The 72,089-nt window shown below is 28.3% G+C and overlaps 2 protein-coding genes and 1 long non-coding RNA gene across 5 annotated transcripts in view; all 3 read left to right on the forward strand.

The window, feature by feature from the left end:
* The first annotated feature begins 232 nt into the window (after positions 1–232).
* LOC122711802 lies at positions 233–1,976 on the forward strand. The gene is made up of 3 exons (XR_006346192.1): positions 233–344; positions 1,548–1,724; positions 1,824–1,976. It is a non-coding gene; the product is annotated as an uncharacterized LOC122711802 (long non-coding RNA).
* Positions 1,977–3,062: 1,086 nt separating this feature from the next.
* LOC122711734 lies at positions 3,063–51,898 on the forward strand. 3 transcript variants are annotated; one of them, XM_043930749.1, is made up of 14 exons: positions 3,063–3,121; positions 3,225–4,798; positions 5,706–5,931; positions 13,392–13,507; positions 17,484–17,720; positions 19,786–19,937; positions 33,832–34,048; positions 37,454–37,615; positions 38,090–38,287; positions 39,231–39,340; positions 41,865–42,205; positions 46,774–47,022; positions 47,542–47,845; positions 51,483–51,898. In XM_043930749.1, the coding sequence occupies exons 2-14, from the start codon at positions 3,977–3,979 to the stop codon at positions 51,658–51,660; spliced, it is 3,312 nt and encodes a 1,103-aa protein (XP_043786684.1). In that variant the 5' UTR covers positions 3,063–3,121; positions 3,225–3,976; the 3' UTR covers positions 51,661–51,898. The 3 variants fall into 3 exon arrangements, with proteins under 3 accessions (XP_043786684.1, XP_043786693.1, XP_043786701.1); XM_043930758.1 differs by having other exon boundaries at positions 17,490–17,720; XM_043930766.1 differs by lacking the exon at positions 37,454–37,615.
* Positions 51,899–57,334: 5,436 nt separating this feature from the next.
* LOC122714269 (venom allergen 3-like) overlaps positions 57,335–72,089 on the forward strand; it is a 15,330-nt gene continuing 575 nt past the window's right edge. The window contains exons 1-5 of the mRNA XM_043935469.1: positions 57,335–57,484; positions 62,531–62,701; positions 63,177–63,264; positions 65,394–65,526; positions 68,653–68,954. Of these exons, the coding sequence (XP_043791404.1) occupies positions 57,335–57,484; positions 62,531–62,701; positions 63,177–63,264; positions 65,394–65,526; positions 68,653–68,954 (844 nt within the window). The remainder of the gene's footprint in view (positions 57,485–62,530; positions 62,702–63,176; positions 63,265–65,393; positions 65,527–68,652; positions 68,955–72,089) is intronic.

Below are 72,089 nucleotides of genomic sequence, written 5' to 3' on the forward strand. Positions count from 1 at the left end.
TGTATATACTTCTCATTTATGTTAAGAGTCATTAATTCGGAAAACATCTGTACATGTATCTGTAGCCAAGTTGTATTTCTCTATCATTCAAATAATTGCGAATGAAAATGTATGCACGTACAAATAAGAGATAAATGTCTAATGCTCTTATCATGGTGCTTGATGGAATGAGTTTCTTTACTCAATGTACATTTTCACAGGATTAGTTTCGTTCCAACGTTGAATTTACTCGTTTGACTCTCTTTCCAGTTGTGCATACATATATACACACAATGTTTTGCAATATAAAATTTATATAATTCTAATCATCATATTATGCATGAGAATAAAGATAATGAATAAAGGTAATACATATAAATTTTTTTTTATTTAAAATATTTAATATTGAAAATAAAGCAATTCTTATTTGAATTACTTTTAAATTACATAGTTATTATATTTTTATTATATTATAACTAAAATATTTTTAAATTATTAAAAAAGAAATAAGTCATGTTTCTATAATTAAATAATTATATATTTCAAAAAAATTAGAATTATTTCTGAAATGAAATTATTATAATTATAATAAATATATTTCTTATAATTATTATTATTATTTTATTATTATAAGAAATTAACTTAATTATAATTTATATAAATCTATGATTTATCATAAATTTCAGAATATTAACTAAAAAAAATTCCAAATAGTTTTTTAGTTAATTTTTTTAGTTAATTTAATTGATTAATTCGATCTGCATTAAATTTTAATACATAATCATAGAATTATCATGAATGAATAACATAGATAATTGATAGAAATTGTAATTAAACATAAAGGAATTTTTATTGAAATAATTGTTCGATTATTTCTAATAAATGATATTGATTTAAATTATAATTTAATATGAATCAAATTCAATATTATAAAATTTGGGATAATCATATGATCAATCATTGTTGACTTGATAAAAAAGAAAAAAAAGAATTAATAAACTATTAATTTGAAACTCAATTAAATATAAAATTTTTAATGAAGAAAAACAAATAATTAAAATAATATTTAAATGATTTCAATATTATGATTTTTTAATAAAAATAAATTAGAAAATTTATTTAAAGAATAAATAAAAAATAATATAAATAGTTAATGTTGAAATTCTAATAATAATTATGAATTACTATTAATATTAATTATAAATCTGTATTATCAAATTAACATATCAATAGTTAAATTAAAGGCGATAACACATTTATTCAATTAAAAATGTATTTTGCAGCTTTATTCTTTTTTTGTACATAATAAATCGGTAATGTATAAATATAAATAATATGTCAAATTATTTTCAGATTATAAGTCAGCTATTTTAAATGATAATGCTGTTTTAATTTTTTGCAAATTTTATACAAAATATATAATATCATGACACATTCAAAGAATTGTTACATATTTCTATTTACATCGTAATCTTAAAGTAACATTTATTTTCTTAATGAAAATCAGAACGTTGATAGTATCTATATACAAGATAAAGAACGAGAATGTTAAATAAAATATTTTTTAGATAATGTGTCGTCCTTTTCATTATCGGTTAATGGTGCAATGATAGTAAGTACTTCTCTGAGACTGGTACCACATCGTTGTGCGACGCAAATGTTGAGTCATCACGTCTGGAAATATCATAATTACATCGTTCAAGTATATACATATATTTTCTTCTTGAATGTATATGGTCTACCAGGTAAATGGTGACGTGTCTAGAATATTCGAGCTTAAACTACAAGATTTCCTAGTAGAAAAAAAATAAAATAATGCACCGAAGATTTTATGTTTCTTTCAGAATTGCATCCGAAGATTGTGACTCGAAATTTTAATTAAGCTATTAAATTATCCTGACTCAACGGAGTGAATATTTTATTAATGATTAATTAGAATTATATCATACAAGATTAATATATTCTTTTTAAAATTTTATTATAAAAATAAATTATTATATAGAACATATACAGGTGAGTCGAAAAGAACTATTTTATAAAAATTATCTTAGGAAACTTATTAAATAAATTCACTTTAATATTTTTATTTTTTTCAGAAATATCAAGATAATTACATGTCGCATTATTTTTTTAAATATCTATAATAATGTGAATATTCTAATTTATTCAAATATATATTCCAACGCAATTTCCGTCTTTATTTCTAAAAAATGTGATATCATCAAGGAAAATCAATGAAAATATGATATCATAAATAATTCATCTTTTATCACTACCATTATAAATACCTATATATATATATATGCAAATATGGAAAGCAAAAACTGCAGTTAAACGTCAAATCCCGCTTAATCCATCCAACGCATCAGAAGCTTGCGTAAGCTTTATTTTACATAAACAATATATGGTAAGCATTGAAACGCGTCTGCGTGGCGAAAAATCGTTCCACAACGTACGATTGATTTTCCGTGTTCACAATATAAACCCCGTAACATTATATATTTCTGTAAAGGATGAATTATTTGCCTTATAAAAATAATTTTAAACACTCAATGCTATTCCAACGCGTTTATTATTTCGCATTCGTATGACTAGTGCGTGATTTATCCTTACTCATTTCATAACTGATTTGGAAAGGCATTTTTCAAGATCCATTTATCGAATCGAATGACAACATATCGTGACATATTGTCAAGGTTAGCAAGGTTCTTATTCATGTATTTCCGCGAAAAATTTGTCGTTAAATTCTTATCTTCAAGTTTGTTAAAATAGTTTATATTGCGGTTTTATTTATCTATTTTTTTTTTTTTTTTTAGAACTGGTGATCCATTCAAGAGACCAAATATGGAAAAGAATTATTCTTTCAAGAAGGAACATGATATTTTTACTCATTTTTGACGCAGATCATTTTTACAACTGCTGTAGAATTTTTACAATTTTTATTGTGACGAATACAAGAAAAAGAAATAAAATTATTTTTAAATAGATTATTATTTAAAAATAGAATTCTATCTAAAATATTGTTAATTATATATTGAATTCAATATATATAATATTCAATATTGACAGATTGATACATATTTTTAAAGTTAAACAAATTTTGAATTTAACATAAAATTGTTATATTAATTAAATGCAAAAAGTAAGTATTTCTCTTGAGTTCCACGTATCTAATATTCCATAAGTTTTATTCACCATCTTTTATGCTTTGCGGACTCCTAATCGAGCTCTAAAATTATCTGCAGGAACATATTCAGACGTCACTATCTGTGTTAAGGTCGAGCGAAGGAAAAGTGGAGCAAATATTCGTTCATCATTCTTGAATAGACATACACGCGAAAGCTTCATTGACGGAATAATGCAACAAAAAAAAAAAAAAGAGAGAGAGAGAGAAAGAAAAAAGAAAGAAAGACGAAATCAATTAAAAAATAGATTAAAAATAAAAGATACTCGATAAAAAAAATTTTGTAAGAATATACCAACGTAAAAAATTAATCTCGACATAGAATAATCGAAAGGTATCACCCCAGTAACCCTCTGGTATCAAGCGGAGCCAGGCACTGTTTATGGATTATTCGAAGCACGGTGGTTTAGCTTGGTTGCTATAGCTTAAACACCGTTTTCCACCTGTGTGCCACCTTTCGTCAGCCTGGAGGAATCTCTCAAGGGTTATACTCAACGTGAGTCGAGTCGATCACGGTTAGTCACACAGCGAAGTGCCCTTCGTCCACTCGGTTAGAACTGTCGAAAAATGGGAGAACACTCGTCCTGGAGGATATCTGAGAACACTCGAGAAAGATCTTACTCGGGTGGCGGTTGATAAGCCGTCGGTCGTCGAGCGAAATCGATCTTGTGAGTAGACCTATTGAGAAGCATCAAGATAAATAAAGAAAAAAAAGAAAAAAAGAAAAGGAAGAAAAAGAGTGATACAGAGTGGACAAATGTCGTGAAAAAGACGGTTCGAGGACGTGGAAGAGGTTTAAAGAGGGATGTCTGAATGGGTGGTGTCTGCTCGTTTCGAGATCGCGGTAGCCAGGTGAACGCTGGCTCGATCCTTGATCGTGTGATCAGTCAAGCGAGCGACGAGGATCAATGTCTGTTGTATCGTCTGGCCAATTACAAAAAGGGTGGCGAGCTGATCGAGTCGTACAATCAAGGTGGCCAGTTCGAGGTAGAAAAATTGATCAGGGAACAGTTCGGTGTATTGATGTATGCGGACGGTAAGGGGCAGGTGATCAATCGTGCCGAGTATCTACGTTGGAAATTCCGAGACCTCGAGCAAGTTGTGCTTCCTATCGAGGCTTCTTTGTCACAGTTCGATCCTTTGGCTCAATGGAACGATCACGAAGCGTGCTGGCAAATGCAGTACAGAGGTTCGCTAGGAGAGACCCTCCTGCATGTTCTGATTATATGCGATACCAGGATACACACACGAGTGGCGCGTATTCTGCTCAAGTGCTTTCCACGATTGGCCATTGACGTAGTCGAGGGTGAGGAGTATCTTGGCGCTAGCGCGCTCCATCTAGCGATCGCGTACAACAATAATGAACTGGTGCAAGACCTCGTTGAGGCGGGAGCGATCATTTCTCAGCGGGCGATAGGCAGCTTTTTCCTACCCAGGGACCAACAACGAATGAATCCGGCTAAGAATTCGGATTACGAGGGATTAGCTTATCTGGGGGAATATCCCCTCGCCTGGGCCGCTTGTTGTGCAAATGAGAGCGTTTACAACTTATTACTCGACTCTGGCGCTGATCCCGACGAGCAAGACTCTTTTGGAAACATGATACTGCATATGGTCGTGGTTTGTGATAAATTGGTACGTATTTCGTGTGAAATTTTGCATTTTTAATTTTGAAAAATATTCTTCCGCGTCATATGTAATTCTATGTATATTATTATTCATACTGAATGACTTTGATTTTTGACAAGATTTAATATTCGTTGATATAATATTTAAAATTAGTTTAAAAAATTTTAAGTATTTTTAAATATAATCTAAAAAATTGATAAAATTTAAATTTGACAAAGTTCGCAAATACATACAGTTAAGTTTAACACCTGTGATCGTAAAAATGTTATATAAGATAAGGGGTTAATCATCCTTATATGGGTTTAAGCGAGATAATCGAGTTAGCATCCGCGACATCAGACAGAGTCCATCGAACGAGCAGGCGAATTAATCGACTCACCATAAATTTCATTTCGCGTACCCTACATCAAGTAAACAGTTTATTCGGTTATCCGATATAACGTTACTCTAACAAGAGGGTATTCGTCCGGAAACGGGCCGGAAAAATTGATCAGCTATTTTAGTCTCCTTTTAAAGAAACTATAAAGATTTTTAAGTGAAATTTTATTGATTTTTCACAATTCTATGTCAAATTTTACATAAAATTTATATGAATTCTATTTCAAATTCAAATTCTGATTTCAAAAATCAAGTATATAAATAAACTCAAAGCACGAAAAATTACAATAAAAGAATTATATTTCAAGAATAATTACATAAAAATAATTTTATTCCAAAAATAAATAAACAAAGATATGAAATAATAACAAAATTTGTAAAGAAAAAAAAAAAAGGAAAAGAAAAAATCGTAACCTAACCTAATTTCACACGAATTATCTTGTTTTTAAACAAGAGACCGCTCTGCGTGTTCTATTTTTCCCATCCAGAAAGATTTCCGCTAAATCGAGTACAATAGCACGGTTGTATAATGCAGGACATGTTCGGATATGCTCTCCGTCATCCGAAGCTTCCTGCTCGCAATGGGATTGTGAATGCCGCCGGACTGACCCCATTGACTCTCGCCTGCCAGTTGGGCCGTGCTGAAGTCTTTCGGGAGATGTTGGAACTGTCCGCACGAGAATTCTGGCGCTACAGTAACATCACCTGCTCGGCGTATCCCCTGAATGCGCTCGACACGCTGTTGCCTGATGGCAGAACAAGTACGTCGTAATGCTAATCGAATTACACGCTTTCGAGAATCATCGTCCTGACGTTCGTCGTATACGAGTTCAAGTATGCCACTTACTTTGTGTCGTGCCTTCGTGTAATTGTCAAGATTCAAGGCCGAATCATCTTTATATAGCTTCGCCGTTTTCGGTACAGGTTAGATTCAAAAATACAGTAAACGTTGGATAACGGCCAATAATCGAGATTTAGACTACTAGCACTTGTGGAATAGTGAAATCGAAATTTAATCCGATATTTCAATCAAATTTTATCGAATAGAAAATGAGTAAGAGAAAAAGGATTAAAATTTAATATATAAACGTATCGAATGAATTTCGTAGTGTGTAGAGGGAGTCTAAGTCTTTCTAAATCAATGGTGGGAATAAATATATCGAACATATATATCGTTTTGGGAACTTATCCAATGTTCATTGTATCATGTATGTATAATTTATAAAGAAAATTAACGACTTTAAATATGCATCTCTATTTTTATGAATTAATTAAGTCTATCAAATATGCATTCTTCTCACTAATATTTTTCTCAATTTTGCAATTATTTCATCTCTTTAAGATGATTTTGTAATGATATTTCGAAATTTCTGTTTTCAAATCAACCAAGCAATCACATTTCTTATACGTTATTCAACATAAATTCAATATCGTTTAATTTCCATAAAATTCGTCTTTTATAAAGAGATGCATCGATGGAGCCAGATTTCAACCTTGCCACGATCTGCATTTAAAGAGGTTGGCAATCGGACTTTGCGCCAAATTGTATCGAAGTTTCCTCCAGTCTCTCTCTCTCTCTCTCTCTCTCTCTCTCTCTCTCTCTCTCTCTCTCTCTCTCTTTCTCTCACTTTCATACTTGATTCATCTTCGAACTCGTGCAACGGGAATGTATCTCACGATAGGGTGCGAGTTTTCCAGACGTTTGGGTGATTCATGGATAACGTTTGGGATGGGTGAAAGAAACATACATAGATAAGACGGAGTGAAGAAAGAGAGGGTGTTGGGCGGAAGATTGTGCAATGTTGGGGAGAGATCACCCTTGAAGAAGGGTGTATAAGAAGGAAGACAAGAGAAAGCGGGTCGTTGCAGGATGCAATTACGGCCATTTAACGAAGTTTCGAGATTAGCCGCGGACGCGGAGTTGGGTGCTCGCGTTTCATTTAGTTTCGGAATCCATTATCCTTTCACCCACTCCTCCTGCCTTAACCTCACCTCCTCCACGTCCCTTTACGTTCCTTCGTTTCCTAGCCGTGCCCGTCTTTGTCACCGCGGCTTGAATGTCATCCGATAGATTCCTCGATAACTGAGTCTAGAGGTGGGAGGTGATGTTGGATGTACCAGAAGGGAGATAGATGAACTTTGACTCTATCTTCTTCCTTACAGGTATGCTTAATTATTGTGGAACTAAGGGGCAAAGGTTTGTTGGTTAAACTAGTCAAGTTCAAACTTTTTTTTTTCATACATTTTTTTCTTTCTTTCGTTTCTTTCTCGATTTTTCCGTAATTTTTTGGTTGCTTAGAGCGATATAATGCGTTTCTCTATATTTTCATTACATAACCGTTTTACAAAAATTATTATTAATAATAATTAAGCTGTAATTTAAACTTGTAAACTCATATTACAATATATATAGTATTTATTTTAGTTTATCCTAGCTTTATTAGTTAACATTCAAGATTGATGATTTGTGCAATGTGTATATTATGTCATTTCCTATTCCATGTACAGTCGCGTCATAAAGTTTCCTAAGAAATATAAAATATGAAGAAGAGTTTTTTTTCTACGTATCAGATTTTTTTTTGCATACGCGTTCAGTGCAAGTGTTGTCGTTGATATGCACACCCATTTTGAATTTCGTTGCATTTTTCGTTGTTTCACAATTGTTTTTTTGTATTCATCGAAAATCAATATTCGCTATCGAAAATCCTTTTCGATTCGATGGTCGACAAACAATGTCGATTTTATTGTATAAAAAAAAAAAAAAATCAATCACTTTACTTCTCTTTACCTCCATTTCATTTACTCTTAGCTTATTCCTTAAATAATTAATATATTTTATTTATCCGTCCACGTCACAATATTTCAACTTTTAACCTTCTACCATCCAATTCATAACCGTCAATGTTTATACCTCGGTCTATCCCAATATAACCCATCGCTGCCAATATTCCAATCCACGGCAGGAATCGAGAGGGAAAACAAAGAAAGTACACTACGCTTTCGCACACGTGTTGTCATTATCGATCACGCGGGAGAAAGGGGAGGGAGAGAGAGATAGTAAACGAAATACCGGGAACGAACTAAAAGCGATAAAGTTGATCGATGAAATTCCTAACGCCTCTTTGTCTCCATCAACCGGGACCTGACACGAAAATCCATCGGCCGTGCGCGTTCACAGGGACAGAGGTTTCCTGATATAATCTGTCGCGCTATTACATCACCAACGATCGACTTTTGATGTCCCCCTCGATGAAATTAACCTCGGAAAGATAGCTTAAATCGATTACCAAAGGGATGGCCGCCTCCGTTGAAACGTTAATAATTATCCGGACGCAGCACTTAAGGATGATTATCTCACCGATAGCGAAGGTTGAAATCGTTATTCAACTTCGGTTCAAACGTCCGTTTTTGCGGGACTCCACGTCCAATCGTTGATCTCCTCTCCTCGTGGGCGAGAGAGAGGGGGGGAGGACGGAGTGTGCGAGAATCGTCGGGCAAAACTTTCGCGAGTTTCGTGCTCGAGTTGGATATAATTACGAGTTGCGGTGACGAATCGGCGTACCACTGGTAAGTTCCTCGTGTATGCGAACTTCTGTTCGACAGAGCGGAGACGCGCTGTGGAAAGATCGAACGATGGAAACTGCCTTGTGTCCTTTTAGGTTATGTTGTACAGAGTATGTATATAGTAGAAAGATCGAACGATGAAAACTGTTTTGTGTCCTTTTAGGTTATGTTGTACAGAGTATGTGTATAGTAGAAAGATCGAACGATGAAAACTATTTTGTATTCTTTTAGGTTATGTTGTGCAGAGATTCAGAGAAAAGGGAATTATTTATTATAACAAAATGAGAATATATATTGTGGAAAATAAATCGTAACTGTCTTATATCCTCTTAAGTTATGTCGTTATAGGGCGTTTAAGAGATAATGTATATAGTAGAAAGATCGAACGACGAAAATTATTTTTTATTCATTTAGATTAGATTAGATTGTACAAAACGCTTCAGAGTTAGTATGTATATAGTAGAAAGATCGAACGATGAAAACTGTTTTGTGTCCTTTTAGGTTATGTTGTACAGAGTATGTGTATAGTAGAAAGATCGAACGATAAAAACTGTTTTGTATTCTTTTAGGTTATGTTGTGCAGAGATTCAGAGAAGAGAGAATTATTTATTATAATAAAATGAGAATATATATTGTGGAAAATAAATCGTAACTGTCTTATATCCTCTTAAGTTATGTCGTATAGGGCGTTTAAGAGATAATGTATATATAGTAGAAAAATCAAAAATTATTTTGTATTCATTTAGATTAGCTTAGATTGTGCAGAACGTTTCAGAGATAAGTAAAAGGGGATTGTTTGATAGAATAGAGATGTATCGTTGAAAAATTGAAGGATGAAAACTGTTTTGTGTTCTTTTAGGTTATGTTGTACAGAGATTCAGAGATAAAAGAAAATTGATTGATAGAATAAATATGTATTGTGGTAAAATCAAATAATACTGACTTGTGTTCTCTTAGATTAGATTAGGTTAGATTATACAGAGTGTTTCAGAGATATAATAAAGAATTTATTGATAGAAAGGATTGTTTGATAGAATTGAGATGGAAATATCTGATATAGAGTTATTTTGTATTCTTTTAGATTTTGTCAGGTTGTATACAATGTTTCAGAAATAATAGAGGATTGTTTGATAAAATAAAGATATATCTTGGAAATTTTGTTCTTTTATGTTTCAGAGGGGAAGTAACAGGTGATTATTCAATAAAAGATTATCTTGAAAGCTATTTTATGTTGACGCTTGTACAAAGCGTTTCAAAAATGGATAATTAAACTTATAATAAGTAATAAGAAATTAATCCTTTTCTTTCTTCTATATGATTCTTATCAGATATAATTATAATTCTAATCAATATTAATCGTGTATTAAAACTCACAAAAAAATTTCTTTTTTTCCAAAGATGTGCATTAAAATAATATCAGACCCGAGCCATCTCCGCACTCACAAAATTCACATCCAAATTCGCATCATTATTCTCGAACAAGTAGTGCCCTCCCCCATGGACATTCACTCGCGGATCCAATCGATCGTTGGTCATTCTCATAATAGCATCGAGGCATCAGGCCGAGACATCAAAGTGGTCAGTGGAATTAATATTCCCCTGTACTACCATCGCTAAATCGAATCTCACAATGGATGTGCCTCGATATAATTCGGCAAACGATCGAGCGATGTTCCCTCGTTTCAAAAGCTACGGTCACCGATTCGATCGAAAGGACAGAATCGAATGGAAAGTTTTTGGACGGGGGGTGAGGTTATTCGTAGCAATTTTGCTTCCATATCTGAAATTCAATTTCCTCGGGCCAAAAGCTGTCGCGGGGGAAGTCTGTCATCAATGGCGGCGCGCCATTGCACGCGAAAGAATGGAGGATGGAACCGTGGAAAAGGCGTGTCCTCGCCGATTTCACTTGACCTTGAAATGCACTGTTAACTCTTCAATCCTCGAATAATTATAATCGATTAACGACATTTCTCTTGCACTTGAATTTTATTATTTGCTTCAACGTATCATATAATTTTGAAAAATATTTAATTCGACTATATTTTGAACAAAATTTTGATATCGAATTTAATTTTCACTTATATACACAAAAACCAAGATTTTAGAAGAAACAAATATAAATATCCTTCGTTATAATCGAAAATATCGGTTAAATCGAAAATATATTATAATTAACTAAAAATCGGATAACGTAAATTCGTCACGACAAAAAGATTAAAAACGATTCCAAACTTCCGATATCTGTACAGGAAAAACTTTTTTTTACTGAAAAAAAAAAAAAAAAAAACTTCATCGAAATCACCGACGACACAACGACCCCTCCCCCTCCCCTCCAACATCGACCCTCGATCGAGTCGAGACCTCGGCTCTCGAAGTGGCGGCGTTCAAACGTTAAAACGTCAAACCCCACCCTCCCCCCCCCCCTTAAAAAAATATATCGAAACGTGAAACTCGGTACTTCGGTGACGCTTCAAGCCACCGTGAAAGCCGCTTTGCCCGGCTCAAAGACTGATTAAAGAGTCTGAGGAGGACGATCGAGGAGGCGTCGCGACTCGTTGTACACCGTTGTCTCCCTTCCAACAATTTGATGGAAAGTTTCGAGGGGGGAGAAGGGGGCAGGTTCCGAAAACGAATCCGCTCGATGGAGGGGAGGGAGGAGGGGACGGAGATGGGGCAAAGTTTTGGGAAACTTAGGCAACGATGAACGCTTAATATTTCACGGTGAAGTCAGGTGAACAAAATTCGATAATCGATACGGATGACACGGTTAAGGGTTCATTGGCCGTTGTGTTCCATGCTCGTCGCTCTCTCTCTTTCTCTCTCTCTCTCTCTCTCTCTCTCTCTCTTTCTCTCTCTCTCTCTCTCTCTCTCGTTGAATCTTTCAGAGGATTGGGTGCTTTTGTTTCGTGATCAATGAAATTGCTGTAACGGTGTTGGATCGTAAGGGGGCGAGTTTGTAATTTAAACAGGGGAGATGTGATTTGAGTTTATTTGGACGGGAAGTTTGAGTTGGATGAAATGTGCGATGGGGATTTGTAAGGAATGATATGTTCTTTGCTCGATGGAAAAGAGGTATTTCGTTGAAAGATTCGTTCGTGGTAAATTGACTTTGACAAAAGTTTCTCGTCGTTGAATCTTAGGATGGAGCGTACATTGTGTTAGGATGTGTTGCGAATGAAAAGTCTGTAAAAATCGGGTCGAAGATAAGCGATTAAATGTGTCGTTGAATAATATTCTTTTATGTATCCAAAGAATATGAAAAAAGGTTAGTCGAAATTTGTTATTGAAGAATTGGTATAATTTCGATCTCGATAATAAATAAACGTAATACAATTTTCCATAGAAAATATTTCTTCTGAAATTTGGCGAGTTTTTATAAATTAAATACGAAACGAAATTGGGATGAAATTTGGTAATTTCAACAAGTGCAAGAAATCATTATTTTGTTTAAATTATATTTCGATGTAGATGTTATTCATTTTATATTAGGAAGGGGAAATTAAAACGCTATAAAAGAGTAATTTCTTAAAAGAATTCTCGTCTGTGGAACTCGGTGGATAGTCAGGAATAGATGGTCAGTGAATGTATATCATAGTGCGATCCATTTACTGGTGAAAGTATACTTGTAATTGATGAACGTTTTGAAACTTTGAAATATGATCTAAGATTTCTTCATCATCTTGTACTAAACTTACTTTTCTCTATCTAGGAAAAAAAGTTATCTTATATATGTTTAGACAGCTAGCATTTGTAATTTGTGATTGACCAAATTTCACTAATAATATCAATTGTTGTTAACAAAAGGATCAACAATACTTTCACACAAATTCATTAAATATTCTTCATACAAATAATTTTCAATAATTAACATAAATATTACTATTACTCTACATCTAGAGATACTAGGGATCCCCAGGATTGTCACTAATCTCATTCCACAACGAAACGCGATCAATTTTGTAAAATTTTCCTCTTTCTTTAAATGCAAGGGACGATAATTCTTCGAATAGAATTATATAAAAGGAGAATTTGTTAAAATACACCACCTCAAGAATGTCGTTTACACGAGTTCGGGTCGAAAATCGAACCGACATTAGCTAGCTAACGTAAATATTACCATTACTATATATCTAGAGATACTAGGGATCCCCAGGATTGTCACTAATCTCATTCCACAACGAAACGCGATCAATTTTGTAAAATTTTCCTCTTTCTTTAAATGCAAGGGGCGATAATTCTTCGAATAGAATTATATAAAAGGAGAATTTGTTAAAATACACCACCTCAAGAATGTCGTTTACACGAGTTCGGGTCGAAAATCCGACCGGGAGTATCGAACCGACATTAGCTAGCTGACTTTTGCCAAGTTCGGTGGGCAGATTAACGATTCCAGTGGAATTCTTCTGCAAAGCCGCGGAGGTGGCGGTAAACTTTTATCTTTGCATGCAAGAAAGTTTGGGGGACGCACGTGGCGTGGTTACGGAAAAAGCCGCCATCACTGTCCCAGTATCGCCCCCTGTCGTCGTCCGTGGGAAGCTCGCGCATCTAATATATATAGCCGCTAATGCAAAACCCATAATTATCACAGGCGTAGAGAGAGAACCCTAAAGTGATGTTCCATTAACCGCAAATGGTCCAACCCGAATTTCTATTTCAGACTGGAACTCGGCGCTATTTATCATTCTGAACGGTACGAAGGAGGAGCACTTGAACATGCTGGACGGTGGTATTATTCAGCGATTACTCGAGGAAAAATGGAAGACCTTTGCGCGGGTAAGTGCGTCCACGTGACAATATTCTCGTCTATCTATCCTTCCTTTTACCACCCATTTTTCACGAATTCTTCCTTGCCTGGAACCACCATCTTCGCTCGAGGAAAACAATGGTGTCCATTAGACCGTTCTAGGAATTCCCCACGCTTAAAGAATTTAATTGATATTTTCTCATTGGAGAACAACGGGTCAACTTAATAGGCGTATAAAATTGAGGGGAAAAAATGTATTTTGTACGGTGGCTGAGTGAAGAAAGGGTTTTTTTTTTTTTGAGGTATATGTACTTGCTTTTCAATGAAGCGTTTTTTTTTTTTTTTTATTCCATATTTATGAAAGTACCAGTAACGAATGATAAAAAATTTAATCGATATGTATGCACGCTAAATACAACGATGTGCAAGTATTTTTTGTAGAAATTTGAGCGGTTTATAAAGGTTTCATGTGACCTTGTTTTTGATATAGGGGAAACTAGAATTCAGGTAACTAGGATCTATATATATATCCTTTTTTTTCCTGCGCTCATAGTTGTATTATTTATCAGCATGGTTAATTTACTACTACCTATCATTCTGGCTCGATATCGACATAAAGTATCGGTATCTATCGGTTTATCGAAAATGAAGTTATACACAGTTGACTTCAAAATCCATTTTCTAGAAAATGAAGTCTTATTTTAAGAAATTTTACACTTCGTTTTTTTTCTTATTTTATATATATTAAAATCTAAGTGATCTTTAGGAAACATCTTAAGGAATTGTTACAACAAAGAACTTGAATTAACGATCCTTAAATGTACTTAAATTTAATTATACGAAAAGGAATGGAACAGAGAACATTACTTATATTAAATTTATCAGAATAATAAAATGCATTACATTACGCAACACACCTTACTATATCCCATAAACTGTTTAATTAATTTATTCTCGTTACATTAAAACAGAATAATTTAAGAGGAAATATAAATTTTGCAAAAAAGAAAAAAAGAAATTATTAATTTATTCGAATCGAGTCTTATTACATTTAACCAACTTACTTTTATCTTTTTTCTAACATCCTTCCCTTTCATTTCGTAATTTATTAATTTCTAATTAAATCTAATTAATCAAATTCAAATCAACCCAATTTACGTTAACCACATTTATCTTCCCGTATTCGTTCAATTAAATCCTTCAACAATGCGAAAACTCGTCAAACGCCGAATCGTTAACGCCCTCCTTCATCATCGAAAATATTCACAACCAAGTACCCAGAGCAGACGCTAAAATCGTCCATCCCCTTGGAAATTTTCCCCGCCATCCCACATATGTCGACCCCCCTCCCTCCTTCCTCCCCCCTCCCCTAATAATCGCGCAATTATAATTGGACATTGGCACGCGTCAAAATTGTCCTAATTGCTCGTATAAGAGCGCGTATGTGAAGAAATGTGTTGAACGGAAATTTTCGCCGCGCGAACACACGCCGCTCGATTTCAAAATCGTCCCGTTTCGGTGATTATCGAGTGACGTCGAGTAGACGTTGGAGTGACTCGGTGAAAACGATTGTCACTCGCGTGCTCGACAGCGGATCGAGTGGCATCGACAGGGTTATCCACGGTTTTGGACATTGAACGTAGGCGTGCGCGATATTTATTTCGATCGACCACAGCGCCACCATCCGGCGACGAGATCGGCCAATGAACGATCTCGGTGGAACGACGATGGTCGTCCATGTTTGATTGATTCGTGATCACCACGGAGAGCCCGATAGCCTTTCGAAAAGAGCTTAATGAGCGGTTAATTTTTAATTCGGTGGATTTATCTCGATACGATGATTTTTGAAGATTCATCTTGTTAATGGAATAATACGTATATATATGTTGTATTACAGATTTAAATTATATCTTTAAACAAACATGTAATGAAGAAACGTATCGATATAATTTGACGTATTGTTTTTAATTTTGAGAAATTTTAATTTTATATATCCATTAGCATAATAACATTTTATACGCGTTTATTTTGTGTAATTTATAAACTGGTTGATGTAAATTGATTTTATAAATTATCATAAAATTTATATCGTCCATGTTGTATCAATAATATCGTCATATGAATAATATATTATATGTTAATTCGAAAAAGAAATAATACAATGGATTTTTTTATTAACTTTATTAATTTACGATTTAACGTCATGTTTTTATTCTTCAAGAAAGAAAAAGAAAAAAAAAGGTATTGGTAAAATAAAAAGGGGTTGATTGAAAACAATTTTTACAAAATTAATAGCGCGGAACAAACTTATTTCTTTTTAAATTTATTTCACTTGAAATTTTATAAATTGCGTATCATAGCTGCACACGTATATATTTTCGAAGCTTTTATTAATTACTTTAACTAATTTCTGTTCAACTGTTATTTAAAGCAGCTTTCAAAACGTGTGCACGGAACGTTAAAAGACCGTGGATACGTAGAATTTATTAAAAATTTCATATTTAAATATCACCGACTCTATTTTCCATATCGAAAATGAAAAAAGTTATATCGTAACCACCGATGCGAGCATTATTTTGAAAATTGTTTTCAATAAAAATGTAAAAGACTCGGTCGAGATAACAGGAAATTAAAAAAAAAAAAAAAAAAAAATGTACATGAATTTTCCGAGAATTTCGCTTTCAATTTTTCCATCGTTCAAGTTTTTTTAAGACCAGCTAAAATTGTATTCTTTGTATCTATATGCCTTTAAAAATACTTTTAATTTTTATTTATTACTAAAAAATTATTAAAAAGTCTATAGTAACATTAGTAATATAGATTATATTAGTTCTGTTTAAAATTCTAAACGAGATGATAAATACTCTAGATTTGCTTCACTTTACTCTATAATTATACTAATGAACAACTACTACTATATACACATACACACATTGTATATTGTCTGTATATGCTATATCTATATATATATATATATATATACAAAGTATAGAAAATAAATTGATTCATTGTTGCGAACATCCGTGTAACTTGTAATGGAGTTAATGGAACATCCTGTACGAGTATGGAGAAACATTATAATGGTATAGCCATCCATGACATATCCCACTTATAGTACTAATCACGACCACGTTTAAACCACATACAAGCGTCAAATGACCAATTATATCATGATACTGTACACAGAGATTAGCATGGTGTAATGTAATTAATCACGAAGCATATTTGATGGTAACACGTCATTAGACCAACTTCACGGACGGTCGAGAATATGTGATACTTGAACATTTGCAAATATCCCGTATAATACGTTAATTGAAATAACGCAATAATTTAACCTAATTGACAGTTTCGTTCTTGCAAATTTTGGAATTGTTGTTTCCACGATTCATAGCGTAGATATATTAGACAAATTATAGGTTATGTTATGAATAAAGCGATAACTTCTTATATTCAATAAAATGACAACCAAAAAAATATTTAAATCTTTTAAGATTTTTAAGTCTTTAAGTCTTTTTAAAATTTTATAAGTTAGATTTATTAGATTCATTTTTTTTTTTATTTTAATCTTTATATTTCAGGAATTAAATTTTATAGAAATTTATAGAAACAATAACAATAAATTTATAGAAAAAAAATATTTATATTTTTATAGAAACACGAATACTTATAGGAATATTTGATTGCAGATAGACAATATCGAAGAAAACAAAAAAATAACGTAAAAATTAATCGACATATCAATTTTTGATTAATTTTTTAACAACTTAACCTCTATTTTTTCTCAACTTATTCTAACTTTAACTCGGTCAACGTATATATTTCTTATCTTCGTCCAATCATGCACATTCTTTTTTTTTTACTTCTAGTACAACTATTTATGAGATACATTTTCTTTTCTTCATACTTTTAAAAAAATAAAAAATTCGATATTTATCAAATCTACCTCTAATCTGATTATCCAATTAAAAAGTATAGATTCTATAAATATCACTTATATGAAAGTTACAGTTCTTAAAACGACTGATCATCTTGGTGTTCCATTTGACGTCCTTGTCGCTGGCAGTGTATCTGAGACCTTCCAACACAGATGCTCAACTCTTGAAATGGCCGGAAGAAATCACGGAAGTCGCACGCACGATCGCCGAGTGCATCACGGTGCTGGGCGTGCTTAGTTACATTCTGGTCCAACTAGGTGGCGAGATCATCAACATTGGTCTCTTGTCCTTCATGAAACAGTTGGTACGTGAGGATTTTGTTTCCTGGTTCCCTCCATCATACCAGTTGTGAAAGTAAAGTTGCGTTCTCATCGAAGTAACAAAGAGAAACTGTTTGCCTATTGTTGTATCACGTTCCAATAGCAAATCGCAGAAATATCGATATCCAAGAAATATAACAGAGAGAAATATTTGAGTTTTGTTTGAGATTTTTTGTTACAAGGAATCTATAAACATTTCACGTATAATGGTTTTTAACCTAAATTGATTGTTTTAACTATAAATTTGACAATTCATAATTTCAGATTTTTATTTTTTTATGCACTTTAAAATTCCATTATAAAATAAATTGACTTTTACAGATTTTGACTTTTACTCATTTCAATAAAATGATATAAAGATTGAAACGTGTAACGGATAACAATTTGTATAAATTGAAGAAATATTTGTTCTTATTTTCGTGTGTTTAAATGAATATTCATAATTTAAAATAGAAAGAGAACAAAATAAGCAACAACTTTCGACAACTTTCGATTGGCAACAGAAATGTGATGAAGAAACTTTCGAGAAACGTTAATAAAAAATTCCTCCTTGTTACTTCAGTGAGAAAGGGGCTTTACACTCTAGCAGAATGCTTTCATGACCTGCTATTTCGTGGCCTGATATCTCGCATGGATCGACGAAGGCAATTTCGAATCTTCGAATCGCGCCACGACTATTGGAGGTTAAGCAAACCGAACTATAACGGGCTACAAGTATAGTAGAGAAATAGAAGTATTTTGTTGTGAATGTACACTTCCATGTATGAACGATTTTTTTTTTTTTTTTTACTAGTTTGGTTGGCTAGAGCGTGTGCGGGATTTTAATCGTAGTTTGATGGTACGTTTTATTTTTTGTTGAAAAAAATTTAATTTTATTGCAGAATAAATTGATTGAATTCGAATATATTTTAAATATAATAAAAAAAAAGTAAAATAATTTATAAAAAAAAAATAGAGATATAAAACTTCATTTTGAGATATTATTTTCGATGAATAAAAAGAAGGTGTAATTTCAAGTTTAGAAATATATTGATTCAAAAGTTTAATCTAACAACTTAACCTAATTTTAACTTGATCAACACATTTCGTAAGATCAGAGCAAAATGGAAATAGATTCGTCGTTCATGCCAACTCGAAGAAAAAATTCGCATCGTTTATACGGGAAGGTATTGTTCACGAATTAATTTCTCACTAACGGCTAAATTACTCGTAAATCGCACCACTCATTTAGCATTCTCGTACAGACGAATACGTAATTCGTAATTAGCCTGACTCGCTCGATAACGTAGACATTGAGTGTACGATATAATTAGAACGACGTGATATGCGATTGTATCGCGAGTTATTAATCGCGATCGCGTATCAACCATTCATGGAGTCCTCGTAGAATCATCGAGAATTACTTCCTAAGGAATTTCAAACTTTAGAACCATAAAGTTACTATAATAATTAATATCTAGTAACATCAGCGTTGACAAGAACCTTATATAATAATAATAATAATAATTTCATTTATACATATATATATATATATATTTTTTTATTTTTTCCAAATGTTTTTTAGAAAATTCTGTTATCGTTCAATTCGATAAAATCTTTTGTACGTTGTTTCAAAAAATAAAACAAAAAAATTGAATTTCGATTCACCACAAAGCTTGAATTTGAAAAATTGTTAGGAATTAAAATTTTTGTAAATTTCAAAAAATTCCTCGAGATGAAATTTTCTTAGAGAAACGAAAGAAACGATATAGAGAAAAGATATTTCGAGAATTTCAAGAGTTTCGAGTTTCAAAACCTCGTAAAATTTTATTTCGGATTCAAGTTTTATAGAGGTGAAAATCAGATTTCGATCTAATTTTACTCATGATGCTCGATATGTCGTGAAGGTTAAGACGGAATTATATATATATATGTAGATCGTTTGGTTGGCGACGTAACGCGTTGCCACGTACCGAAATTCCATGGCGTAATATCGATTCCTCTGCGGGGAAGCCGTGAACCGTGCAAGAATACGCCTTTGACAGTTTCGTCTGCACATTTACCTTACAGAGTCACGAGCCTGCCAAGCTCATATTCTTGATCAGCAACCTGCTCATACTCGCGTGCATTCCATGTCGTCTTGCCGGTAATAGGCATGCGGAAGACGCGATTCTCATAGTCGCTGTGCCCGGCTCTTGGTTCCTTCTCATGTTCTTCGCTGGGTGAGTGACGCACTGTATTCTTAATTGCTAGGGAATTTCTAATTTCTGCCTAGGGTAATTCTAGGAGAAATGGATGGTAGAAATGATTTTCTTTTGTTTTAAATATTATTATTATAATATATATCTTTTTTTAAATATTCTTGAATACAAGCATCGTGTATGAGCAATTATTTTTTATTTTTTTTTTAAATGTTAATTTATAATAAATGTAAATTTATTTCTAAAAATTTTAGAAAAATTGTTAGATAAAGTATAGAAACAATATATCTTTCTCTTAGATTTACCCTATGTTTTAATCTTTAGAGAAAGTCAATGTAATGTAATTTTCTTTGTAATGTTTATTTAATTATTTTTATAATATTTAATATTATATACATACGTTTACGTATTTCTTTAGAGATACGTATATGTGATATTTTCGTGGAAAGTAGAAAATACGTTAGGAAATTATATAAGCTTCTTTGCTTAACTGATAAGTTGGTTGATGTATTACTGATGGATCACTTGTACACCAAAACATGTTGTCCACACGTAAATACTAATTGCATTAACGACAAGCAATAGAACGATTGCAACACGTTTCAAATTCGTGAACTAATCTTTTATAACAGAAACAGAATTATTATATAAATTCTCATGGTTGAAAAGAAAAGGTCCTTTTCAAAGGAAGTTCTCAGATTAATTTACTTTAATATGTATTTCACGCTTATTTTACCTTCTGTATCTCTTTTGCGAGACTCTATGATTAAATTGAAATTAATAAAAGAATTAAAATGAAAGGATAAAGAAATTATAATTTTTAAAATTATATTACAATTTAATTGAATTCTTTAAATATTTTAATTTTGCTTAAAAATATATGAAAAGTAGTAAATATATATTTTTTGTTAAATAAATGTTAAAATTATTGGAAAATGATAATTTCAAATAGATTCATGATATTTTATTTGCATATTGCTCAAAATTGATTATATCGTAACGAATAAATGTATAAATTGCCGATTGGTGAATAATTGCATTGAAAAAAAATTGACGTGAGTCATAGTCAACCTTCAACATTTATCGGAAAATGAAACATTGTACCAAGGAGAAAAGATAAGAATTCATCGTTTGACGTTAAAATTAAATTTAAAAAAGAAAAAAAAATTCCATAAAGTTTTGACATCAATTTAACTTTTATATTTTATCAATAATTAAATTTTAATTTAATTAGTTTTTTTTTTAAATTTAATCTTAAATTTTTAAATTTCTCTTATATTCATAAAATAAAATAAAGCAATTTTATACATTAATTTGATTCTATCGATTAATTTTATAAATTTTCATTTCTCATTTTTTTTTTTTTTTTTTTTTTTTGTATTCGTATATACGTTTAAATTGCACATCTTGTCTTCTATGGACATATTATCACGCATTCATCCATAGAAGATATCCATTACAACAATTAGCCGCTTTTCGCGTGTGACTGTTGCATTAATCGCGAAGGATTTACAAACGGAACATTTATCTAACAAGACTTAACTCTCTATGTGCTTCGTTAATAGAATGTGAATTATTAACGTTATTACTTTTTGCTAATAACACAAGGGTTAACCACATTGTCCAATGAACGCCATTGAAATTCTCTTGGTGGTTTATTAACTTGGGGGAGAAAATATTCACGAGAAAAATGATAAAAGAATGGCCGATAAGTGTTATAGCGCTTGGTCATGCAATATCGGTTACATTTATTACCAAGGAGAAATTTACCAAAGTAAGAAAATGTGGTTGTAAAAGACTTTAAATTATTCTAGAAAAATTGATGAAAGTGATTAAATATTAAAATATATTTTAATGATAAATTATTAACAAATTATATATTAAAAATTTTGAATAACAAATTGTGACAAATATTGATTTTCATTTTTAACAGGATAAAACGATTAATTTTCATTTTGGAAATGGGAAATGATTTAATTTATATAATTCGAATAATTAACGATATAATTAAAATAGTTGGTAGTTTCTATGCGAAATAATTATGAATTATGTTATGGATTTCTCGAGTTATATGTAACGAGTATGTCATAGATTTAATCGATGAACTCAAAATTAATAATTTCATTGATAATAATATAAATGCATACATTTTGAATCGATACATAATATATATATATATATATTTATTACATTTATATTACAAGTCAAATATTTTGTTAATAATTAAAGGTTTGATTAGCAGATAATTCTAATATTATATTATAATTATATTATAATTCTATTAAATTATCCGATATAATTTTTGAAAAATAATGGGAAAAATTGGTCAAAGATTATTTTAATATAATTCACAATATTAGATTAAATAAGACAATGAAAAGATAAAATAAAAAATTAAATATTCATTATTGGATAAGTTATTACGTAAATTAGTCCACGTAACTAAGGAAATGATTATTCAAAAAATTTATTATGTAGTTTTTCATATTTTTTTTTAACATTTTAGATTTTTAAAAACTTTATGAATAATTTAAGATAATAATTTATAAATATTTCTCCTTCATTATTCAAGATTATTACAATTTTCAATATTGTTCAATATTCAAAGAAATTTCAAAAATATTTTTACAAAAATTGTTTAATATCGAAAAAGAAATTATATAATATATATATATATATTTATTTATTATAATTAGAACAATGAAAAAAAGTATTCAAAAGTTAATTTTTTCAAATAGAACAACACTATATCTTTTTCATTTATAATTGAAATTCAAACAAATTCAACGATTTACATAACTTCAATCAACGCAACAAAAAATCATAAAAAACGAAATCGATATCCAAACAAAAAATGGCCACTGACGATCTTCTTTCCTATAATCATCCTAAATAAAATCCTTGCACTAGCCTATACACACACACACACACATACACATATATACACATATACATACGCACACACATATACAAATTTTTCTTCACGAGGAAGCGCGAACAGAGGAACCAGAAGAAAGGCATTTATAATCGGTTGGATGATAGCGCCTCCAGATTTCAAACCTCTTTTCACGTGATTTACGACGAGATAATGCCGGCTATTTCGCATTACCATACACACGCCTCTCTTGGCAAACGTTTTTCTCCATCTCCGCGTCCTTTTCGCGGCCACTTTTCTGCAGATATTACTGCAGAACTTTTCTCCTTCCCTCCTTTTCTTTAGGCAGAGCCCAACCACGCGGACGACGACTTTTTTTCTATTTTTCCACGACTCTAAGATTTTCGAGCCGAAAAAGACTCCTCTTTGAGCCGAAAGGCCTCGCTAGAGTCGCTTTGAGGAACGTTGATGATGGTTTGCTGCCATCTATCGAAACTATTTTGTCGAAAAGGAATAGTAGATGGTAGTGCATCTCATTTTTGGATTAGGTTCGTATTAGGTTAGGTTAAGCTTTAATTGTAAATAAATGATTAATACAAATAAGTGTTGTGTGGATAGTGCGAGGTATGTTCCATTTTATTAATTTTTTTATTCATTACGTATTGTATAAATATTAATTTTTGTAAAAAGTACGATTAAATAATTGAATGTAAAAATTAAGAGATATTATAAAATATTGAATTTACAAAGGAAGAAGTAGTTTCCAAGTGTTATTTATGCTTAACGACTAACTAATTATGAGAACATGTAAACAATTTAAAATTTACATTTATATAAAAGATAATAAGAAGTTTCATATTTTAAATATGAAATAATAATATATTCATGATGTATTTTATCTCTGACGAGGAATTGAGTTATATGGAAATTATTTTGAAAAGTTCATATTTAAAAATTAAATATTTAAAGAAAAAATAAAGAAAAAATAATTTTCTATATTTTTATATTCCCCGGTATCAATATTGATTTCAATTTTAATTTATAATTAATATATCAAATTAACCTATATAATAAAATCTTATTTAAACTTTCATTTTCTTTAGATCTATATCACTTCAATTCTTAACCCTTTATATAACGAAATGAAATAATTTCTTATACTAAATAATTAACAAAAGTGAGAAATTGGGAAAAAAAATTTTCCTATTCATGGATAAAAAGAATCTTAATCGGATTCAAAATTTTGCTATTTATTACACATTTAAAAAAAAAAAAAAAAAAGAGAAAGAGAGAAAACGAAAAGCTTTAATTGCAATTGACAGTAATGAAAGATAAAACGAGGATGATAGAATTAACGACACGGTGTGTCGCGCGTCGAAAACGTATTTTCTTTATTGGAGCAATATTACGTAAAAGCGTTTCTGCATTCTACCATGTAATTACTGTCCATCAGGACACCCTTTTGTCTTCTGCCTTCCGTTTAAGTACACGTATAGGGGGCGTAATTCCTCAAAGGCTTTCGAACGCCAGATTTCTTGTCTTCCATAACTGCTGCCGTTGACTTGGCAATAAGCCATCGTTGCGCCTGAGATTAATTTCGCACAAAATTTAACTGCAGATCGATGCAGTCTCTCTCTCTCTCTCTCTCTCTCTCTCTCTCTCTCTCTCTCTCTCTCTCTCTCTCTTCTATCTTTAAACGCTTTATACGCCATTTCCCACTGTTCTTTCAATTTTTTAGATAGTTGTCAACATTTTCTTTCGCTTCTCTTTTTTTTTTAAATTAATTTAACGAATATATTTTCCCCCCCCCCTTTTTTCTCAATTAACGTTGAACTCATTTTAACGATATTGTATTATTCATTTATTATATTATCTTCTAATTGACGCAATTGAATATTTCATTTGTCAAAAAATCCTTAATATTCAAAATCTCTCTTTCAATTAAATCGTGAAATTGTAATCGGATTTTTTAGGATTGAAAATTTTTCTCGAATTCAAAAAGGACGAAGGGGGGGGCCGGGGAATTTCGAATAATTTCGTTTCAACTTTTCTAAATATTTATTGAAACGTTCAAAGAAAATGGAGGCGATGATAATTCCCATTTTCCTTTACGCTTTATCTTTTTTACGCTTTAGGAACAAGATGTTAAGCAGATGTGTGTATGCATTGTTATTCGCGAGTGTGTTTTCTTTCCGAGGCGTGTACATGATATTTCAATCATGGTTAATGCTGTAACACCGGGAGGATAGAGGGCAAAAACCTAATAATAGTTTTTCAAAGAATGAAAAGCCGTGTAGATCGTTCAGGCAAAAAAGTATGGAGTTCCACTTGGGGGAAAAAAGGGCGTAATTGCACTTTGCAACTGCACAATTGCACATCCGCCACCGACAAAAAGTTTGGAACCACTATCTTTTCCATCCATGGTGGATACGCCCTTTTTGGTGAAATGTCGAGTCTTCTCGCAATTTGTTTCCCTCAAATATCTCGCTACATCTTTCCGTATACAAATCTGTATCCACTGCTTAACACTTGGCTTACTCTTTCGTCCATTATTCACCGCAGCCATCGCTTTCTTTTTCGATATAACGTGGCCAAAAAACTCGAGATACTCTTCCTTTTCTTTTTTTTTTTTTTTTTCTTAAAAATTAATCTCAAAATTCTATTTCATATATAATTCAATTACAACAGTTCATCATAATTCATCGTAATTCATCACGATGATAATATAGATAAAATAAAAATATTTAATATCACTTAACTTCGTTTAATATCTATATAGAAATAAAACAAAATATCAAAACTACTTGTTTAATCTCTTCAGGGATATGTAATTATTTAATTTTTCTTTTTGAATAGAAAATCTATTTTTATTTAATAAAAAATCCACAAGATCACTGTCGATTAAGAAACTCAAATCCAGTTCAAATGGCTACGATCCGCACAAGTTGAGAAACACTGCTGGAGACCATAGAGCCAACTCCACACGGAATATTCAAAATCAATCGACCCTACTCCACGATATTTTTACGAAAACTTTAACCATTTCCCAGGATTCTAGTTCCACGTGAGTACCCCGCGCAAACATTAGTATTCAAGCGAAATTTCCACGCTTTCCGAATTCTCGCCCCCCCCCCCCCGCCACACCGTCGATGCTTCGCAGAGGGCGCTGCTTGCTCGCGTACGTACGACGTGTGACCACGTGCGTGCCATCTTAGCTGCTATTACGACGATACACGGAGTTTTATATTGGAATTAACCAATGATTTCATTCGTCGAATGTCGAATATTTCACGAACGATCGGTATGGAAGCGCGGAGTAGAGTTTCTCCAGATTTCTAATTATTGAATTAGACGAAGCGAACGTAATTGTGGCTCATCCACCATCGAGATGCTAACCCGCATAGTTTAGATTCACAAGCCTAACGAGGTATAATCCTTGGAACGAGGGGAAGGGAGAGGAGCCTCGAACCAAGTATGAATCGAATGTCTGCCATCCAAGAACCTAATTCAGATTTGTAGGCTATAGTTAACTTGGCATAAGCTCTGTCCAGCTATTGACAGGGCTAAACCGATTCCACCGTCTCTCTGACCAGAATTTCTCTTCGTTTTGGTCCTCCCTTGCGGGAAGAAATGGATAATCGAAATTAAATTATTGGAGATTGAAAGAAATCGTGGGTAATTTTGGATCATTGGATTATTAACCTTTCTGAATTCTTTTTTTTTTTCTTTCTTCTTTGGAAAGAATTCTCTAGGAATATCTGCAAAGAATTTTTGCAAATCTACGCGAGCTCGCTATTTTCTTGAATTTTTGTAGAAAATTTAATATTATATAATGTATAATTTGATATTAAATATTTATGTTAAAACAATTTGAAGAATAATTATTGGGAAACATTTAAATTGTGGGGAATCTTAAAATTATTTTTCTTAGACTCTCGTTAATAAGATTATTGGTGGAAATTTCGTCTATTAATTAAGAAATCGTTAAGAATTATATCGCAATACAATACAGTTTTCAATATTTTTGAAATAACTTGCAATTTCAGAAGAGAACGATTCCATCGGAATTTGCGTCACGTTCTGAGAGCGCTAAGCGTATCAAACGCTTAGAAAGCCTTAGGAATTATCTGACAATGCCAGATACAGAGACGAGAGAGGGAAAGAGAGAAAGGGGGAATAAAAAGAAAGGAGAGAAACCTCGGAAATCTCGTTCTCTTTGGTCCATATGTTGTACATGAGTATCAGTTTTGTTAAAAAACCAGTATAAAGAAGAAACCTTTAAATGGTTTCATCCAAAATTCGACTCAAGATTAAAAACCAATCAAATTCCTCTTAACTTAAAATACACAATTTTTCGATTTTTCAAAATTTTCGAATCGAATTTCACATATAATATGCATATCCTTGCTACTTTATTTTCGATTCTAAAATTTAAAAAGTTTTCAAAAATGTTAAATTTTCACGATTCGAATTCCCGTTAAATTAAATATATCATTTATAAATCTTCCATACCTACGATCGATAATTTACGATCGATGCAACGTAATTATTCATCGTACTCTGCATCACAAAGCGACGACGTTTCATTTTCACGAATTTTCGCCACGATAGATTAAATAAATGATTAAAAACAATGCGCGACCGAATCGAATCGAAAGAGCGGACGTAGCAGTAAATCCTTACGCGTGGAATAACTTTCTAAATAATACAAATGACGCGTGCAATAACGAGACAGTGGCGCTGCGAATAAATCGTGCGGTGGGATATAGAAGCGTAAAAACGTGAGTGAGGACGAGTAGTCAGCCGGTCGATGTAAATTTTCGTGAAACATTGGGGCCCGCGAAATGTCGCGGTTAAACCGGCGAATAATCGTCATCCTCCTCCGTGTACACTCGAATTTCACGAAATCATTCTCCGTTTTGTCGAGGCTCGATTATCCTCCGCTGTGAAGAGAGGAAGAGAGCGAGAGGTGGATGCTCGCGATTCGAGTTATATACAGTCTGGAAAAGAGAAGAGGGATCATAAAAAAAAAAAAGAAAGAAAAGAAAAGAAAAAAAAAATGGAAGAAAATGGAGAAAAAGTAGGAAATACGATGAAACAAAACCTATTTTGCGTCGAGTCATGCAGCAAGGTTTGCGAGTCGAGCTTTCTCGTTTCCCTTCAGAAACGAATTCGACGGTTTCTTTTTCTCTTCTTCTTTTTTTTTTTTTTTTTTCCTTTCTTCCTTTTTGCAACTAATCTCCTTCTTTGTTCTACTATATTGTTTATATTATTATATTAGAAAAATTAAGATATGCACGTTAATTTAAGAAATTTCTTTCGGATTAAAATTAATAAATTAATAAATTGATTTTGATAAGTTGAGTTTAAATTGTTTTCAAGTTTCAATCTTTGCACGCAAGACTTGGATTTTTTTAATTAAAAAGATATCTCTCCACTAATTAGAACTTCCTTAATTATTCCAAATAAATCCACACAAATTTAAAAGGCAGGAATAACTCTCTTCCGTCGAAGAAACGACTATATCACATAATAATCTTAACCTTGGCTTAATTAACGAAAGATCTAACTTAAGACAACAAATATCCGAACCGGATATTCAAGGAAAGAGAAAGATGACAAAAATTGGACGAATTATTGTGCGCGCGAGTTGTTCGATCATTCGTCAAACACCTCCTCCTCCCCCTCCCTCTTCCCATAACTCTCCCCCTCGCGCATCTCTATTTTCCATCGCGACTGTACCTTCCCTTGAACTTACTCCACTCGAGGAAAAGGCGAAGAAGATTTATGGGCACCGGTAACCCTTGACAAGATAAGGTCACCGATCGATTAACGGGGGAGGGGGGAGAGCTGTCGTTTCCGCCTAATGGTACCTCGATCGATGTACCTCCCTCCCTCCCTCCTCTCTCTCTCTCTCTCTGCATTCTGTCATTTCTCTATCGATTTCACGCGATTTCCCCGTGTAATCCAATCCCATCAATTAATGCATCGAGCAACTTCGAGGCGAGATGTTACGAGGAATTACTCATAATTCTTTGGAATTCATTCAGACGAAAGGACGATCTTCGAGGTTCGAGGTTTTTTTTCTACATTTTACAAAAATTTCTCAATTATGATTTTAATTCTCAATTATGATGCTTTTCAATTTTTTTCCCCGTAATTTCTTCCCCCCCCCCCTTCTCAATCTCTTCTTAATTAGATTAATTTAATTCGCAAACGTATTCGAAAAATAGATGCGAGAAAAATGATAGCATGGATTCGATAAAAGGTGGAGGTATTGTTCTTTGACAATGGAAAGATTTCTTGCGTATTTCCCTCGCGTGCTGAATCGGAATCTGGTTATAAAAATTGTCTATCTTGTCTAAGTTTTGGGTGAGAAACGAAATGAAAAATATCTGTTTTTTTTTTTTTTTTTTCAACANTTTTTTTTTGCAACATCGAACGTTTGTTCTTCAACAAACGTGATAACATTTCTTTCTAATATAATCTTTTCGATCTTTTTATCGAGATATATATTATATTAAGTTTTATCACTTTCAATTTAAAAATTGAAATTTTCATACACCAAACTTATCGCTTATTCTATAAAATCTTGTCATTTTTAGGATTATATTTTCAATTAAATGAAGAAGAAAAATGGAAGGAAAAAAGGGAGGGGGAGGAAGGAGAAGAACGTAAAAATAAACAAAAAAAAAAAAAAGACGATGAAAGAGAGAGCACGTAGGAAGGAGGAGCGGACGGAAGGTTGTGTCGAACGATTAAAAATGTTCCATTCCATTGTTGGGGGCCTGTCGATGGCGCGAAAATCGATTTCGGTTGCCGCTCGATTCAGGAAACGACCATTGTTCTGCCCGATCCGCGATTTCGGCTTGAATTACGCGCCGTTTCAATTTCATTGAAGCGCCGATCGCGTTGGTAAATCGGATAATCAACGGGCGGGGCAGAAGGCGGGTAAACGAGCGATTGACAACGCGATATCGCTGGTAATAGGAGTAACTTTATCTCTCTTCGCGGTGTTTTGTTTCATCCTTGCCGACCCCCCCGATGACCTGTAAACCGATAACCGAGATGCGATGGGCCTTATGCGCGATATGATTCGAAAACTCATTTGGAATTACGTCATCGTCTGACCGATGTTATACTTGTGGAGAAAATTGAGAATGTCGTGTAATGGATCGATGGGAAGAATTTCGAAGGATGTGAGATGAAGGTTAGTAAGTAATATATTTTATAATTTTCGTGTATTTTTGGATAGTTAGAAAAATATTTGAAAATACTTAGCATTAATATTGTTGTGAACGAAAGTAAATTAGAAAATACGTAGTGAGTATCCTAGTAAAAGTATGTGAGTAGTATCCTTAGGAATTTAGAATTTAAATATTGAGACAAAAGGTGCAATTTTAAGGAAGTCTAGGAAATATTAGTATTGTTTTGTTTAAAGGAACACGGTGATAGAAATATCTTAATGAAAATATAGCAAAAGATTTCTAGGTATCCCTAGGATCTAGAATTTAAATATTGAGACAAAAAATGCATTTCTTAAGGAAATCTAGAAAATATTAGGATAGTTTGTTTAAAGTAACACAAGGAAATATCTTAATAAAAGTATATAACAAAAGATGAAGATTCCTAGGTATCCCTAGGAATATCTAGAATTTAAGCATTCAGACAAAAGGTGCATCTTAAAGAAGTCTAGAAAATATTAGGATGGTTTGTTTAAAGGAACACGGTGATAGAAATATCTTAATGAAAGTATAACAAAAGATTTCTAGGTATCCCTAGGAATATCTAGAATTTAAATATTCAGACAAAAAATGCATTTCTTAAGGAAATCTAGAAAATATTAAGATGGTTTGTTTAAAGTAACACAATAAAATATCTTAATAAAAATATATAGTAAAAGATGAAGATTTCTAGGTATCCCTAGAAATATCTAAAATTTAAGTACTGCGATTATCTTAGACTAGTCTAGAAACAATATTAATACATTTACTGATACTTTAAGGATATTTAAAAAGTACCTAAATATAGAAGATACTTATCGTTAGTATGTACCTCTAGGGATACCTAGAAAAATAGATAAATAAGAAATACCTAGCGATACTTTACTCTAGTAAAAATCATCTGAAAAATATCATGCAGATGATTCTCTTGGAGATATTTAAGTAGATATTTAAGTCTGCTTCGAATCACTTCAAAAATTTTAAACAAGAATATTATTAATGAAAATTCGATGAACAAAAGTGGAGCAATTTTTTTCTAAAAAGAAATAAATCTAGGAGAGATTTGAAAGAATCTCATCGACGTTCTTCGAATTGAAAAATTATATATTTTCTCTCTATTTTTTTCTCCCCCTTATTATCTTCGACGAGGGTTGAACAACAATGACGTAGCATCACTGTCATTGCGATATCGATGAAGTTTCTCGCGTTCCATTCAAAGGTATCCGTGCATCGTGCAACAGATATCGATCCTCGTCTATTTACTGTCAACGATAAACTGCATTTACCGCGATCATATACATATGTACCACGTGTACCGTGAACGCGTTTAACGTCAATCTGTAAGCAGGAAAGCAATGACTGGCGTTCGATTTCTGTGAAGGTGTAACACGATTATCAAGACATCGATCCTCCACTAACCTATTGTTAACTTGGATAATAAAGGAGGAAGAATTTCCACACTTTTATTCCCGCTAATTATTTTTTCATTCGTTATTTTAGCAGCAAACTGGGAAGGGAAATTACCTGTTGCGAAAGTCCTAATTTCCAGTCTCTCGTGCAAGAAGTTAATTCACAAAGAAGTTAATTCCTCTGTGCGCTTAATTTAATACCATTTAAATATTGTTGCTCCGTGTGAACAATATAATCGTGGATAAAAAAATAAAAAGGAATAAATATGATACAATTTTTAAGAAAATAGAAAGAATAATTACAGCGAAGAGAATATTACTTTTAATTCTCTTCTCTCTCTTTTTCTTTCTCTCTCTCTCTCTCTTTCTCTGTCTATGTGATATTTCGTTGGTGATAGATAATCAAAGAGGAATATCTTTTCCCTTGACTCTAATACTAACAAAGTAGCTTCTTTTTAAAGTCAATTTTATCAAGATGAAATTTTTCTATCAATTTTAAATTTTCACCACCAAGACAAGACAAAGATGCACGCGACCAATTCGGTTTATCCAGAATCGATAAGTCGCAAAACCATGGAGATAAGCTTAACAAAAGAACGTGTTTACAGTTAGAAAGTTTACGTGTACTACCTTAGCAGGGAGCAAACTACGCCGACTGAGCCAAAGCTCTCTTCATGGTTAGAGCCCTTTGTTCCACCATTACTGAAAACAGGAAGCTTAGCGCAGCCTAACTAGAAACAATCCTCAAATATTCACTAGTATTCATTGTTCATAGACAACGCGATGCGCGTTCTTGTTCTCATATTTCAAAGACAAAGCGAAAGGAAAGCTTCAAAGCTACTGCGCTAATAAGTTAACTTTGGACAGCATTATACTCGTTACGTAGTTATGTTTATTATCGTGTGATCTTGGAGGAGGAATAATTTCCGAACAAACCAATTATCCATCGTCTTATATAACTTTTCGTCGAATTTAAAATTTTTCATTTTCTTTAAATTCTATATATAATACATTCTACCTTAGATCAGAAAATAATACGAATTTAAATTTTCTGAAAAAAATTATCGTATTATATTTGATTAGTGGTAATCTAATCAAATGAATCCAAAAATCTTAAGGAAATTTTATTTCCTTATTTTATATTATTAAAATTGCGAAATGCCAACGCGAAACAGTAAGGCAATAAACTAATTCAGTGCTATCAACGTGCAGCTTAGTTGTAAAAAAAAACTAGTGGAACACAGATTGAACTTCGTGTCAATCGGTATCTGTAATCTGGATGCTTCGATTCAAGCTGAAAGCTACTATATCAAACTTAACCCTTTGATTGCAAGCCGCTTGAGATCAAGGAGCTTGTTGTGTATAGCCAGAAACTTTGGTTATCGTGTATACAAATTAGGGTATCATAGATTTTCCACGTGTTTCAGTAAACATATACCATCACATCTATAAAATATTGTTAAGAGTCTATGTAATGCTAAAAGATACATTTACAATAATTTTAATTTTGTGATATGAAAAAAGATATGATCAAAAAAGAGAGATATTAAAAGAAAAAATGAATATTTTGTAGGACAAGTTTAAATCATTTAAATCCAGACATATGATGATTTGGATCTTGCAAATTTTGTTAGAACAGAAGTAATAGAAACAAGTAAGAGATATCTGATAACAATTATTAGAATCAAATTGTATAAAACTTAGAATTAGAAAGATTTATATCATAATAAATCCAAAGTATAGATATGATCTAATATCTAATAATTTTGTACAATTATTATTAAGCATCTATCAATAATTGCAATTTGATATTACTCAAAACTATTCAAATTATAAGTGAATAGTCTACTGAACCTAGGAAAAAGAATTGTCACCATCTAATAAATATTCTTATCAACACTACTACTAATACTAATGCAACAATAAAACTCATCACTCAATTCATTCTCTTCACAGCACCATCCTAAATCATCTTCCATATAAAAATCCACATGAAATCTTAAAACATCCAATAAGTACCCAACAAGTGTGATGAAAGATCCACAAAATGTAACGATCCACCATGAAGGACACAAAAATTTTCTTGAAACGAATATTAAACCTGGATATCCGTGACATTCGACCGGTGGCTTTCCACGAAGACATCGATCGTCGAGGCCATTATCTTTCCCTGTACGAAACAACTACATCACCTCTCTCTCTCTCTCTCTCTCTTCCCCCCTCTCCTGCCCTCCCCCCTTCTTGACGTCCCGCTCCGTTCACAAAGCACGCGATGAAATCCATGTGCGCACGAACGAACGCCTACTATCTGATCGTTTGGATGCGTTTTAACGCTTCATTATCGGCAACAAACCATTTTATCATTATATCTCGTCTCTCGTATATATCCTGATTATTGTTTTTTACAGAGCTATCCGGTTGACCGGTCCATTCGTCACCATGGTGTACAGCATGATAACGGGAGACATGTTGACCTTCGGTATAATATACATGGTGGTGCTGTTTGGCTTCTGCCAGTCGTTCTACTTTTTGTACAAAGGATTCCCGGGAGTGAAATCATCTCTCTACAGTTCCTATCACTCGACCTGGATGGCACTGTTTCAGATAACCCTCGGCGATTACAACGTAAGCCACCATCGTCCCCTATAAATCACCGTTTTATTGTCGCGATTTTCTCTTTTTTTTTGCACGCGTGTTTTTCTTTTTTCTTTTTTTTTTCTGCTTTCAGATGCATGCTGTTTGCACAATTGGAAGGTACAAATTATCGTGAACGCGATTATAGACATGAAGATTTGGCTATGTACAGGGTGTCTATTAAATATGCAACGAATAAGGAAAATTAATAGTCTTGTTGAGAGATAAAAAATTATTTATGACATACCAAAGTGTTATTCTGTTAATAAGCTTAAGCTTTGTTTTGAATAGAACATTGGAATTTGTTATATGGATGAATATTACATGTACAAAAACTGAATTCTTCTTTTCATCAAATTGCTATTCCATAATTTATATTTTATCCGATTCATTTTCATTATTCTATATTTAAGAAAGAAAAAAGTATTAAAAGTATTAAAAGTATTAAAAGTATTAAAAGTATTAAAAGTATTAAAAGTAAGAAAACTTAATCGAATCTCACGTATCTTGAAAGAAATATACGTTTTAAAGAAAAAGAATTTTTCAAAACATTTCACAAACCTTTTCTAAATCGTTCCTCTGTAGATAGATAGATAAAGACTCGTTTCCAATTTTTCTTTGAAAAAGTTGCACAGATTGTTACCAGTTCTACGTATGTGCATACATTACAGTGGTTGGTTACTGAATAGCGAGAAAAAAGTTGAAAGTTGAGAAGGATCGGGGCAATTTCGTAAATCGTGCCAGCATGTCAATGGAGAACGGTGTTGCTAGCACGGTTTTTATCCTCTTTGTCTAGAAGGGTTAAGAATTTAAACACACGCTCGTAAATCAATTTCAATCAGGGGTACTTGCCATTCGCGTTTTTCTGATTATATGCGGCACGTTGCACATTTTCGTTGCAAGAAACCGCTATATTGTTAACGTGACAAAAAACTTTTTTCTCTTTTTTCCTTTCGAATAAATAATATAATAATGCGTGTGATTTCGCTTCGTTCTTGATTTAAGTTTAATGGAATCTCACAATAATTTGTGAAAATAATAGGTAATTAAAGTTTTTAGTTTTCTTTTTTGTAACGGAGGAAAAAATGTAGAAAAAAATATTTAAATTTATTTTATGATCTTTCATTGAAGAAAATTTCATCAATATCATATATTCTTCTTGTATCAAAATATCATGATGAGTATCAATATTTTGATAAGTATCAAAATATTTGAGGTTAGATTAATGTTTGCAAGAAAATGTTTTTTAATATAAATTCTTAACAAGCCATACTTGTGATTTAATAAACAACAGAAATCAAAAAGAACTGAGTAATTAAACAATAAAATAAAAGATTCAGTGATTAAAGAATATTATTAACAATCATGTACCTTTCATAACCAAGACAAGTCTATAAGAACGCCACTTAGAACTGATCAAAAAGTTATAGTTAATAGAGAGAATCAAGTGAAATTGTATTACACTATTTATTTGTCCTTCTGACCAGTTGATATAAATAAACTTTTATCGTAATTCACAATCGTTTCCCAATTTTCCAAATATCTGTAAAAAAAAAAAAAAAATGAATAATATCTGTTCCCTCGTGATTCATCGAAAATAAAAAGCATAAACGCATAGAATAGAAAGATAAAGTAAAATATGAGAGTAATTCTTTATACGAAATCGACAAGTAAAACATTTACTATATATAACGAAACAGAGTTATTATTAAACAATTCCGATTTGCTTTTTAATTTTCAAAACTCGAAAAAGAAAACTCACGCGTGTACAAAGTAAAAGAAAAATGATAGATGAAATGACAAAATAATTCACATTCATCCATTGATATAATAATGAAAAGTATCTCTCAACGAGAATTCAATCTCCAAGTGTCAGTGGTTCTCATTCAACTCCTGGCGCCATCTATTACCAATAACACGACACATCACTAACAACTCGAGGTGGTGAAAAAAAAAAATCGCATGCATCTCACCAGTAGTTGAGAGCATTGGACGTGAAAATTCATTTTTAATGTAACATCCGCGCGCAATTCCTGCTCTCGTGTAAATTCAATCCGGAATGAAGAACCGATCTCCAATCGATAGATCGCGAGCACGGCACGCGCATTTGAAAAAAAGAAAAAAAAAAATTGGCACTCGTGGCTTGGTTTCGTGCATTTCAATTAATCGAATTTCACCGATGAAATATCAAGACAATTCGCACGCTGTATCCGTGGCTAATTGAATTACATTTACAACGATTCTCCTCTCTCCCTTGGTATCTCGCAGAAAATAACGCGAGTGAACAGTTTCCAGATTTCTCGTATATCTTTCGTGTAATTAACGAATCGATTATGCTGTCGAGAAGAAAAGAGATTTATTGTACGCGAAACGTTTGCTTAGGATTCCTATCGTATCGTATTCCTATGGTATAGATTTTCGAATCTGAAATTGACGAATATATAAAAATTGATAAAGTTTGTGTAAAGATAAAATTAAAGTGGAATAAAAATGTTTGTGTTTTAATTAGTTTTAATGTTGTATTAATAAGACAATAAAATAAGAATGATTTTAAAGATTGGTTTATATTATTTGTTTGAAATTTCGAAAAGATTTTATTAATTAATATTTAATTAATGAGAAAATTTTTATAGATTCTGTGCTTATAAGATGATATAAGATAGAACAGTAAAAACTCTTAGTTAGGTTAGGTTAGATTAAATAATTAAAATTTAGTAATTTATGGTTTATAGTTTTACATTTATTGGTATGAAATTTCAATATTAGGATTATAATATTAAAATTAAAATTAAATAACTAAAATTTAGTAATTTATGGGCTTATATATTTAATTATATTTAACACTTATTGATATGAAATTTCAATATTAAAGAAGAACCAAATGAAATTAGTTAATTTCAATATTTTTGTCTTTATTTTTATAATTACTGAAAAATAATATATATAAAATATACATTTTAATTTTCATAATATTCTAATTTTAATTCTTTATATATATTATATTTAAATATAATTCTAATGTCAAATAAATATTAAGGCTTATCCACACTGTAATTTTAATTATTCTTATATATTACATTTATTTAAATATTGTAAGGCGATAATTCTAACGTTAAATGGATATTGAAACTCGTTTAAAAAAATATAATCCTCATTTAAAAACTCGCGTTTAAAATCGTTATTTGGATTTCACAGATCGTGTAACAATAATTAAACACGCGAGATGGCAGAGTAATCTCGAACGGATTTGCCATGAAAAATCGATAACAACGCACTTTTGTCGGTAATACGATTATTTTCGTCGATCAGATACATCTCGACTTCCTTGTTTTCAACTCGTTCGATCGTACGAGAATAATATCGATAACAATTATGGCGAACGATTGTTCGTTTCAGTACACGGATCTCAGCTACACGACCTATCCTAATTTATCGAAGATGGTGTTCGCCATATTTATGGTACTGGTGCCTATACTATTGTTGAACATGCTAATCGCCATGATGGGCAACACATACGCTCATGTGATCGAGCAAAGTGAAAAGGAATGGGTGAAACAAGTAAATATTTTGCATGCAATTATTATATATTGTAATTAATTAGTGATTTTATAAAAATTTTCTTAGTTTTATATCATAGGATTATATAAATTTATAATTTTATTAATAGAACTAATTATTTCAGGATTTTTGTTTTTGAAAGTTAATATTATAACATTAATATATATTGAAAGATGGAACTATATATATTTTTAGAAATTGACTCTTTATTGGGAATTAAAAATTTCAATGAAATGAAATCTATTTAAATTTAATTAATTAAAATTTAAAATTTTAAATTTATTTAACGAGATTACAAAATGAATTAATAACGAAGTCTATTCATATAATATTTTAAATTAAAATATAACATTTACAAATATGTCAACCATATTTGATAAAGAATTTAATAAAAATTTCCTATTTAATTTACGAGTTAAATTAAAATAAAATATCGTAGAATTTCATAAGAATCCCATGTTTGAATGGTTATAGTGGGCGAAAATCGTAGTTTCTCTGGAACGTGCAGTCTCACAGAAGGATGCACAGAATTATTTGCAAGAATATAGCATTAAACTGGGACCTGGAGATGACCCAAACAATCCTGCCTCAGAGCAGCGAGGAGTTCTGATTATTAAAAGTAAATCGAAAACCAAGGCGAAGCAACGCAAAGGCGCGGTGGCTAATTGGAAGGTGATGTATTTCCATCTTTTTGCTATGAATTACTTGCTATGAATATCTATAAATTTGTGTTTTTACTTGACTATTTTAATAAATTTTTTTCTTTTCATTATATGCATAATTCAATTATTTTTTTGGAAAAATTTCTTTTTGATTCATAAAAATAATTTTTGCTATGAAAATAATTATTATAAATTAATATAATGAAATTATGTAATTAATTTTCAAATAGAATGATATATATATTTTATTTTTTTCAAATAGAATAATATTGATATTTAATTTTCTTATCTTTATTGATATTCAATTCTACTATTTGAGATATATAAAAATTAGGATATTAAATATTTATAAAATATTTTTAAACTTTAATATTAAAAGTTAAAAAAGTTGTTTAAAGGTTATGTCGATTATAATAAAAAATTAATATAAAATTAAAAACATGTTTGATAATGAACTAAAAATGATGAAAAAATAACGTGAATACAAATAATTGAAGTAAATAAAAAAAATATGTAAAACTATTTGAAATTAAGTTCATTGTTTGTCAAGAGATTTGCCTAACAGCGATTTGTAAACTGTTCTGATTGGAGTGGTAATAAATCGAGAGATAGCAGAGGATGAAAATGGAAATGGATTGGGTTGATTGAGGAATAGTTGGTTGTCGATTTTTCTCAGTTTGGAGAAGGTTAAAATTTCTGCTACACTGCTGTTACTGGACAATCGTTCGCATGTTTGAATTATTTTTATAACTATAGAATTTACTAAAATTTAATAATCATTTTTAATGGATTCTAATGGGATAATTTATCGAATTTATTCAATTTATTTTTAATATATCGATTTCAATTATCAACTATACAATGCACAATTCAATTTTTTTATTTTCTAATTTTTAAAAAAATTGTTTATCATTTAATCCTTTATTTTCAATTTTTGTGTTTTCTGATTACAGCGTGTGGGCAAAGTGACGATAAACGAATTAAAGAAACGTGGTTTAACAGGAGAGGAATTGCGACGAATTATGTGGGGACGAGCTTCTTTTTCTACACCTGTCAGAGTAAGGTAATATTCACTCTTATATATTGTTTAGAAAGTTTTTTCATAAAGTATCAATTTACAAAATTTCACTTTTTTTGAAATTATTATAATTAATATGTATATAATGATTAATATTTATTATAATTAAAATTAATTATGCAAAAATTGATCTTTCTATTTTTGAACTCAAAATAAACAATTAGAACTTATTAAATATTGTCTCAAAAGTTTTTAAAAATTCATTTTTTTATATTAATAAATAATTTTTAATTTTCTAAAAATTTAATCTCCTTAATTTCAAATTAATTTTTATATCTAAAAAAAATAAAGTTTTTAAATAAAGTTTTATTTATTTATAATTAAGAAACATTAATCGTTATATTATATTATATATATTATATTATCGTATATTATATCTTCATTTTTGATCTTCATCTTCTTCCTGCTTTTTTATGATTCAAATATAAATGTTATGAAATAATTTAAAATACTTGTAAGTTTCTATCAACATCGTTAATTGATTCATTTACGACATACCAATTAAGCATACGATACAATATACATACCTACATATGTAGATTGTGTATCAGTTTGATTGGAATGCGATATAATTGACCTTGGATTTGTGGCGGTTAATATGCAAGGCGTCAAGGTTACGAAACCAGATATTAACGTCAATAAACGTGTTACATTCAATATCGAGAATATTGTGACACGTGACTCGACAAACTATGTATGATCTAGCAGAGAGTGATATTAGCGACCGCGATCCTCGATAAATCTATTACTAGAAATCCTTTTGTACGGTATCTTGCTTTAAAGATACTGGAATTTCCATCAATTTGTGTTAATGATATCATACGGTATAGTGTTTGAAATATAGGATATATGAGCGAAAGTACTGTGAATTCTAGGTGGTTATACTATGTGCATGTTACAGTCAATTACAAAAGTTTAGTACAAATTTTTACACAAAGTTTATACATAGAGAAATCTAACCTAAAAAAATTTTCAGTGAAAATTTCAATGTATATAGAATATAATGAAGTAATTTCTTCTGTGAAATATCATATCATAAAAAGAGTGAAATTAACTTTTAAGTTTAAAAATTTATTTATATTTTGAATATAATTTTATATTTATTTTACTATTATTAAAATATAAAACTTTAAGAATGTTAAAAATGAATTTTAAAAATATATTTGACAAAAATTCTATTACACTATTAGATATAGATACAATTTTAAATTTAATATCTTTTTAAAATATATCATTTAGTTTCATAAATAGTTCATATTGATTATCTTTTTGAAATTTTTTTTTCTCGTATTAATATTAAATATTTAGAGTATAATTGTACTTTAGTTTATTGTTATATTATAACAATAATACATTCTATAATCATAAAATTTTTATCCATAATTTCATAATTTTATTAAGGTTATAGTATAAATATAATTTCATATATAAAAATAATATAGTATAAATATAAATTCATACAATTTTAAATGTCATATGATATTAGAAAACATTCGTATTAATATTTTAGATTAAATTAATTTTAGTAGTATTTAATTTCGATTTATATTAATGCCAAAGAAATTATAGAAAATTATCCAGATACTTAAACAGCTTTTCCACCGATTCGGTAATTATCACGATATATATTTAGCATAATATTTGTTCGAACTTTTCTAATTACCGAACTTAAATAATTAGACAAAATGACTTCAGATGGTTTTAATATCTCGAAGTATTAAAGGCATTAGAGCCTGAATTATTTAAATTTTATGCATTATATTTTACGATAAATACGAGAAGGCATAACATTAAGAATGAATATTATATGATGTATGTATTACCATTACAAAAATCGAATAAAATCGCAAGTTTTATATTTTTTTTTTCAATCGATATATCGGTGTTTCTTAAAATATTTATGGTAAACCACGACATGCATATTCTGTTCGATTTCAATCACGTTTTTTTCAAACGTTATTCTTTTAATTTAAATATTCAGATAAATCTCAAACGTACAGGTTTATGAATTTTCAAAATTATTGCTCTCGGTTTCATTCGAGTTTCACTTTTGCACGTAAATTAATTTCTTTGAATTACATACTCGAATTACATACTCCATCGAATAAAAGAAATTTATAAAATTGTGCATTTAGGATTTTTAAATATTTTTAATTAAGAATAAAAAAATAATAAGTATATCTTCATATACATGTATAATAATTAATTGAGGAATTCAAAGGATAAAAATAACAAATGATTCTCTTATTTTATGATAATTATATATAATTGATCGATAATATATTATATATAATATATATCATAATCAAAAATAAATCATGCTCTCACAAATTAATTATGTTATAGAATTAATTACAACATAATTATGTAATGAATTATATCTATAGAACAAATTAATTATAACAGTCAAAATTAATTATTACAAAATTAGTTGTTAATTATAAAATTAATTATAAAATTATTTTACATATAAAAATGACCAAACAAAAAAGGACTAATTTCTGCGCAGTCCAAAAGGAATTAAGCCTCAAGTTTCTGTGGTGACTGCCGGTTTCGGGGATGCGTTGACCACAGCTTTGGATGTCATGACATTCGCCCATGATCTCGACTTGTCCACCGCAACGGAAGGAATTCCAACCAACATCGATGCCAAGCAATCGAAATCAAAGAGTGCTATCAAGGAGCAGACGAAATCGATGATAAATAATCAGGAGAACATGACGACGAACATAGGACCACTGAAATCGACCACGGAAAATGTGGACGATCAGGCGAACAATCCTAGGGAAATTAAAAAAATAACTAGCCAGGCTGCAGCCGTACACGAGATGAATTTAAAAAACGCGAATCGTAAGTAAAATGAATATCTATTAAAAAATTAATTATTAAGAAAAATTTTAAAAAGAGAAATATACGTTTTATGAATTTTTCAGAGATGTTTGGTAATTTTCTTTTATAGATATGTTAAAAATTTCTTTTAAATATTTTGAATGAAAAGAAATTATCGAGATAATATTTAATATATAATATTTTTATTTGATTTTGACTGTATTTTATTTTGCTGAAGAAAGTTTATATTAATATAATGAAAAATGATTAGAAATTTAATGATTAGGTTAGGTTGTGAATTTAAAATGAATATTTCAATGGATGAATAAAATTAGAAAAATAGTTTTAATAGCAATTTTATAATTATAATTATAATTATAATTATAAAATTGTATTTTTAACAAAGGAATTATGTATATTTTTAAACATCTGACTTTAATTAGATTAAATTATATGGAAAAAATTCAATATTAAAATAAATATTTGTATTTTTAAAAGAATATTTTGATAGAAACATAAATATAAACTCTCATTTCAATTAAAAAATTCATTCTGGTAAAATATATTTTATATAATATATTATATATTACAAAATCAATTCAATATTGAATAGTTCTCACTTTTTAAATTTATCGAGCAAGATCGATTTTAATTAAAATAAAGATATAATAAGATTAAGGTTTTTAATTAAAATAAGGATTAAACGAACAATCTTCCTTTGCTTTTAAAACTTCTCTTTGCCAATTATAAATAATTACACCCTTTTAATACAAAAGGGACACAATAACAAATATATATGTATATGTATATAAATCTTTCTTTGAACTGTTTTTTATATATCTCTTCATAATTCGTTCGTTAAAATTTTACAATGAAGAAAAAGAAGAAAAAGAAAAAATTAATAATACCATAATTAAATCAATTCTGCATGAATACCAATTTTCATTTAATTTATATGGATAAATCATAAATGATTTACCAAGATCTATTTTCCAAATAGTATATTTTCCATATAGTATCATCCATTTATAGAATAATATCGAGGAGTGGAATAATTAAAAAGAAAATTCGAGATAGCTAGAATCAAGTTCGACTAAATATTTCAAGTTTTATTTCACTTTAGTTTGTTATCAAGTCTCGTTAACTCAACACTTAATTAAATCTTGCAAATTCTTTCCTCAATCATTATGCTTGCATAATGATCTGTGCACATACAGGGTGAATGCTTTGAAATCACTTATGACTCGATATTATTTTAAAGAGAAGATGAAATGTCAATTTTAATCAAGATAATTTGTTAATCAAAACGAAAGGATTTATCGATTAATTTCAAAAATAATATACTAAGCAGAAAATAATGTTATCTTTCTTTCATTTGTCGAACATATCATTATAATAATTAATTAACACAATTTTAATCTAATTGTATTTTTTATTTAAAAATTGTAGTATTTTGTTATTAGTCTTTTTAATTGTCAATTTTATTTTAAAATTTCCATTAACGAAAAATCTTTTTTAATTTTTTTTTTTTTTACTAAATTTTACTTTCACATCAGGTTATAGGTTTTAATTACTTTTCAATGGATTTGATTAAAATATATTTTTTAAGTATTAAATATTATTTGACATATTTTTTTATCAAAAAATATGTCTGTTAATTTATATCAGTTTTATCTCATTATTTTTAAATGATTATTAATAGTTTAATATATTTATTATTCAAAATAGAATTACATTTTTTAGAGATCTTCTCATATCTTGTTAAATTCATTATCAGAATAAATTAATTGAATATATACATATTTTTTATGATATTGAGAAAATGCACAAATATTTTTAAGTATTAAACAAAAATGAAACAAATATACTTTTTATGTCTTCATCAAAATTAAATTTCATTAAATTTTTGACAAAACTTTCTAAAATAATTCCATTTTTTCTCATTTCCACGCTAAAATTTAATTTTATTAAATTATTACCACAGGTTCACAAAACTCGTTTATTTTATTATCTTTTTCAATTAATAAACTTCCATTCCTGTTGAAACTAAAAATATATATTATATTCCTAACTATATCAATACTTTTTGCAAATACTTTTAAAATATTTAAATGTATTTAATAATAATAACAAAAATGTAAAAATATAATGTAGATTAAATTATTACAATAATGAAAAATAGAACAATAATACTTCTCCAATTCGCAATTTCCATTATTTTAAATTTATATTAACATATAATACTTCTTCAACTCATAATTTACCAAAATTGTTTTAAATCCTATCCTTAAATATCTTACTATTCACTATTCTTCATAAATATTATTTTTAAAACTTACGTTCAATATTTCAACTGACACTTTCCAAAATTATTTTTAATATTTTTATTACACAAATATTTTCATTCCTCAATATTTATGATATCCTTGATGGATATCATTTTCAAAAACTAATATTTAACATATATATTTTTTATTATTTAAATTTTTAATATTCGCACGCTCAAATACCTACCACTATACAAGCAAATACAAACAAACAGATGTACACACATAAAGACTTGATTAACGTTTCGAACAGAAACGTATTTCAAATATTTTGTAGCATCGTGCGATGCTGTTTCCGTTGTCCTTGATCTCATTTCCGCCCACGAGCCAACATAACAAAATGTCACTGTTTCAGGCATCGGTACACAACAAGCATTCCCCATTTTTTTCCCCACCACGAAAAATAATTCACATTCGTCAGGATTTAACGCAGCTTTGCCAACTTTTATTACGATCATGGTCGCTTTGTATGCACCGCGTTAATAAAACTTGGGGGAAACATAGTTCCGCGCATTAAAATAATGAAAATCAGTCTATTTTCGTTGTGCGGCGATGGATTTTCAGAGGAAACGGATTTTCATTAAAAATCGAATGTCCGCATCGTGAAAATGATGATTCAAACGTAATGAAAAAAAAAAAAAAAAAAACATCTGCTTTGCTGGATTTTCGTTATCCATTGATTTTCGAACGAATAAATTCGAGAAAAATATGTAACGATACGTATCCAACTCATGTGTGCATCGTACCGTGTATATAGTTCCTTATTTGAAGGTCGAAAGAAGAATAAATAAGATAAATTATTGAACTATTATTGTAGAATTTGATAACATGATCATCAGTTTGTACAAAACATAATAAATTCATTTAAAATTATGAAACTAAGAGAATTGTTAATTTTGATGAAAACAATTGAATACTTAAAATATTAGAATCAGCTTGTAATATCTAAATATTTATTTTATGTATAAATGATTGTAAGTAAAGTGATGTAATAAAAATAAATAGATATATATAATTATATTTCTATCTTAATAAATTATAATATAAATTTTGTCGAAAACATTTTCAATAATCAAATATATAACAAAAAAATATGAAATTATTCATGAGTTTCATTGTTCTGGTGTTAATATATAAACATCATATTATGAACGATTCAGATTGATTTATATCCAGCTTGAATGTCAATCTCTAGAAAAATAAGTTCGTTGAGTAATATTGTTTTATAATTTGATATTGTAACTTTATCAATTTTGAAAATGATAAACAATAATGAAATTGACAGAACATTTATAAAGAAAAATTTAATTAAGTATTGGAAAAGGACTAAAGCAACTTTTCTGCATCCAACAATTATAATTAGTGTAAAGATGAAGATGAAAACGTGCTTATATCTGTAAGATTTCTTTTCATTATAGAGATATTGAAAGGATTCTTTCCATGTAATTTAATACTTCTTTGTTCCTACCCCCGTTATTTGTTGTTGGATGAAGTTTATTTGAATGGTATTTGTTTCAGAATATTGATCTTGGTGACAAGTTGAAATTTTTGTAAATAAAATAATATAGGATTATTTTTTTGTTTAGGATAAATAACGATGCAATTTTATTGTTATTTTTGAATATTCTTTTTGGCTTGGAATATATGTTAAAAATTAATTAATTGTTTTAAGATAACTTTTATTTCATTTTTAATTTTTTTAATTGAAAAATTCAATGAAATGTTAACGAATAATTTTTGAAATATAATTAATAAATACAATTTCAATAAGTATTACATTACAAAAATAAATCTATAAATTATCTCATCTTTGAATTGAATTTTACGAATGTCTAATCTTATTTAAACAGCAAGTATAAACATTAAAAATAAATAAATAATAAAATATTGTAAATAGTAATATAAATATTATATATAAAAATTATATAATATTATAAATATTAATATGTAAAAATTAAAAAAATGATTTTACAATAAAAAAACTGAATTTTTGAATAAAGCAATTACATATTTTCATAATTACATAATTATAAATACAAAGTAAAATATATAATCTATGCTTGAAAGGCAATATCTTTGAATGTCTGATTTTAAAAATTTTAGATTACAAGAATTTCAATATTCAAAAATTCAAACATGGTCTTGAAAATAATACATATATCCATTTTTTTCAATGTTTATTTTAACAATCCATATGTTTCACGATACATTGAATATTTAAAAAAAAATATCTCGGAATACATATACATATATTTGTTCCAGATTCGAGCGTGACCGAGGATTTTCAGGATCCGCTTTTGGAACTTGTGATTGCTTCCGAAAATACGAACGATCCCGAAACCCTGCTCGAAATAGCGAAACGTGCCGCGGCGGGCTTCGAAACAGAAACCAGCTCTAAAATAAATCTTCAAATTTTAGAACAATTCACGATGACGAAGATACCTATGGAGGAGAAGGTCAGCGTTACGAGGAAACAATATTTCATCGAGTCGAGTGACAATGACTTTGGAGGTGATAACAAAATTATTATATGACAAAATTATTTATTATTTTTATTTTGGACAACAAATTCATTAAATTTAATCTTATGAAATTTTATTTAATACTTTGATATTTTAATTTTTAAAAAATGTCGAATCTAGAATTAAAATTCTTTTAGATATTTAATTTATTCCTTGAAGAATTGATTCGAATCTTTTTCAATGAAGTGAGAAAATAAATATATTTCAGAAAAAAATTTTATTTAAAATTTGATTTACTTCACAATTTATATTTTTGTATAGAACCTAACCTAACTCTAAAGAATAATACATCACAAATAATGGATCTTCTCTTGAAAATTTTTATTGTCAACGAATAAAATATCTGAGATATATAAAATAATTATTATAAGAAAAGATTATAAATATCATCATTAAAATGTTTAAAGTATTTCTATAATTAAATTATTCAAAAACTAAATTACCTCGACAGTGAATTTCACTGGAGAGCGTCATGTGAATTTCATGAAAATTGATTGTCTTATCGCAGGCGACAACTTACTCGGGACTGAGGCCCGTCTACGTAGAATAAGATCAGCGAACAACAGATTTATCACGACACGTAGACGGTCACGGAACGTCGACGACGACCTGTCATCCACATCTTCCACGTCTATGGACAGAAATCCTCGATATCAGTCGTTGCTCAACGGCCATGAAAACTCGATCGACCATCCAATCGAGAGTCGAGAGTGTTCCATAGAAGCAATTAACTCGCAAATAAAGCAGAACGAACCATGCGAAACAGTGAAGGCCAAGGTCCAGAAGAGAAGACCAAAAACGGCCAAAAATAGGTACGTCGTTGTCTGAAACAATGATCACAATGATATTTACAACGAAATTTATAAATTTGTAAATTTGAAACATATTTTCGAAGCAATTAAAGAAAAAAAAATTTTTTTAATTTTTTAATCTATGGATAAAATTTAAAGTTATAGAATTTTTTTTATAGAAAATTCTTTATTTTATAAACTCAGATAATATTATTTTGTACATTCGCTATTTATTTTATAATCGCTATTATTTTATAATAAATATTTATTTTAAAATTTGTTATTTTTTTTGTTAAAGAATTTTTTAATTCAGCTTCAGTTTATTTTTTAAGGTTAGGATTTCGTTACTAGAAAATCACTAGGATTAATTAAACGATGAAAGTAATTGTATTAAGAGTATTAAAAGATTCTTTTTTGCAAAATTCGATTTCGTTTCAATTAGTTTATACTTATCGCACAGCAATATTGCATGAGACATCTGACATTTTAATTCATCTATATGTCAGTCATCTATATATTCTTCAACTGTCATCGATCCCCATTATTCATTTCCACACCGTTCAAACGTTTCATAAAGACGTACACACGTAACAAAACAATTATCATTTAAAGAATATTGGAGAATGGAAATCCGTAGTACGGTTGAACAGTCTTCTTTGATTTTAATGAAATTTCATCGAGGACTGCGCCGCGAGTATGTCCAGCAGAGAAATGAAAGTATAGAAAACATACAATTTCCTGGACCAAGCTGAAAAAGTAATTACAACATAATAGCCCGAGTTACAATGTTTCATCTCGTTTGTGTTAAGCTACGACCCAACAGAGACACACATAAAAATATACAGGGTGTTCATTGCCAAGATTTTTCAAGGTTTAAAGTTTTTTTTAAAAACTATAATAATAAAAATTTCCAAAAAGTTTTATTTAAAATAATAAAAAAAAAAGAAATAAAAATTATAACTGATATTAAGAAAAGCTCAATGATCTTGGAATGATTTTATGCTTATAAATTTAGATTGGTTTCATAAGAATATTAATTTGCTAAAAATCAGACTTTTAAAGAGATTTATCTATGTAATTTGTGTTATCTCAAGATTAATTAAACAAATCTTGTTATTATGATTTTATTTTTACATTAATTAGTTTTCTCACAAAGAATTAAATTCTTCCTAGTTCAGTTATAATTTTGAGACACCCTATATACAATCAGACTGAAAACAGAAGTACAACACAATCAACAATCGATTCGTGTGCCGACATATCGAGGCATGGGGTACACGCAATATTGGAACATAGATTTCCTATTTAGATTTGTCGAATGTTTCCTTCCACTATTTTCCGGTACAGAATCGGGGAACAGACAGATTCGTTTCCGTACTCGTGGATGGAATTAAGAGACGGGGTTTCATATTATTTCGCGCGAGTGAAATTGCGTAAAGTTTGCTGATATACGATGATATAGATGATGAGTATAATTGGAAAGGAAAGATAATTCTATTTGATTTTAGTTATATATTATTTTGATTTATAATTATATCGATCCGTATTGCTGTAAATAAATGGTAACTATATTCATTTATTTCTACAATATTAAATTAATAATTGGTTACAAAACAGTCTGTTATTTATTGAAAATAATAATTGTAATATGAATTTATTTTTTTAAAGATTTATGAAATTTAATAAAATTAAATAAAATTAGAAAACAATCTGATATTTATTGAACGTAATAATCAATTTTTTTACCATGTTAAGCGATTATGTTTGATGGATAATTTATAAAAAAGAACATTTCCATAAAAACGGGCGATTTGCGTGACATTTTGTCTGCAAATACGTAAGATTTATTTTCAAATATTGTAACAAAAACATCTTGCATTATATCCGCGAGATAACAACTAAGCACTGTGAGCAACAGACAATGATTTCATTGTGACGATTAATCACTGCAGTGTATAGTAGTCTATAGTTTCGAGTGACTAGTTTTCCTGTAGTCTCATTGTTTCAATACACGATTACTTGGAAATTGAACAATGAAAAATTGTGTATCTTAGAAGTCATAATTCTTAATAGAGTTAACTGAAGGTCGATTCTTTTTGAAACTAAAAGTTGAGAAAAAAAAAAAATGAATTTATGAAAAAGTCGAGTAAAATTAGATAATATTGTATTTGAATCCGATTTAAATTATCTCATCCGAATTCTTTCGATTTATCCCAAAGTTCGACTTTCGGAATTACGTAACCATTTATTTTAAACGAAATTTATCATTTTATTCGTATTATATAAAAAAAAGCTATATTTGTCATCCTCATTAATATCTCATTAATATTATCATTAATTCTCATTAATATTAATGCAAAGTATATAATATAACAAGTTAAAGAAATTTTTAATATTAAAACTTGTTAATCGCATCAATCGTTCCATCATTCATGTTATCCAATTTTTTATTCAAAGTTCTAAAACAAATGATGAATATTTCATCTAACAAAATGATGGATAGCATTTTCTAAACAAGCATTGTAAATTAATATTTCGCAAAATTTCGAATTTTCTATTATGATATGTAATAATATGTAATATGTACAGTTCGCGTATGTTGGAGCGTTATAGTTGGTTTTCGATGAAATGTCAACGTCCCTTGTAATTATTCCATGGAATTCGATGCGCCGATAAATTATTAATCACTCGTTAATAATTCTTCTTTAAACGGACGTGACGGGACAACGAAATCGGATCACGGAGTATCCAATCGTTCGATAAACAGTATTCGAAATCACGCGAGCGCGATATTGCACTCGCAACATGTGAAAGAAGGAATTTAAACGTTTTGGGAAACGATATCGGTGATATCGGCTATTATTAAAGGCAAATTGAAATGTTTTGCTTTATTACACGGGATAAAAGTGAAGTGAGAGGATAAATCGAGATTATGTCATAAAAGCCGAACAAGAGAAGTGAATTCGCGAATATTGGCACAATGGATTGGTTGTTTATTCGATTTGGGTCTACTTTAATTTGTTTCTTTTTTTAGTATTGGAAGATAGAGAAATATAAATAAAGAAATGAGAAATAAACGAATACTTTCATTTTCAAAAAAATTATTTATTTGATAAATGAAAACAACAATTATTATGTATACTGAAAATTATAAAAATTATATTAAATTGAAATTAGCTAATATATAAATATACTTGAAAACTTTTTAAACTTAATCTATTTAAAAACAAAATTCTGAATGAAAAAAAAATAATTATTGAAACATCATATACAATATCACATACAATACAAAATTCAATTCACGATATAAATCTATTTAAGACAAATAATACAAATCTATTTAAGAACTCGAGATGTATTCAACTTCCATTTAGCATGCACCAAACCTAACCTTTAAATAGAAAAAAAATATTTATTTTACAACATGCACTAAATTACAAGTTTAAATCATAAAAAAATTAAAAAATAAATAAATAAATAAATGAAGAAAAAAAATTCTTTCAAATTTTCTTACTAAAATAACAAATCCCAAAAAAGTCCAGTTCCAAATCGCAATCGAAAGCAATATCTGCAATATTGGTGCAACTGTGTGCACATGAACACAACTGGGTTGACCATTCGTTTAATGGTTTCTCTGTTCGGTACGATGCATGCACAGGGTATCGCCGAAGGAAATAGAGAAGGCTAGTCCGAGGAGAAGAGAATCGATCGAGCGGAATAAGGCGGTTTCACCGACAACATCGCCCACGGATCCGCTCGAGCCATGGAGCACACGCGGCATTAAGGACATGAACACGATATTGGCTTGGGAAGAGACCGCGCCGGACAGTCCTTAACGAAACTTTACGATATTATGCACCGTGTAACTCCAGCTAGTCGACCAACCGACAAAATGCCACCTTGTTTTTGCCATCCTCTTCGTCGAAAACTGAAAACCCGTCTAGGGAAACTCGAGCTCGTTCGAAACTCGGCTTAGAGATTCGAAGGTGTTATGGGTTCTTCGACGATTCCATGGTAACTTCTAGGGAATATTGTGAAAAGAAGTTTGTAAATTGGATATACACGATTTACATTACAGTTTTATAATTTAATATTAAGAAAATTATATATTTTGTATCTTAGAAAATAGAATCGTTAAATAACATATTAGTGTACAGAGAAAGAAAATTTGTAAGTTAAATGTGCGTTTGATATTAAGAAAAAAGTTTTATAAATTAAGAAATAGAATTATTAAATATGTTAATATAACGAAATTTGTAGGTTAAATGTGCATATTATTATTAAAAAAGAAATTTTGTAAATTAAGTAATGAAATTAAATTTTACTTAATAAGATAGATTTAAATTTATAATAATATATATAAGACAAATTATAAGATACTTTATTTGGAAGCATTTTATAATAAAAAATTAACATGTACTTGCAAATGACACGTTTGGAAAATATTACTTATTAATTGATGAATCTATAATTGATATTAAATTAATACTTTTAATATCCAAGTTATTGAATTTTGTATTATTTTCTATATTATTTTCTATTTAAAACTTATTATTATTTTCTATTTCATACTTTTTTGTTATAAATTATTTGATCTTATTTGAACATGTATGCTTGTTATTTTCTTACTAAAGAAATTTCAAAGAAAAATATTTTTTTTTTTGTTTTGAATATTAAATATAGTAAATAGAGTAAATATCAATATTCTTTTTTTTTTGTATTTAAATCTTTTTTAAAGAAGTTACTTTTTGTATAAAATTATTTCTTTATATTATACAATCTATATTTTTTATATTATCTTTTATATTACATATTATTTATTATATAATCTTTTCTAATTATTAACATTTATCTTAAACTTCTTTTTAGAAAGAAATAATTAAGTTTAACATTATCATGGATTAAATTAATTTTTTTTTTTTACTTTTTTTTAAAATAATTTATTTAAAAAAATAAAGTTAAAGTTTTATAATTTCTTTATGTGAATACGAAGAAATTAATTATATTAGAATAATTTATTTGAAATCATTTAACTTTTATTTGAAACATTTTTTTCTATGAATAATAACAGTGACATAAATAAAAATAATAATGTTAACTGATATATTTTATGTATTCCTAAAAAACACATAAGAAGTAAGTATTAAGTATAACTATGTATTAAGTAAATATAAAATAGGTAAACAATTATATATTTAGATATAACCAAAATGATGAAAAAAATGTTTTAATAATATGATAGAAAGTTAAATATAAAAAAGATAAGTATATTACAACAGGTAAATATTTCAAATTTCAAAAAATTTTTATGTGTTACTTTTTATAGAATAATATTTTTTCTACTAAAATTAAAAATGTGAAAAAAAATTTATGTTTCAGAATTCTTGAAAAAACTTTGATGCCAAAAATTTTAATTTTGTATTAAGAAAATATAATTTAATAGGAGATGGCACGCAAAATTTTTTAAAAATTTCTAAATCCAAAAATTTTTAATTAAATTTTTTTATGAGAAAAGGTGGTACGCGAAATTTTTCCAGGAATTTCAAAATAGAAAAGTTATCTATATCTTATTTGTTACATTTGATTGCTATTTATTTGAATTTTTAATCGTTTGTTTAACAGTTTGTTGTTAATTCTACAAATATTTATACAATTTTTTTATACTTATTTTTTGCAGGATTTTTTTCATTTTTCAATAGTTTTCTTAATTTTAGAAATATTTATTTTTTATACATTTAAAAAAATTATATTTAAAAAGAGCTGCCATTTTTTTGAAATATTTAACATTTTTAATTTTTTTTATTCTGGAAGATTCAGTAATATATATGACCCAATTTTAATTTTCTCATTTATTTTTCATAATATTAAAGAATCTGAATGAAAATTGAATAATTCAAAAAATAATAGCTGAATTTTTTTATCTAAAAAATTTATTTTATTGAAAATTTCAGTAAAATTTCAATCCACTTTTTTTTTTATTATTATTAATATAAATTTGTAAATATTATTCTTATTATATTAATATTTGTCAATATTATTCTTATTCTCTTTCATATTCGATTCTCAAAAATTTATTTCGTAATACTATTCTTTTATAACTCATTCCTATATTTATTTCAAGCAAAGTTATTAAAATACTTACGAAAAGTTTCTCACTATGATCTACTATTTACAAGAATGAAAAATATATTGTACAAAGTTACGAACTTTTTCTTTTCGAAGTTATGCTCTTTGAAAACCGCGCGCAAAGTTCCATCGACTTCTCCGTTTAATGATCCAGATATAGTATAGTCTTTGTACGATAAAAAAAGCACAGAAAAAAAAGGAAGAAAAAATATATGAAACTGTATAATTGTAAATATTTCTTTTTAGAATTTCAATATTATATGTATAATTTATAATACTTTCCTTAAGCATCCTAGTATGATTCTGAAAAAAATTTTCTTTCAGATTCTTGCATATCTAGGTAAATTCTTATGTACATAAAAGCATTGATGCGTGCGAGATATAGAATTTAACGTCAAGGAGTTAATTTGTTTTACGATCGATCTTAAAATATCCATGATAGCGCTTCACTTAAAACCTTAAATACTTTGACACTAAAATGTCAATAATATTGACAATAGTGGTTTTTCCAATATTTTAAATGTTATTTCTAGTTTTTCAATATTTTAAATATTATTTTGATTTTCATTATTTGAAAGTCGTATCATAAACACAACGCAACATATACGATTATATTGAATTGAACTTAATGCAATTACCTAAACATGCGGTAGATGCATTAACTTAAAACATTTATCATTTTGAAAAAAGTCCGTGAATTAAGAACTCGGGTACAAACGATACGCAAAAGTTTCATAGGTGCTTGATCTCAATAGCATGCAACAGCAATTAGTCCTCTTATCGGTACAATTTCATTAATAAACTATGTTACTGCCCTATTTTTACTGTCTGGAGACCAATGTAATTATGTGTACCAACGTGACGTATAGAATTATCATAGATTTGATATGCGTGTAGAGAAAAAAAGAAAAAAAAAAATATTGAGAATTGTTTTACCTATTTCTTCTATGGAAATAATTTACATATAAGCAAGATGAAAGATTAAATGAAGAAATAAATTATTTTCAAGATATTTCTTTATTTTTTATTAATAATCATTATTTACAGTATTTTGAGTTTATTTGATCAAAATAAATTTTATATATAATTGTACGTATAAATAGAAGTAGAACATATAAAATATTTTTGATCTGACATGAATTACTATTTCTAGAAATTTATTTATTTATTTTTCTTGAAATATTTTATTATAATCTTGATTTATCTTTCTCGAGATCGATTATTTTGGTTATAAAAATTTATTAACTTAAGATTAAGATATATCACAAAATGAAAAGAATTAAATTATTTTAATAATTTATTAGCTAAAATACAAATTGAATTCTCATTGATAAAGTAACTGATAATATTTATTTATTTAAAAATCTTTCCAAAAATAGAAAAATTAACATTTAATTTAAAATCGAACCAATTTCAATCTCTATTAAAAAACATTTTAAAGATCACACTTTTTCAAACGTTAAAATATACATTACCAACTTAATTTAAACGGATATATAATAATCACAAAATATTAAATAAAATAATATTTTTAATAAAAAAAAATTAATTTTCATTTTCACTTGATTATTTAAATTTCAACAGTTTCAAATATATAGTGCAAGAAACAACATAACCTAATCTAAAATTCAAGAAACTTGACGCACATCATATTTTTCTTATTTCTCTTTTTTCTTTTTCTCTTTTCACAAACGAAAAAAAGTATCGAACAAAATATAGAATTTCAGTTACCTATAAACCTTTCCTAATCTTTCTTTTGTGGTAAGGTTGTTGCTATTCTAACGAAACCATGAATGAAAGAAAAAGAAAAAACAATATAAGGAAAAGGTTCGCCGACTCGAAAAAGTTTCCGCCTCCCGCGCGTATTGAAACAGTAATGATATGGGAAGAAGACGGTGGGATAACGAAATGAAAACACGTGCTGAACATCCGAGAATCGTCCAACTTACCGGTGAGTTGCGTCAACGCCGTTTACGCGTTATAGCGGTTTCGCCTGGGGAGCTATATGGCAGCGCTATGCACCGGAACTTCCGGTGTATAGTCGAAATAAAAATCCGACAGAGCATAATTGAGCACATAAATGCTTGTAAATACACGAATTGTTTTTGAGCTTTATAGACGTAATTAATTAAGTAATATTATTTTTTTTAAAGAGATTCACTAGAAATAAAGTATATAAAAAATTGTAAATAAAAAATAAAAGTAAGATTAGAAGTGATTGAAATAAATAAAAATAATTTCATTTTATATTGATTATTTTATTTAAAATTCTAAAAGATTAAAAAAGTTAAGATGAAAAAATAAATTATAGTCACTTTTTTTAATCAACGTAAAATTTTCTAAAAAAATTAGTTATTTATAAATTTTCAAATTTTATGTAATAAGCTTGTCAACTTTAATAACATATAAAAGAATGTATTAAACAATTTCACGCTTAAATAGAACAATTGTTGGAAAGATAAAGAAATTAATTGCGATTATAAATTATTACGTTAGTGTTTTATTAATTTATCAGACTGGCTTTTTTGTGTATTTTTACTATAACAGTTGATTTTGGATAGTGTAACTGTTCAAATGTATATTCTTGCATATTTCGCATGAAATATACGTTTAACACAATGAACATATTTTACTAACTGGTATTTCTACTTCGTGACGTAGAAATTACAAAAAGCAAATGCTCGTTTAAAATATTTAAATGAAAACATTTATTCATTATTTGGTCAATAAACACAACATTAATAAATCGTTCTAATTGCTAATCAATAGGTAAAAGATATTATAAGATAAAAAAAGGATTTGAGGTTACATGCAAGAACGTTTGTTTATGATAAAACTAAGTATTATGATCAATCAAATACTAATCGAAAATAATCGAGATAGCCACACTATATGAGCTAACCTGTATTTTTCCTATTCTAAACTATTGATAATAAATCATAATCGAATATTTCCTAACACTATTGCAACTTATATACAACACATACTAACATAACCTCAATTAGACATAATAAACGATTACGCCATCTTGAATATCGAATGATTTTTCATATTTGCTTCGGTTGTCTTGTATAGGCCAAAATAATGCACAGTTTTATCATACACATGTATTGGTAGGCCTGCATAGGCATGCCTGTACAGTCATAATTGACAGACTTACCGGAACGTGTGGTCGAACATTATTAACGAACATCATTTCCGGAAGGAAAAATATTATCCTCCGTCGCGGGGCTGGCTTGTCACTGTTTCATTGGAAAATCGATTCGGAAAACATCGCTCCGGGGTGAAGATAGCGGCGAGATTACCCGGACAGTAGTGAAACGCAAAAGATAAAATGTCGTGGTGAATTTTTGGCTGTTGAAACATACGACGAAAACCGACGGAATGACAGGTCATATCTGGTTCTGCTTCTTATTGTTCTTAACGGGCTACTGTGATTGCTCACTAACGGGGACAATATCATCGTTCCCGATAAACCTCGAGAACAATCCTTACTGTCGTATTTGCCCCAATCACACCATGTGCCGATTTCCGGTACGTACATAATAATATTTCGGTGACTCGATTTATTTATTTAATAAATATGGGGACTTGTTCGGAATATCATTGGATCTCATGTTTTCATTTTTTTGTATTCGATTTGTTTTTACAAGAATTGTTATTTGTACGTAGAATTGTACATTTATTATTTGAATAGATTTTCATTTCTTATAGTTAAAATTAAGTATTCAGAAATAGACTTCGAATGTGATAAAAAAAAATTAAGTTTTCAGAAAGTATAATGAATTAACTTTGGATATAATAATAATTTATTAGAAACAAATATAATTTTTTTAATAGTTATTAAATATTTATAAATGAAAATAAGTGTATTTTTCATCATTTTTAATAATAATTTTAAAAATCTCACAATTTAACAATTGGAAATTATTATATTTCTTATAGAATTTCTTTTAAAAATATAAATTTGCATAAATATTTACATATAATAATAATTATTTAATATTAAAATATAAAATAAAATATAAAAAAAGTGAGAAGAGAGAGGAGGATGTAATAATGTAAAGTAAACGAATATTATGAATAGCAAATTTAATTTAAAATATCTACAAATGAAAATTAATTGAATTATGGATTATTTAAAATTGATATAATATATTTTATAGATTATATAAAATTTTATTGTAAAATTTTAATTAAAATTTTATTTATTTTAACTCTATATTTCTTTCTTATAAATTCTTTTATAATTTTAAACAATTAATTACAAATTAATTGTATGGTAATATATAATCCTAATTAATACACATTAAATAAACCATCATAATTTGAGATGGAAATGAAATGAAATTATCATTGAATTGGCCAATTTTAATACATATCTTCTATATTGACTTATATGATGTCAATGTCATTTATTTATTCTATCGATGAAATTTTTCATTAACATGGTAAATATTAATCATTCCGAGTAAACGTGGTAATTTTATCCGTTTAATTGACTGATTTGACGAATCAGAAACTGCTGAATAAGATTATTGATCATTAATCATCTATTGTTTATTTTCTATTGAATTCATAATTTATCAAATATGTATCATTAAATTATAACAATTGAAAACTAAACATGAAATTAAAAAAACAGTTCAAAAATAAAAATGTTAAAGTAAAATATTTTTTAATTATTATATTATTATTTATCATAAAGTTTTTATAATCTTTCATTACAATATTTTTCAAAAAAAATTTAATAGGCAAGAATACAAAAATATTAGACCTTAGTAGTTGCAAATTTGAACACATGAAATACACAAGATATTTTTTATTTATTATATTACCTTAATTTAATATAACTTCGATCGTTGTATTTTCTACTTAATGAAAAATGAAATATAACTTCTTGCCTATTAAGAATTATTTTATTTAAGAATCCAATAGTTTCATTGCTATTTGCTCTCCTAATGTTTTTTAACTGATAATAATTAATGTAGAATAGATCTTAATAAATGATTTCATTTTTTTATAATAATATGAAATATAAAATTTTTTGATAATTTCATTAAAGAAAAAGAAGACATACCTTGTTTTTAGTGCCATATGAAATAACGTTGTAATATGAAAATCATTTTCTAACCTTAATTTTCACAATTTCTAATATTATTTTGCGAACGGATAATCATATTCTTTTTCAACATTGATTTTCTTTTTTTTTTATTATTGTCTCATCGAAATTTTTATTTTGAGATGAACGAACGATACGATATCGGCGATAATAAATATGACCGAAATTAGCGAATCGAGAATATAAAAATCTATTGAAGGTGCGAATTGCGCAACAAGAAATTCGGAACGACGACACTACTCATTATTGTCGATCCGGTATCACGCACACAATGCGTTTAATCTCGGTGTACATTTTCAGATTAGAAGATCGTGCCACTACTCGTGAAGAATAACGCGAACACATTCAACCCTCGAAATTTTATAGAAAAATGTGAATTCTTAAGACGAATGTTAATTCGCGTCAAATATGAACTGTCGCCAGATGCACGTCAGTGCTACCATCTTGATGTTGATGAAAGTGAAAAATTGTAAAAAATCCATAATCTTTCATTGAATTTTGTGTAACAATATTATTTTGTAGTCATATCCTATCTTTTGTATAATATTAAATTTTTATTTCTGATAAATATTTAGAAATATTTTAATTAATAAATATATATCGATGAAAATTTCTTATTGGTTTAAGAAATAATTCAATTTAAATTTAACACAGTGATTTAAAAATTCAATATCAATTGAAGTTTGAATTAAGAGTAAATTAAGTTAAAGTCGAAAGATTAGTTCACAATATAGATATAATAAAATATTTTATTCAAATAATTAATTTAATAATAGATAAATAAATAAAGCGTAATTATTGCATTGTCATCTTCTATAATATAAAATTTTTGATTCTGAAAGTATACATGAAAAATTTTATTTTTTTCGAGTACTTTTATCTTGAGATGATTTAATTTGAATAAAGTTCCTTTATAAAAGTTCTATATATCATATCTTTTTGAAAATGATTCTCATAAATTAAAATATCATTATTGCAATTACTATGTCACGTTTTCTCTGCTTTAGGCGTTATTTTTGGAATTGCGATTTATTATTAATAACAAAGAGTTGTTTATATAATTGTATATAATACGGAATCAAATGAAATATTCAATAGGAAAGGACATATATTATTATTTTTATATCATGTCAAATATTAGATTAGCAAATAGTATTTCCAAATTAATTTTTTTTTTAATAATATGCTTGATGATTATATTAATTTTTAATATTTCTTAAATTCCACTAACTAATTTATTCAACAAAACAAAATTAAATAATGGTTATATTTTGTTACTCAACTTTTTAGAAATGAATTATTATTTCATATATTTCGTATGCACATTGGTGTGAAATGCGACAAGAAGTTTCGACGTTGGATCGGGCAGCGCAAAATTTCAACTGGTTTAAATTTATGAAGCGAGAAAATAACGATGTCAAGTACGCGATATATCGAAAATACCTTTCGCGGTAAAGAGTCGAATACTGTATTAACGATGACTATCGGTGTACATATATGTGTGAAATTACGATCTATGGAATTTCGAATAACGATGCCATTCCTTAACATCATTTGTACCAATTACGTTAACTTTCTTCTATTTTAGCACCGTTTGCGTATCAAATTTTTTCTTCTCAAAATTTCGGATCTGCTGGCTTTTTCATAAAATCATTATTCAATTTAAAATATATAATATATATATTATATATATATTTATATAATTATTTATTTTTATTTATTTTTTTATATAAATTAATTTTTATATAGATATATAATATTTAAATGAAATAAATAAAATATAATGTTATGATAAAATAATAGAATATCAATAATAATACAATAATTATTTTCAATATTTGTACTTTATAAATAATAAACTTTCATTTATTATTTTATTTAATTAAAATTGTTACGATGATTCTAATAATTTTTGTTAGAAATATATTCAGCATAGAATACGTTTCTATGAAAGTTTCTTACCTATATCAACATACATATATTGGAAGACCACATTTCGCTGTCGTGTTCAATATTTTAGTTACAATGATTTATACTCGATACATAAATTATACTATATGTATTATATTCATATCGTTGAAATCGAACTTTTGAAATATGGATATGTTAGAAACAGATTACATTATACGTGACCATCTAGTACTTTGTAACTGTTTTCAATTGTGTACGTGTCACATAATATTATATAATTATAACAATTTAAATAAGATAATTTGAAATAAAATATATATAATAAATTTTGCTTATATATGTAAATTAATTATCAATATACGATAACAATTTTATGTTAAATTTTTTTTAGCCTTTTTTAAATATTTCAAAAATTTATTTTTACTTTCGTCAGAATAAAAGACTATAAACTGGTTATTTAAACTCGAAAAAGATGAATAGGACAGTAGTCTTTTTTATACGCTCAATCAATGACAATACAGAAAACAGCTGAGAAGAAACCTTTCGATTAAATACCATTAGTTCGATAGCTCTCTGTTGTTATTTCCCTTTAATCTAAGTTTTTGCAGTAGTTTTTAGTATTCTCTGTGATTTTCATTTCAATTATTTTGTAAATTTTATAGCATTTTTTCATTAATCTACCTTGTTTCTATTATTTAAGGTATTACAAATGTAGTTTTTATTAGTCATTGTGTATATAAATTTTTTTATATAAAAAAATTTGTTTTTTCTAGTTATAAAAAATATACTACGTGTTCATGATAAACTCAAGTAAAAATACTTCCTCTACACATCAAAGCGAATCTGATGAAGCAACACATCAAAGCTTTGCCTAAAGAAAATATCTACTTCCAGTATCTTTCCACTAAATTCGATAGCACTCTTCACTATGAAAATTTTGAACAGGTTATTTTTATGAAATTCATAATTCAATGATTCAATTTGAAAAATGTCGTGATATATTGACATTCTGATTCTATTCGAGTTCAATCTTGAACAATTTTTAGAAAGTATCTCAATATATATCATAATATAATTATAATTATAATTATTTATTTTATATTATATTATAAATATATATAATTACTACACAATTATAAAAATAGTATACAAAAATAGTATATAATTTTTTCAAGATAGATTAGAAAGATTCAGATGAAATCGAACAAGATCTCGATAATTCAATTTAATTTAAAAATCTAAGATTATCCGATCGTCCAAGCAGATCCAAAAATGAATCTTTCAGGATCTTAGTAATAGATCAATAGTAGATAATAGTATTTTCTGATTTTAGTAGATATCTAATCTCACGCGAATATTTCCAACGAATCTTGAAACTCAGATTCTCAACATTTGAGACAATCTCTACTTAAATATTAGAATATTTTATCGATTTTATTTTCAAAATTGATATAACAAATTATATATATATTGTTAAAATAATTATTATTCCTAATGTTGAATTATTAATAAAATTTCAATAGGTATCTAATACGTCATTTTCTTAGCTCGATACTGATGGCATTAGATGTATAAACCTTCAGCATGCTGATCTGGACGACAAAGATATTGAAACTATACTCCATTGGCACAATACTTATCGCAATACTGTGGCAAGTGGGAAAGAAATACGAGGAAATCCAGGTCCACAACGTCCAGCAAAATTTATGATGGAAGTGGTAAGATTTAATTTAGATTAAACCATAATGCCTATGGTCATAAAAAAAGAAAAAAAAAGAAAAAAAATGAACAATCATTCAGATATTGAATTATCTAAAAAAATATCAACTTTCCTACATGTCTATAAATCCAGCTATTTCTCATTCTTATTTCATAAATCTCTTTTGTTTCTGCTTTTATTTAATACAATTTTTACTCTTATCTAAATATATATGTATATCTTTATGCTATTATTTTAAATATTCTTTGATTATTAAACTGATCAATATAAATTCAAATTCATTAAAATATTATTGAGCAATTATTTCTAGTGTTTAAAAAATTATTATTCCATATAAAAGAAATATATTTGTATTCATTTCAACTGATATCATATTACTATTAATAAAAATGAAACATCATGTAAAAGTTAATCGATTTTCTATAAAAATAATCATTCGTATTCGAATCTAATGGGGATATTTATTTTGACAGATGTGGGATGACGAACTTGCTCTTATCGCGAGACGATGGGTGGTACAGTGCAATCTTCTCGAGAAAGATCAGTGCAGAGATGTTGGCAAGTAACTCCCACGGATATATATCATTTTTCATTTCCCTTAGTCGTCCCTATCATTTTTCAATATCCATCGCGTATACGTTCGAACACGAAATTGTTCCTTCTGTAACAAGATCAATGTGTCTGTGCGTTCTCCTTTTTTTATCGCAATTTCTCTCCTTGTTTACGAATACCACTCTCTTCCACCCTATCTTCTTCCTTTTCCATCCCCTTATAATTCGTTTTGGCTTCGTTTCAATTTGCAATCGTAAGCCGCAAAAACGATAGTGGCGCTTGTAAAAGGGAGAAATTTCATTTGGTTTATTGTCTATTGCGATGGATACTCTTGGATGAGTTTGATCTGCAAGACAAACGATTATCAAATATCTAGACGGATATTTTGTAAAGACGGAATTATTGTATGCTTGTAATCATCAAATATATTAATTATGATATTTGAATCATTTTTTTTCAGAAATAATTTCTTTAAGCTTGTTCAAAATTATTAACTTTTGTTTAAAAATTTTTTATTTGTTTTCCAATAGTTGGTAATACAAATTTTTAGAATTTTTAGAAATTATATCGTTTAGTATTTAATTATATAGTTTTCAAATTTATTTATTATCTATATATTTATTTATATATAGATAAAATAAAATTATCTAAAAAGAAAAACTGATTGAAACATATGAAAATTAAAATTTATAAATTCATGGAATTTTTTTTATCTGGAAATGTTTCGAATATCTTAACGAAAATTGAAGAAAATAAATAAAGTGACACGAATAAAAAGCTTATTTACTTCTCTTTCGTATATATATATACATCAGTAATAAAGGAAAAATATTGCTAATTTAAAATGCGAGTTACGTTTTTTATTATTAAATCATACTTGTTGATTCAATCAATTTAAAATAAAGTACAATATGAAATAAAGAATAAACAATAAAAATACGATAAAATTACAATAATTCCAGTGTGTAAAATAAAATATTTTAAAATGTGTATAAAATGTGTATAAACAAATAATTATGAAAAGAATTTCATATAGAAAAATGTATGATGAAACTGGAAAAATATTTAGTAACTGTAGAAATTCCTGATCAAAAAGTATGTAATTTTATTTTTTTATTATTAATAAAAAAAGAATTTAAAAAAAATACTTATTGATCAAGAATAAAATTATGTATATAATATTAATAATACTAATAATTTTGCAAAAAAGACATTTACCTCTAATTTTTTATTTTTTCATTAACATTTCAATATTCTCGATTTTGTCTCATTCAAGTTTTTTCTAGCGGATAAGTTGGTCAAATCACCTTCGTACAAAAAAAATCTGAAAGAATGAAACTTGAGGAGCATGTGGGTCATGCAGTTGGTTCTCTTTTACCAATCCAATGACCAGGATATCTTTTATTAAAACGATCTGGAGATATGAGATTGAAATAAATGGGAGATCAGTCACATGTGAATCACATCTGACAAATTTTTCTATTTGTGTAGATTGGTTCTCTAGGTTCTAAGATACAATTCCTAGTTTGATTCTCAAAATCATTTGAAAATCACACAAAGTCACAGTGGAAATTAATTCTCTAAATCTGTAAGATACAATTCAATCAGTAAAGTTCTTAAGTTAGGTCCTTAATTCCATTGGATATAATTCCTAAATTGATTCCTTAGTTTCTGATCAAAGTTCTACTTACAATTCCTAAGTTAGTTCATTAATTTCATTGGCTATAATTTCAAAGTTGATTCCCTTGTTTCGTTAAATACAATTGGATTCTAGATTAAATCTATGTTTATTGAGTGGAATTGATTTCTAGATTAGGTTCTAAATTAAATAAATTTAAAACAAAAATTTAAAACAAAAATTACGTGAAATCATAAAATCAATTAAAATTGTATTAAAACCTTCTATAGTTATTTGTCTTCATTATTGTCTTCTATATTGTTTTCATATGTAGAACCAAGGATCTTTAAACATGTAGAATAAATATGATCTTTTAACATATATAATAACTTTAACTTCATAAATGTTTATATTACCTATTAGATATTATGTTATCACTGCAAATATTTTTAATTAATTTGCGAGATATTATAATTATTCTAGATATAAATATTATATCATAAATATATTTTTTTTGCAGGATTTGGAGTATGGCAGAATGTGCACATTTTCGAGATAGATAACATGGGAAACCTGTCATCTATCGCAAGGATTCGCTTTCATATTCAATCTTGGTACGACGAAGTAGAAGATTTCGATTCAGCGGAATTCGGGTGAGCTCATTATATTTTCGCACCGATATCATTTTTTTTTTATTTTATATATTTTTTCTTTCTCTCTCTTTTTTTTACGAAAATAAACTTGGTATTAGAAATTTCATTGTATATCTGTGCATTACGTTCAATTGTAACGTGTCTCGTTAAATTAAATTTTATTTATATGATGGTTTTTTTGAGTTTTTTTTTTTTTCTTTCTTTGAACTCGAAAGAATTGTACAAAGTCAAAATTAATTTTTTCAACATGATATCTGCATAATAATTATATATATACACATATATTTTAAAATATTTAATACTTTAAATTTTGCCACCATTACTTTCAATTAAGAATTCACTTTTAAAGAATTGTTTAAAAATTTTGTTTCCTTTTTTTGTTTCTTTTGCTCGAGATCAAAGTACCAAAATAATTCGTTGTCTGGAGTAATTGAAGATTTTATCGGCCGTGGAGGAATAATTGAGTTTGCAAAAACTCCAAGAATACCTGGCATAAAAAATTGATAAACGAGTAATAAAAAGATTTTCAATATATATATATATTGATATATGTCATGTTCTATAATTAATATATAGATCATTCGAATGTCAAAAAAATTTAAATTAAATAATCGTAAATCTGTTTTAAAATATGAGTTTAAAAATAAAAATTTTATATGGCAAAGTTTGAATTATTCGATGTTTAAATAATGAGTATAATTAATTGATGAAATTTGAGATAATTAACAGCAATTTAATATTTGAAAATGAAATAAATATTCAATAAATATTCAAAATATATCTTTATAAATATTTTACAATCAATTGTAGAATTATTTTGAGAAAGATTTTTTATCTTTAAAGTTCTAAATTATAGTATTATTACATTTTTATTGCAATTTTTATAATTAAATGATTCAATTTTTAATTTATATCATATCATATAAAAATCTAAAAATTTTTTTAAATATTTTAAATAGTTTTAAATCTTGTTTTTACATAATTTAGAATTTAATTTTATAATATATCCAAAGAGATAAAAAAAAAATTGCTAAATTTAAAACTGAACATTAAAATTTTAAGTAGTAATATAAGTACCATTAAATCTTAAATATATTTTTCTTCTATTTGATTTTCTGAAATTAGTGATTCTAGCAAACATATTTGTAAAGATTTATTGCTTACAAACGATTGACATGTAAGTACGTATGGCTTGTAATTTAACAAGATAAATAGGATTTGATTAAAAAGATTAAAAAAAAAAAAAAAAAAAGGAAGTGAGAAATATCGTTAAAAAAACAAATTAAAAAAAATAGGTATACATTAATCACATTGGTAAGATTTCATTGGGAAAATTCACTATTTGCATTAAGGACGATTCGAAACGCAAAAAAATGAAAAATGTGAAATAAAACATGACTTTTTGATGTTATTTCCGTTTATAATATAATTTTTATCTCGAAATTTTTTACATAATTTATCGTTGAATAGAAAAATATAATATTCAATACTATCAATTTTTGTTTAAAAAATTTTTTCTTATAATAAATATAATAATTAAATAATTTGAAAAATTAAAAATTCCAATAATTTCGCCAAAATTTTATTTTAATAATTATAATGAAGCAATATATAATTTAAATTTATATACAATTTTAAATAAAAATTTCAAATAAATTTATTTTTAAATAAAAGTAAAAATTCAATTTTAAAAATTATTCAAACAAAATATTATTATAATAATATTCATTTGCATAATAAAATATAACCTAACTTTCGTGCAATGGAAAACAATCAACGAGTTAACATCATTAAATCATATTTAATGAAATTTGAATGATTTCCTTTCAATTTTCGATCAAAAGTAAAGTCAGAAGAAATACAAAAGAAATCAAAAGATACAAGTTCTTTCATTGTGATATATTTCTGTATATGCACTTACCTAAATGATACACGTCGAATACCGTGTAAATGTGTGCGCAAGTTCGCGAGAAAATCCACACGTATTGTCATTCTGAGCACTGTGGCAATAGCCTAAGTTGAATTGATCGAAACGACTTTTATGTGCCAAGGCTTTCACTTTGTGAATAGTCGATCCAGTATGTGTAGACACTGTTAACTCGCCTTTGAATTTGGCCAAAGGTTTACATTGATTCTTTCTCCACTATTCCTATAATCCTGGCTCTTTTCTTTATACTTTTATCTCTTTCTTTCTATTACTCTCTCTATGTTTCATTTAACTATCTATATAGGATAGATGGATTTCATTGTAGAGATTTGATTTTACCTAAGAAAACAAGTAAAAATTGATCACTTTTTTTTTTTTTTAAATCTAATAAGAATATTATTAATGATATTGAAAATAATTTGGTGATAATAATTTTTATCCTGCAGAGGATACAATTAATAAATAAAATTCTTTAATAATTAATTTTATATTTTGAAATTCATTTATTTGTATATAATTAAAATATAATATATTTTAATATATATTATAGAATTATTATAGTAATTATAGTAATCAATAGATATTTCTGTTCATTTGAAATTTAAGACTAGATATATATACATTAGTACTAGTAATTATATTTTGATAGAGTAGTTAATTAATTTTCATTGAATCAAATTAAATGAGAATGAATAAATAGATAGTAATAATAGAGATAATAATAATAGAGTTTTTAAATGATTCAAAGAATAATAACTGATACAAAATAATTTACATATTAAATAAATTAATAATGTAATATTCTAATCTATATATATTGCTACCTCTTTTAGGATTAAATTTATTTTTTTCTATTTTTTTTATTAATTCACGCATATATATATTTGAATTTATAGTACGCATTTAAATTCAAACATATTATTATTTAAAAATCGGAATTCAAATTGGCCAATATTTTCAGAATTTTATCATTTTCTACTATTATCTAGCAATGTAAGTAGATATTCATGAACTAGTAGAATTGATATTTAATTAATAATCTTTTCAATTCTATTCCCACTTAGATCTCTATTTTCGTTTTAAACAACGTTCATTGTATATCATTATTTGATTTCGATGGAAATGTTACGAAAAAAATGAATAAACTTTTATAATAAATGATTTATATTAAGATAGATACTTCAATTTATTCATTCTAGATTGGTGAATTTCGTCGCAAAAAGTAACTTGCCTTACATTCCATTCGCGTTGTCGACAATCAGCCGGATCGGTTGCGGTCGTGCAATTTACACACAGCGATCGAGATTCAAAGTCAAAAACATGGCGACGTCGTCAACCGAACATACAATAGCCATTGCATACGGAGAAGTTCGTGTGGAGGCTCTCGTGTGCAATTATGGCCCTCTTGATTGGAACACACCAAGAGAATTGTACGAAGATGGTGTACCGGCTGTTTGTCCAGCGGGAACGATGCGGAGCACACAATATCGAGCCCTATGTCGTAAGTGTTTCCTCTTCTATGAACTCATGATTGTTGTCTTCTACTTTCTCTGTCTCACTTATTCCCTTTAGGCCCTTCTTATGTATCGCGCTCGTTATGTCTCCTTATGGCGAGTTTCGTGACGACGAAATGATGAGATCGTTTCAGGGAGCGCTCGAATCGCTTGTCTCACAGGAGACAGGGTTTAGATTATTCGATGTATTATTTATATATTTATATAATAAGTTAATTTTCTACATATAATCATTCCATTATGGAATACGTATTAGATGCTTGTGAAGAATTTTACGATTGAAATTATGGACATTAGAAAAATGTTGTTTGTTTAAATAAAAAGTTGATTTCTTTTTTCTGTGAATTATAGGATATGTGACAGATAGAACATAAATTGCAGTAGGACTGTATAATTGAAATGATTGAAGTCAAAAAAATGAAAAATTTGAAAAAAAAAAAGGTATATTTATTTTTCTTCTAAAAACTAGAAATAAGTATAGAATGTGCAATATATATAAATTACTTCAAATTTGTGCAAAAAACTATAATTGCAATAATTGAAATTATTGAGGTTAGGAAAAAATATAAAATGGATTTTTTATGAATTAAAATAAAAAAGATATGATGTGAATCTAAAATCATAAATATTTATTAACTTTCTTTTGATATTGGATTATTTGAAATTTGAACTATGATTGAAATAAAAAGATATTTTCCGTTTTCCGATAAAATTGTATCAAAATAATGAAATAAAAATCAAATCAACTGTTAAGTGAAAGACTGATTTTCTATGTTCAATCTACTGGAGAACAGTCACAGTAAATATAAATTGTAAATATTGAAATATAACTTTATCAAAGGATGAAATGCATCATCGGTTTTTATATTATTTGTTTCATTTTTTTATTGTATACAAAATATCGATTTTTCATATGTTGAAATACGAGGGATAAAAGAAGATTTTATGCGATTTTGTAGCATTTGTGCATTCTCTGTTTTTATCAAATTACAATTATTAGTTTATTCTATTTATTCTATTATTATTCTATTCTATTATTATTTACTGTTGATTGAAAATATTTTTTTTATTTTAAGAAAACAATTTTGATAATTAAGATTTAACTTTGATAAATTATTATTAACATATTTAAATATGTTTTCAACTTTTTTTTCGATTTGTAAAGATATTTTTCCTTTTTTTTATTATTTAATGGAAATATATTTATTCGCAACTTCATAGATAATTGAACGATTTTAAAATCATTTTAAGATGCCTATTATCTCTGATTGTAAGGTATAGCTATTTAAAGTTGCAAAACATTTCTATAAGTAGATATAGAGGGCAGACTGAATATTAAGGGAGATTTCCAGCAATCTTATTCAGCATTCTGTACAGAGTCACTTCTTCTGACTTCGACGTAGTTTCAGAAACGTATTTCTTTGAAAATTTTCACTTCTGTTTAAAATCCAACTTAAAACGAATGAAAAGCGATAAAATCGTCTCTATTATCCTTATCATTCAAAGAAATCTATATTAATATCTTTATCTCAATTAATAACTATTATTTTCATGTTTTGTTTCATCTTTTTTATCTTACATAGTTAGAAAGTTACTTCATGCACAATAACCTAACCTATATTTCAATATTATGAAACAACAATTGATGAATTAATATTCATCATTGATGATTAATATTCAAATAAAAAAAAAACAATATCCATTAAAATTACATGCATTCAAAACTCTTGCACATAATCCAATTAAACAGAAAACATATATATAGCGATTCTTCGTCTCTAACCATTGAAAATAATTACGGATTACGATTCATCATTCAGGCAAAATGGTGGAAAGTCAAAGTTTAATTAATATCGGGATATATTGATTCATTTACGTGGAAACTTGAATAGATGTTATCAAATTGTCGTTTTCACAGTTAACATAATTCTTTGGCCTGTCATAGGATAGCGCGTGCTGTTTGAAAATTGAAGTAAGAAATCGAAATGACGAATGGATTAATTTTGTCTCGCGCAGAGAACTTTACTACCATTTGCTCTAGCTTGATCTTTACGATTTTCTTCCGTAGAATACGTAATCGGATGGGACCACGTAATTTTCGCAATGATTATGGACTCAAATCACGTGGATCACGAATATATCATATCACGATCCTTCCATTGAAACATATTAATTTTTTTCTTCGTTATGTGTATTATTTCATTGACTGGAATCGTGATGAAAGAGTAAAGAAAAGAAAATGAGAGCGAAAAAATATTACTGCATAGAGCCGAGTCACGCAATTTCAATTGTAAAATGAGTGTAACGAGGTTTGTCTTGTTATGATTATTACTTTTTAAGTGTAATGATACTCTAAGGAAGATGTATTTGTAGTTTTTCCGTATTGTGTAACTTTATATTGCACATTTCTTTTTGACATTTTATTTTATAAAAAGAAGATTGAGAATAGAAAATAAAATAAGTGATAATAAAAAATCGTTGTGAGGATTTTATAGAATTTTTTAAAATTGAAAATAATCGTATAAAAGAAATATAATAAAAGATTTTATTTTTTATTTTATTAAAAAATTTAAAAAAGGAAAAGATATTATTTTCTATAATGTAATTATGGAATAAAACGAAAAAAAAAGAATAGTTAAATATAAAAATAAATATAAAAATAAAAAAAAATTATGTACAAATATTTTGTGCATCCATAGTAAGCATCAAACATCAATCTTCGTAGTAACATTACGTCGTAAGCAAATAAATCTTACACAGCTCGGCTGTTTCCCCACGACTCGACATTTTCCCTCTTCCATACTTTCAAAAAGCAAACAAGAAAACCGACATATCGCGTGACTCGTTTTGTATACCAAAACAACGAGTACCAATCGAAAATTTCTTTCAGAGAACGCACATGACAATATACGATTTTGTTTGCAAAATTTATATGGAATGATGTTATTTTTTTTTTTCTATAATTCTATACTAATATTTTGATATATTTAAATTCAATTAATTAAAAAAAAAAAAAAAAGAAAAATAGACTGGTTGAATATTTCATAATGAAGAATTAAAACTATTTCGAATTTATGATATTCTTATATAAAGATTTTGATTAAAAGAGTTCAGAAAAATAG

The sequence above is a fragment of the Apis laboriosa genome, unplaced genomic scaffold (assembly GCF_014066325.1).
Source record: "Apis laboriosa isolate Shangri-la unplaced genomic scaffold, ASM1406632v1 scaffold112_cov148, whole genome shotgun sequence".
In the NCBI taxonomy this organism is placed as follows: Eukaryota; Metazoa; Arthropoda; class Insecta; order Hymenoptera; family Apidae; genus Apis; species Apis laboriosa.

What these genes read in the sequence shown, in the direction of transcription:
- LOC122711734 (XM_043930749.1), top strand. Translation starts at nt 3,977, where the DNA reads ATGGGTGGTGTCTGCTCGTTTCGAGATCGCGGTAGCCAGGTGAACGCT. An exon ending in CTTCTCATGTTCTTCGCTGG is followed by an intron (nt 19,938 to 33,831) that starts GTGAGTGACGCA and finishes TGTTTTTTACAG; the next exon opens with AGCTATCCGGTTGACCGGTC. An exon ending in AAAAGGAATGGGTGAAACAA is followed by an intron (nt 37,616 to 38,089) that starts GTAAATATTTTG and finishes GAATGGTTATAG; the next exon opens with TGGGCGAAAATCGTAGTTTC.